This window comes from Myxocyprinus asiaticus, chromosome 16 (genome assembly GCF_019703515.2).
Source record: "Myxocyprinus asiaticus isolate MX2 ecotype Aquarium Trade chromosome 16, UBuf_Myxa_2, whole genome shotgun sequence".
Taxonomy (NCBI): Eukaryota; Metazoa; Chordata; class Actinopteri; order Cypriniformes; family Catostomidae; genus Myxocyprinus; species Myxocyprinus asiaticus.
The window spans coordinates 16,541,102-16,613,190 of NC_059359.1; the positions used below are offsets into that span (position 1 = coordinate 16,541,102).

At 38.2% G+C, this 72,089-nt stretch overlaps 1 protein-coding gene and 1 long non-coding RNA gene across 10 annotated transcripts; one reads left to right on the forward strand and one right to left on the reverse strand.

Moving 5' to 3' along the window:
- Positions 1-19,899: 19,899 nt before the first annotated feature.
- On the reverse strand, positions 19,900-39,722 carry tcea3 (transcription elongation factor A (SII), 3). Of its 9 annotated transcripts, none has more exons than XM_051721916.1 (22): positions 39,496-39,722; positions 35,532-35,594; positions 34,996-35,101; positions 34,461-34,563; positions 34,098-34,253; positions 33,917-34,012; positions 32,140-32,226; positions 31,787-31,873; positions 31,567-31,680; positions 30,575-30,676; positions 30,195-30,284; positions 29,775-29,897; positions 29,614-29,667; positions 26,840-26,905; positions 26,619-26,690; positions 26,325-26,384; positions 25,522-25,682; positions 25,337-25,397; positions 25,031-25,181; positions 24,706-24,852; positions 21,433-21,504; positions 19,900-21,316 (listed from the first exon to the last, which is right to left on the reverse strand). In XM_051721916.1, exons 1-22 carry the CDS (start codon positions 39,562-39,564, stop codon positions 21,308-21,310), a joined length of 2,049 nt encoding a protein of 682 aa, XP_051577876.1. In that variant the 5' UTR covers positions 39,565-39,722; the 3' UTR covers positions 19,900-21,307. The 9 variants fall into 9 exon arrangements, with proteins under 9 accessions (XP_051577876.1, XP_051577875.1, XP_051577877.1 ...); XM_051721915.1 differs by having other exon boundaries at positions 29,769-29,897; XM_051721917.1 differs by having other exon boundaries at positions 29,769-29,882; positions 39,496-39,721.
- A 15,561-nt stretch (positions 39,723-55,283) lies between these two features.
- LOC127454615 (uncharacterized) lies at positions 55,284-59,439 on the forward strand. The gene is made up of 2 exons (XR_007899579.1): positions 55,284-55,315; positions 56,840-59,439. It is a non-coding gene; the product is annotated as an uncharacterized LOC127454615 (long non-coding RNA).
- Positions 59,440-72,089: the final 12,650 nt, after the last annotated feature.

The following is a 72,089-nucleotide window of genomic DNA, read 5'->3' on the forward strand; positions in this document are numbered from 1 at the left end:
TTTTTAACACACAGCCTGGTAGATATGTCCTGGAGGGAGGGAAGCTCACCTCCGATGATGTGTCTGGCAGTTCGCACCACCCTTTGCAATGCTTTGCGATTGTGGGCGGTGCTATTGCCGTACCAGGTAGAGATGAAGCCAGTCAGGATGCTCTCTACAGTGCAGGTGTAGAACCGTGTGAGAATGTGGTGGTTCATTCCAAACTTCCTCAGCCATCTCAGGAAGAAGAGGCGCTGATGAGCCTTCTTCACAACGGCTTCAGTGTGGATGGACCATGCTAGTTCCTCAGTGATGTGGACACCCTGGAACTTGAAGCTGCTGACTCTCTCCACTGGTGCTCCATTGATGGTGATGGGACTGTGTTCTCTATCTCTTCTCCTGAAGTCCACCACAAGCCTCCTTTATCTTACTGACGTTGAGGGAGAGGTTGTGCTCCTGACACCAGTGTGTCAGAGTGTGCACCTCCTCTCTGTAGGCTGTTTCATCATTGTCAGTGATCAGACCTACCACCATCATATCATCAGCAAACTTAATAATGGCATTGGAGCTGTGTGTTGCCACACAGTCATGTGTGTACAGGGAATAGAGGAGTGGGCTGAGAACACAGCCCTGCGGGGCTCCAGTGTTGAGGGTCAGTGACGAGGAGATGTTGCTGCCTATTCTAACCACCTGGCGTCTGCTTGACAGGAAGTCCAGGATCCAGCTGCACAGTGAGCTGTTTAAGCCCAGAGCCCAGAGTTTCTCATCAAGCTTGGAGGGCACTATGGTGTTGAATGCTGAGCTGTAGTCCACAAACAACATTCTCACATAAGTGTTCTTTTTTCCAGGTGGGATAGAGCAGTGTGTATTGTAGATGCAATGGCATCATCAGTGGAGCGGTTGTTGCGGTAAGCAAACTGCAATGGGTCTAGTGAGGGAGGCAGCACAGAGCAGATGTAATCTCTGATTAGTCTCTCAAAGCATTTGCTGATGATGGGGGTCAGAGCAACAGGATGCCAGTCATTTAAGCAAGTTATTTTGGATTGCTTTGGGACAGGCACAATGGTGGACGTTTTAAAGCATGTGGGGACTACAGACAAAGAGAGGTGAAAGGTTGAAAATGTCCGTAAAATCACCAGCCAGTTGGTTCGCGCACGGTCTGATGACACGGCCTGGAATATTCACCCGTCGGAAGGATCGGGTTACATCCGCTACAGAGACGGAGAGTGAACTAACCTCTGTAGCTTCGGCCGCGAGAACTCTCTCCGCAAGGGCGGTGTTATTTCCCTCAAAACAAGCATTAAAAGTATTTAGCTCATCCGGGAGAGAGGCAGCAGTGTTCACGGCGGAGTTTTTCTTCCCTTTAAAGTCCGTGATGATGTTAATTCCCTGCCACATGCTTCTAGAGTTAAACTGTCCTTCAATCTTGTTCCTGTACTGACATTTTGCTGATCTGATGACTATTAGTTATCAGGAAATAACTGGCTTGTTTATGTTCCTCCACGTTCCCGGAATTAAAAGCGGAGGTCCGCGCATCAAGTGCCGCGCGAACATCGCTATTAATCTAAGGTTTCTGGTTAGGATAGATCCGTACTGTTCTGGTTGGAACGACGTCCTCTACGCACTTTCTGATGAAACACATTACACTATCAGCGTAAAGCTCAATGTCGTCATCAGAGGCGGACCGGAATATCTCCCAGTCCTCGTGATCAAAACAGTCTTGTAGCGTAGAGTCTGATTGGTCCGACCAGCACTGGATCGTTCTGAGGGTGGGTACTTCCTGTTTCAGTTTCTGCCTGTAAGCGGGCAGAAGCAGAATGGAAGAGTGGTCCGATTTGCCAAATGGTGGGCGGGGGAGGGATTTGTAGCCATCCCGGAAGGGAGAGTAACAATGGTTCAAAACCCGGTCCCCTCGTGTGTTAAAACTAATATGTTGGTGGTATTTTGGTGCGACTGATATGAAACTGGCTTTATTAAAGTCCCCGGTCACAATGAACGCGGCCTCAGGGTGCATGGTATCCTGCTTGCTTATAATCCCGTACAGTTCCTTTAGTGCCCGGTCTGTGTCAGCTTGTGGGGGGATGTACACAGCTGTGATAATGACCACTGTGAATTCCCTCGGTAGCCAGAATGGTCGATGCAAAAGCATGAGAAATTCCAGATCAGGAGAGCAGAAAGACTTGATAGAATGTACGTTCCTCTGATCACACCAGGATTTGTTGATCATAAAACATACACCACCACCTCTGCTTTTACCTGAGAGGTCTTTCGCTCTGTCCGCTCGGCGCACGGAGAACCCCACGGGTTCAATGGCTGAATCTGGAATCTCAGCAGACATCCAAGTTTCTGTTAGGCAGATAATGCAGCAGTCCCTCGTCTCTCGTTGGAAAGAGATCCGCGCTTTCAGCTCGCAGAGCTTGTTATCCAGAGACTGAACCTTTGCCAGTAGAATAGTGCATAGCGGGGGTCAATTTGCATGACGTCTTACTCTGATGAGAACACCGGCTCTATTTCTCCTTTTCCACCTGCGTTTCTGCGGCCGGGCAGCCCAGACAAAGGAGTCCGCTGGTGTATTTGTAAACAGCGGGTCGGCATTGAGGAATTTGAAGTCCGGTTTACGGTATGTAATTGCTGAACCAATGTCCAAAAGTGTTTGTCTGTTGTAGACAATAAGGCAGATAACATCCAATACAAAAAACATAAGAATTGTAAACAAAACAAACAAAACACTACAATGTTGTGTTGGAGCTCGCAACGCAGCAGCCATACTCGGCGCCATCTTGAGACCCACATGGCTTAAGTGGTATTGACATAGGTTTATTTTAAATGTATGCAAATTAGAAGGAAATGCTTTATGCAGATACTGTTCTAAACTTGTGAGTAAATTTTTAATTGCCGCTATATTTATCACTTGTTTGAATGCCAGGTGAATTTAAGTGGCTTTATCTTTGGATTAGCACTTGATTTTCATTATCTGACTAATCATTCTTTAAATTCAGATCTTATTAAAGCTATTTACATCTAGAATGCAGATAAAACATCAGGCATTGAATATTATAAAGCATACAACATGAAATTCATTAATTTTAAACCCATGCTGTAGTATATTTTGTTTAAATTTATATTTTCATTGAACTGTGGTTAGATAGATTGTGTAACACTCAAATAGTGTGTTGGATTGATGTAAAGAAGTTCTGGACTTCCCAAGAATGATAAGATGGTGGACTGGTTTAATTACCATTAATGGGAAGGACAGAACAAGCCAAGAATGCCATTAATATGTAATCAGTCTCTCTGTTTCTTGGCATCGGTAGAACTGATGAATTCGGGCTGGTGGGAGTTCGTTTCGTAGTGATTTTGTTGGCTTTATGAGCTGCTTCTTTGTTCTTCTTTTTCTATAATGCTTATCTCTTTACTATCAAAATTGGATCAATATACAAGTGTTTATTTTGTTATCGCTTCATTTAGATTACATTTCTTTGGAAAAGACTGACAGATTTATGGTTCTATTGTGTGAGTTTTTTTTTTTGTTTGTTTGTTTGTTTGTTTTTGGTTTTGTTTTGTTTTGTTTTGTTGTTGTTGTTTTTTTTGGTGACTTAGATCATGGGTGACTGGTGCATTAAATCATGAGATTGATGAGCTTGGCTGGTGGGGACTGTCTAGCCTTCTGTCCACACATTGGAACAGCTCTTCTGGCAGCTATCAGCACTTTGAGACTGAGAAATCTGTCTATCACCTCTCATTAGAATCCAGATCTAACCATACAGTGCCTCCCACTTAGCTACTGCTGAAGAAATAGTCATTCTTCCCTGTTTTATAAAGGGCTTCTATTAAGAATGGTGAAATAAATGTACAGTGTACATAATAAATGTCTGTTGGCCATATAGTCCAAAACAAACTAGCAGTTCTCTGCATAAAACAGGGTTACCCAATAAACAACCTAAATGAGACTGCACTTCAAAATATGCCATTTTGTTGGTGCACACAAAATTCTTTGGCCACTTTTCCCAAGCATTGTTAAAGAGCACCTATTATGGTTTTTAAACATGCCTAATTTTGTCATACAATAGATTTACATGCATCCAAGGTCAAAAAACACTGTAATTTGCTCATAATTTCAATTGCAGCATTACCTTTTTTTCCCAGTGTCAGAAACGATTCCTTCAATGATCCGTTCTGAAGGATTCATTCTAAACTCCTCCTTTCAGAAAGCCTACTCTGCTCTGATTGGTCAGATGTCCCAGTCTGTTGTGATTGGTCTACTGCTTAGTGTAGTGTTTGAGGGCGGGTCAAAGCTGTTCGCGAGCAGCCCGGTGACAGACCGGCGTGATGACCACGCGATGTGTCCCGCGGCGCCATGCCCATCTCGAGACTCAAGTCTGAAGCCTTTGCTGAAGCGGTCTCATATGCATCAACCCAAGCAGGGTGGCCACTGCTGAGGATGCCATATGCCCCAGAAGCCTCTGAAAGAGTTTCAGTGGAACCGCTGTTTTCTGTTTGAACGCCTTCAAACAGGCCAGCACCTACTGGGCGCGCTCGTTCGTGAGGCGCGCTGTCAAAGAGACTGAGTCCAACTCCAAACCGAGGAAAGAGATGCTCTGAACCGGGAGGAGGTGTGAGAGCACCAAGTCCCTGTGTGTACACAACATGTCCCGAGAGTGAGCTAGGATTAGCCAATCATCGAGATAGTTGAGAATGTGAATGCCCACTTGCCTTAACGGGGCAAGGGCTGCCTCTGCGACTTTCGTGAAGACGCGAGGAGACAAGGACAGGCCGAAAGGGAGGACCTTGTACTGATATGCCTGCCCCTCGAATGCAAATTGTAGGAAGGGTCTGTGTCGAGGTAGAATCGAGATGTGGAAGTACGTGTCCTTCAGGTCCACCGCCGTGAACTAATCTTGATGCCAGACACTCACCAGAATGCGTTTTTGTGTCAGCATCTTGAACGGGAGTCTGTGTAAAGCCCGGTTCAGTACTCGCAGGTCCAAGATTGGCTGCAACCCACCACCTTTTTTTGGTACGATGAAGTAGGGGCTGTAAAACCCCTTCTTCATCTCGGCTGGATGGACAGGTTCTATCGCACCCTTCCGCGGTGGGGCGGAGCTCGAGGTGCCACACCATGTCGTGGCCTTGCTGAGTCTAGGGACATCGAAGCACTTACCTGGCTCCTTGTGACCACCCCCAGAACAGCCTGGGATGGGGGAGGAAGAGGCCTGTCCTCGTGACCCATGGAGACTGTCACATCGGGGGTGGATTTGTGCCACAGCTGGGTGGAAGACCGCCGCTGGAGCTCCAAACCTGCCAAATAGAGTGGTGGATGGTGGTCGTGATGACAGTTGTGCACACCGGATACGTGACCCAGGGAACAGGGAAATCGCTCTTGCTGAACTCTTGGGTACTGCAGCCACTTGGGCATGCAGCACAATCAAATGCAAAGGTAACAGAAAGATTCTCCTCCCAGCCCTGACCGGGGGATGGAGAGGTCTGCTTACCAGCTCCAGAGCAGCGGGTTTCATCGTCCCTGGGTCGCCCGTCTTAGGGGCGCTTTGAAGCCTTTCGCAGGTTCTTGGCGGCCGCGAGACGGGTGGCGTCTGCTTCCTGCGGTGGGCTCCACGCCGGGGCCGGGCTGAAGGGGCAGGCTGCGGTGGAGCCGGTGCAGTCATCACAGGGGGATGCCCTTGGTGGCGAGCAGACGGGGTGCGGGACCTTGAGCCGTGCCGGGGCAGGATATGCTGGATAGCCTCCGTCTGCTGCTCCATCGTCGAGAACTGCTGGGCAAAGTCCTTGACGGTGTCACCGAATAGGCCAGCCTGGAGAGATGGGGGCAGCAAGGAACCGTGTCCTCTCGGCCTCACCCATCTCGACCAGGTTGAGCCAAAGGTGGCGCTCCTGGACCACTAATGTGGACATCGTCCGCCCGAGTGACCGCGCCGTGACCTCGGTCGCAGAGCGCAGTTCCTGCATCAATCCCTGGGCAGAAATACCCTCGTGCAGTTCCTTTTGTGCCTTGGCGGACTTTCAGGAGAGCCATGGCATGCAGAGCGGAGGCGGCTTGTCCAGCAGCACCATAGGCCTTGGCCGTCAGAGACGACGTAAACCTACAGGCCTTGGATGGGGGCTTTGGGCACCCGCGCCAGGTGGCGGCGCTCTGCGGGCATAGGTGCACCGCGAGCGCCTTTATCCACTGGGGGATCATACCCGTGGGTAAAAGGACCGAGGCAGGGAGCCTCTGGGGTGGCTTTCTTTCTTACGAAAGCAAGCCGCGACCACACCGTTGCCATGGACATGTCCTCGCAATGAGTACATGACCCATCCACGAACACTGTCTCCACGTGAGCAGTGCCCAGACATGAAAGACAGTGATCGTGACCGTCAGAAGGCGAGAGATAACGAGCGCAACCAGGAATAACACACAAGGAAAGGCATATTTAAAAAGACGCGTCTTTAAAAAGATGTTCCATGTGTGCCGCTCTTTTAGAGAAATATACTCTTTTAGAGAAATATACTCTTATTTCTGCCGAAGCGCCCAGGGGCATTCTCTGCAGTGCACCAGTGCAGAGGAGGGAGAAGCCGCTGAAATGCGCCATCAGATCCAGCAGAGGTGAATGAACAGTCGTGGGAATTCAGCTCAGAGAGCATGACCGTTCGGCTCTGAAGAGAAAATCTGAATGAGTGGTTGCATACCAGCTCCTTTTATACCCATATGTCCAGGGAAATGGCATGCAAATACCACTCGTCAATTTTCATTGGCCTTTTATCAAAGACCAGAGGTGTCTCGGGCTCCCAAGAGTGAGTGACAGATAGGGAAACCATAATAGGTGCTCTTTAATAAAATAGAATGAAATAGAACATTCAGTGCAGTTGAGATTTGCTTGAAATGATCAGAACATCTTTTTGAACTATATATGATGTCATTTCACTGTCCATTTGTGACATATCTTAATGGGCTCTGGTAATATGTGTTTCAGACAATAATATGTTTTGGGTCTGGTTTATGTACCTATTCAAGAAAGAAATGGAACTCTTGACAAACATCAGCTAAGATTTCTCTTTCAATCTTTCATTGTATTGTTTGCACGTGTTTGAGATACAATAGCTTCTGTCTTTTAGTCATTGTCATAGGTGTCCTTCTACAGGTCACTATAAAGTGCCTTTGCAAAATCATGTTGACATTTCTGTAATGCATTTTGTGTCGTGAAGGTTTAGGGATGATATGAGGCCCACAGAATGAGCCAATATGTTCCTGTTTGCCTGGTAACTCATTTAATGAAGATGTGGTAGGTATCAACATCAAAATTTTGAAATTTTGGTAAATCACACTGTTTTTATTTGTTACTTTTATTAGTACTTCTCCTTATTAGTAGGAATGTACTGATGTGAACATTTTTGGCCGATACGATACTGATTTGAACCAAAAATTATAGGCCGATACCAATATTTTGCCACTTACCTTATTTTGTCATCAGATCACTGTTTAACTTAAGAATTATGCTTTAAAAATTTACAAACAGGTAAAAAAAGTTTTTTTGTTTGTTTTTTTTTCACTGTTGTAACAATAAATACTTGGCATTGAACATGGACTGGATCTGTTGTGCACATGGCAGGCCAACATTTTCAAGAAAGCCGCAATGAAAGATAAAAAGAAGAAAAAAAGATTAAAAAGATTTTAGAAAAATACAAAATATGATAACATGATGATTAATAAGAAAATTATTTTGTACTTCTGCTGACTGAAGCATTGAATGCAGACTATATTTTAAAATTCAGTATTTTTAGATTTAGTAACTGCGCAAGGCCATATTGCAATTTCAGTCTTAATTCAATCAGTCATGCAGCATTAATGGATATCATACCAATGTCTCAGAAGTCAAAGTCTGCTGGTTTCAAAGCGTTTCAGATGGTTTTCCTCATCATGTATCCTATAGGTAAGTGCCGCGTCCACAACTGTTATGTCCGTTTATGGCGGTTTTAACTCAACGTGAGAACGAGACAGAATAAAAATTAAATATTACACTTAAGAGTGCCAGCCCTTCTACATATTATGTCTATTATTATTTCTGGATTGTGCATTTGAATTCACTGAGTTTTTACAAAGTGTGTTAGTAATAAATAAAACTGTTTTTCATGATAATAACCAATATGCCGATGGTTTTAATTTGGTCAATAATTGGCCAAAAAAATATTGACTGCTGATACATCGGTGCATCCCTATTATTTAGTAGTCTACACTAGCCAGACAGCAAAGGATGCTTCACCGACCATTGCCTGCATCTTTACCAGTCATTTTAGTATGGACTTCAAAGACAATAAATTAATCATTATCATTAATCATTACTAGCAATACACATACTGATAATATTTGTACATATTATATGTGTACCTTTATTTTAATGTGCATCTTGCCATAGGAACCTGACTCCTTTTCTACCTCTTCACCTAAACATCTTATGGACTGTTTTTTCCTTGCCACAGTCTCTTTGGCTTGCTAACTGGAGACATTTAGACAATTTTCTGTAAAGCTGCTATTAAAAACTATGAATTGCAAAAAGCGCTATAATAAAGTTGACTTGAATACTAAAATAGTAGCAGATTCAAAAGATCTGGGCCTCGTTTCCCAAAAGCATCATAAGCCTAAGTAGACTGTAGAATCCATCTAATGATTCATCTTAGTTTTGCATCCCGTTTCCCAAAATCATTGTAACAAGTAGTACTTGAATATGCTCGTAGATTTACGAGTGCTCTGGAGTAGTCATACAGGGCTAAGAGCAACTTAAGGTCATAGACTTATGCAGACACCTGCAGGACAATCACGAAATTACACTTTATACAATCTAAATACCAATAGCTACACTTTATGCTGAGACTTTAATATCAGGATATATGTGTTTTATTTATTTTTATTTTAACAGACAAGTCTAATAATAATGATGATGATAATAATAATAATAATAATAATAATATGAAATGCATGAAATGCATAAAATAGTCTAAATGAGTGAATAGATTAATTAGTAAACAAATAAAGTTATTTGTGTGGACTAGTTGGACTAGTTGGTAACAACAAAGTGGTGGCATGATTGATGCAGACAACTGTATACACTAATATTGGAAAGAGAGGAAAAAAATCTCTCTCGCCAGCACTACAACAGAATTGCTGTCACTGTTATCACTTTTGGGAGTAAAGAGCAGATCTTCGCTTTATTGGTGAATGTCCCTAAAGCACATATCTTCCAAACAGGAAGGAATTTGTGAAAACTAAATATTATAAATGCACACGTGATTATGGAAAAACATTGTGTAAAAGAAAAAAGATAATTCTACACAAAATTATTGTAAAAACAATATGTAAATATGCAGTTAATTCGGTCGAATATTTAAGAATATATTTTTAATGACGTTACAATGACGAACAGCACAATACAATCACATTTCAGCACTGTCACACGGACAGCGACTCTGTCTGTTAAGTAGTATTTAACAGAGTCACTGTCCGTAGCACTTAAAGCATATCCTCGCTGGTTCATGTTAAGCGCAGTTTTGGGAAACGCACGTAAAAAAATAACAAATAATTTGTAAAACTGCTTGTAGAAAATTCTCTTAACCACTAAGATCGATCATTATTGGAAAATGCGTAACACTTTATAATAATGGTCCGTCATTAATAGGTAATTATAGGTAATTATGCAGGAATTAATGCAGAACAAATGAGTAGTACTACATTAACACTTTAATTACTACTATTAACTAATATGGAAACATGATTAATTAATCAGTAAGTAATAGTGAACTGATGACTGAGGTAGTTCACTGTTAGGTAATCAATAATTACTGAATTTGATTAGTCTCATTGAGAATTATTAACAAACAATGGATCATTTAAAATAACTACTAATGAATTACTAATCAAAACATTAACATGCATCTAAAATGTGAATGATTATGTTTTTATTGTGAACAAAATCATGAAATGTGCATTCAGAGAAACATGCGCCTCACGGGTGTTCTTTGTGGAAATTAATTTATGAATGTAACAGCTCTCTAAATCAAGGCTACAGTGTCTGGTAGAGTATCATATTCAGCTTACCTTACAGACATATAGGGATGTATGTGCCCAACCTGTGTATTCCTTGGGATATCTCTTCTGTTCGTTACAAATTATTAACTTTGACATGTTAGATATTGCTGGAGGTCTTTTTCAATAATTTTGGTAACACATAAGTAATCAAATGTTACCACATATATATGAAGGAATTACTAATGATCTGGACCATTATTTTAAAGTGAGGGTCATGGTAACGCATTATTAATTAATGAGATCTTACTGTTTCCTTCCTTGGGAGTTAAAGGGTATCTGGACCATTATTATAAAGTGAATGTTATTGTTATTGCTAAAGCAGACAGCAACTCTAAACAGATAAGCAGCACCTATTTATTATTGATTATTTTCAAAGCATTGACAAGCTGCTTAAAATACATTCTTTTACAGCATTTATCCACCATTCACAACATTCAACCATGCACAATAAAATATTAGGATAATTTAATTATAGACTGTAAAATAAATGTATTATTCGATGACAGAGTTTGTGTATGAAGCTAAACTTCATGTTACAAGATGAATTTAGTTGGTTATGATGTTTTTATTTTTAAATTTTATTTTATTTTTATTGTAAACCACCAGGTAAGTTATGCACGTCTTTTTTTAGCCTATATCTCTGACACTTTTGAAGGACAATTTTGTTAAATTTATGACTCAAAATTATGATTCTCCATGTTTTTGTGGTTAAAGAAGAGCTCAATTAAATTTTCTTTTGTTGGTATTTAAAGATTTCAGACTGATTGCAGACCGACGTGGCTGCCACTCAAGCAAATATCTTCTTTTTTTATTTTTTTATTTTATCTTCTGCGGCAGCTGTTGCGAGATGCACACGGACACATCAGGGATGTAAGTACATGAGCAGCACACTGAACTGCCCTGCATTGTGCGGTTTCAAATTAACAAGAAAATCATGTCTGTGACGACATGGCCCTAATATTTTCAGTGGGCTTTTCCAGTGTTTCCCAAATCAGTCGGCAGATCGAGAAAAAAGATTCAGAAAGAAATCTCAGTATAGACTATTATTTCTTTAGATAGGGATAATTTTAAATAAAACTCAATTAAATTGAATTGACAAATTGTAAATGAAGTAGAATTAAAAACTAAATTAAAACTTGAAACATAATACCCTTGGTTGTATTGACTAATGCAGTTTCACTTTCTTTAGTCTATGTTTGTGTGGAGGGGAAAAAGCAATAAATAACTGATATGTCAACAGAACGCAATAAGAAATGTGTTGAAGGACAGTTTTGTCTTCATACACCTAAAGCATATACTTTCATTCTGAAACCACTTTGAAGTTTGTTCAGAAGGAAACTAATCATAAAATATATACACTGGCGGCCAAAAGTTTGGAATAATGTACAGATTTTGCTCTTATGGAAAGAAATTGTTACTTTTATTCACCAAAGTGGCATTCAGCTGATCACAATGTGTAGTCAGGACATTAATAACATGAAAATTATTACAATTTGAAAACATTTTTCAGAACTTCTTAAACTACTTCAAAGAGTTCTCATAAAAAAATCCTCCACATGCAGCAATGACCTTGGCATTCTAGTTGTCAGTTTGTCCAGATACTCAGGTGACATTTCACCCCACGCTTCCTGTAGCACTTGCCATAGATGTGGCTTGCCATAGATGCCGGGCACTTCTCACGCACCTTACAGTCTAGCTGATTCCACAAAAGCTCAATGGGTTTAAGATCCATAGCACTCTTTTCCAATTATCTGTTGTCCAATGTCAACTTTGCCCACTCTAACCTTTTCTTTTTGTTTTTCTGTTTCAAAAGTGGCTTTTTCTTTGCAATTCTTCCCATAAGACCTGAACCCCTGAGTCTTCTCTATACTGCTGTATATGAAACTGGTGTTGAGCAGGTAGAATTCAATGAAGCTGTCAGCTGAGGACATGTGAGGCGTCTATTTCTCAAACTAGAGACTCTAATGTACTTATCCTCTTGTTTAGTTGTACATCTGGCCTTCCACATCTCTTTCTGTCCTTGTTAGAACCAGTTGTCCTTTGTCTTTGAAGACTGTAGTGAACACACTTGTGAAGACACTTTTGTATGAAATCTTCAGTTTTTTTGGCAATTTCAAGCATTGTATAGCCTTCATTCCTCAAAACAATGATTGACTGACAAGTTTCTAGAGAAAGCTGTTTCTTTTTTGGCATTGTTGACCTAATATTGACCTTAAGACATGCCTGTCTATTGCATACTGTGGCAACTCAAAAACAAACACAAAGACAATGTTAAGCTTCATTTAACAAACCAAATAGCTTTAAACTGTATTTGATATAATGGTAAGTGATTTTCTAGTACCAAATTAGCAATTTAGCATGATTACTCAAGGATAAGGTGTTGGTGTGATGGCTGCTGGAAATTGGACCTGTCTAGATTTGATCAAAAATTACTTTTTTTCAAATAGTGATGGTGCTATTTTTACATCAGTAATGTCCTGACTATACTTTATGATCAGTTGAATGCCACTTTGGTGAATTAAAGAACCAAAATCTATACATTATTCCAAACTTTTGGCTGCCAGTGTATATGAAAGGCAACAGGGGTGTTTTTGTTACATTTATATTGACAAACTGTTTTTCTTAGTTATGAAGTTTAAAATAAGCTTGAAATATTGATGTTGAGTTTATGGTTACAATTTGAATTCAGATTCATGAACAGATTCATTCGGACTCTGACTCGGACTCATCCTGTAATGGACTCGGTCTTGAGTCCGACTCGGCCCCTTTTGGACTTGGACTCAACTCAGACTCGATTGTTTATAGACTCGGACTTGACTCGGACTCGACTGAGGTGGACTCGTACATTAATACACTATTAATAAGTAATTAATTAGTAGTTATATCAAATTAGCAATAATTAGTTAGTAGTTCTCAATGAAGCAAATCAAATTCAGTAATTACTGATTACCTATCAGTGAACTACCTCAGTCACCAGTTGACCATTACTTACTGATTAGTTAATGGCGTTTCCATATTAGTTAATAGTAGTAACTAAGGTGTTAATGTAGCACTACTCATTTGTCCTGCTTTAATTCCTACATAATTATCTATTAATGATGGACCATTATTATAAAGTGTTACCAGGAAATGCAGCCCTGTTTCTTTTTTTTTTTTTTTTTTTTTTTTTTACACTTCAAATTCCCCTTGGGAGATTGTGTCAGATTGTGATTTTTATTTTATTTTTTATTTGTTTTACTGTTTATGCATTCATTGTCAAATTCTGGCATGTTATATCTATGATTTATAAAAAAGAAAAAAAAAACAGATTTTAATTAGCCCAAATGTATTCATATATGAACTCAGATGCATCTTGGGATTCTTTTGCATGGCACAAGAGTCAGCTAACTAGGTTTTAATATTTTCTAAAGACAAGTGGGCACTAAGAGCAGTCTTCTACCTGCCTAAAGTCATGATGGCTAAAGTCTAATGGAACACATTAGATGTTTGATAGAATGAGTCTCAACCCTTTGATACCTTTGATTTTTTTTCCCAAGAGGTCCTAATGGATTCTCTCAGTAAAATGTAGTTGTCATGGGAACAGCTGATTCACTTTATCCAAAGCAAGGAGGCTCGAGTTCTACAGCTCTGATTGGTGGTATGCTAAGCTGATTGTTGTGGCAAATTTTTGGTTTCTCGTTTTTAGTTTGATTAGTGCATTGCCAACAAAAAGGTGTTTTTCAAATAGTCACTCCTTAATAGAAATATGTGAAGGTGTTTCTTATGGTTCTTTGAGATTATTTAGTCACATTTTATGTATATATATATATATATATACAGTGCATCCGGAAATTATTCACAGCGCTTCACTTTTTCTACATTTTGTTATGTTACAGCCTTATTCCAAAATGGATTAAATTCATTATTTTCCTCAATTCTACAAATAATACCCCATAATGACAACGTGAAAGAAGTTTGTTTGAAATCTTTGCAAATTTATTAAAAATAAAAAACAAAGAAAATCCCATGTACATAAGTATTCACAGCCTTTGCCATGACACTCAAAATTGAGCTCAGGTGCATCCTGTTTCCACTGATCATCCTTGAGATGTTTCTACAACTTGATTGGAGTCCACCTGTGGTAAATTCAGTTGATTGGACATGATTTGAAAAGACACACCTGTCTATATAAGGTCCCACAGTTAACAGTGCATGTCAGAGCACAAACCAAGCCGTGAAGTCCAAGGAATTGTCTGTAGACCTCCGAGACAGGATTGTTTCGAGGCACAGATCTGGGGAAGGGTACAGAAAAATTTCTGCAGCATTGAAGGTCCCAATGAGCACAGTGGCCTCCATCATCCGTAAATGGAAGAAGTTTGGAACCACCAGGACTCTTCCTAGAGCTGGCTGCCTGGCCAAACTGAGTGATCGGGGGAGAAGGGCCTTAGTCAGGGAGGTGACCAAGAACCCGATGGTCACTCTGACAGAGCTCCAGCGTTTCTCTGTGGAGAGAGGAGAACCTTCCAGAAGAACAATCATCTCTGCAGCACTCCACCAATCAGGCCTGTATGGTAGAGTGGCCAGACGGAAGCCACTCCTCAGTAAAAGGCAAATGACAGCCCGCCTGGAGTTTGCCAAAAGGCTCCTGAAGGACTCTCAGGCCATGAGAAACAAAGATTGAACTCTTTGGCCTGAATAGCAAGCGCCATGTCTGGAGGAAACCAGGCACCGCTCATCACCTGGCCAATACCATCCCTACAGTGAAGCATGGTGGTGGCAGCATCATGCTGTGGGGATGTTTTTCAGCGGCAGGAACTGGGAGACTAGTCATGATAGAGGGAAAGATGAATGCAGCAATGTACAGAGACATCCTTGATGAAAACCTGCTCCAGAGTGCTCTGGACCTCAGACTGGGACAAAGGTTCATCTTCCAACAGGACAACGACCCTAAGCACACAGCCAAGATAACAAAGGAGTGGCTCCGGGACAACTCTGTGAATGTCCTTAAGTGGCCCAGCCAGAGCCCAGACTTGAACCTGATGAACATCTCTGGAGAGATCTGAAAATGGCTGTGCACCGACGCTCCCCATCCAACCTGATGGAGCTTGAGAGGTCCTGCAAAGAAGAATGGGAGAAACTGCCCAAAAATAGGTGTGCCAAGCTTGTAGCATCATACTCAAAAAGACTTGAGGCTGTAATTAGTGCCAAAGGTGCTTCAGCAAAGTATTGAGCAAAGGCTGTGAATATTTATGTACATGTGATTTTTTTTTCCGTTTTTTATTTTTAATAAATTTGCAAAGATTTCAAACAAACTTCTTTCACGTTGTCATTATGGGGTATTATTTGTAGAATTGAGGAAAATAATGAATTTAATCCATTTTGGAATAAGGCTGTAACATAACAAAATGTAGAAAAAGTGAAGCGCTGTGAATAATTTCCGGATGCACTGTATATATATATATATATATATATATATATATATATATATATAGCTCTCACATGGATGCACTGAGCAGGCAAGATACTGAGCAACGGGGAGCAGAAAAGAACTGTCAAAAGACCTGTGTAACAAGGTAATGGAACTTTATAAAGATGGAAAAGGATATAAAAAGATATCCAAAGCCTTGAAAATGCCAGTCAGTACTGTTCAATCACTTATTTAAAAAGTTTTTTTGTATGATCAGTCATATTTTCAAAATCAATGCCAAAATTTCACAATTTCTGCCAGGGTATGCAAACTTTTGAGCACAACTATATATATAGTCATAATGAAAAGGTCTGTTTCATTTTTCGTTTTCGTTTTTTAACAGTGTCAAATTAACAACTAATCCCACTGCTCCTCAGCTCTTTTAAAAGCTGTCTATGAAAGTTCAGTTGTCAAGCAGGGAAGAAACATGGAAATACCTTGAGCTGTCTTCTAGCTGATTTCCAGACTGACATCTGACAAAGAAACATCAATTTGGTCTTATTTTGATCTTACACCTTGATCTCTTTTTATATTAATTTGGATTTTTACGTCTTGTTGCCTATAGCAATACCCATGGCTTTCTATGTATTCCGAAGCAATAATATTTTTCCCCTCAAACTCATAACATCAAATGACTGAGGAGCTGTCTTAACTGCAGGGCATCCAATTATCTGCTCAAGTCTGAGAGAAATAACTTGTGCATGAGGCTGGCATAGTTATCTACTGCTTCATGCTGTTTTCTCAATGGCATTTCCTTTATACCACAGGAAATGCTGTCAGGAGCAGAACATCCATTATCAGCCTTTAATTCTATTCTCTTGTAATGAGTGGGCACCCTGGTAAACTGAGTAATGAAACTTGAGTGAAGATTCAGTGCTAAAAGGGATAATTTCACACAGAGTTACTCATCTCATTTCAAACATAGTGCATTGAGAGTAGCAGAGGCCAGGGTACTTATTAAACCCAAAATATAGTGACAGGGGCATCATTAGCTCTGCTAGAATTGCATCACTAGGAAATGCCCCTGAATAATGAGGCACAGAGGCACATGGCAAATTTTGACATACTGCACCAATATAGAGCATATTTCCCACAAGTATAGCTGAGTGAAAATAGCTCTACTTCAGTCAAACGTTTGGGTTCAATATAAGTTAAGCTCAATCGACAGCATTTTTGGCATAATGTTGATTATCACAAAAATAATTTTGACACGTCACTCCTTTTCTTTAAAAAAAACAAAAATCGAGCTTACAGTGAGGCACTAACAATGGAAGTGAATAGAACCAAGTTTTGGAGGGTTTAAAGGCAGGAATGTGCTGCTTACAATTTTATAAAATAATTACATTAATTCTCCTGTCAAACCTCGTGTTATTTGTGTTTTAAATCAACATTTTTGCGGTCGTTTTATGGTTAAATAATTTAAAGGTGTTACATCATCATGGCAACGAAGTTGTAAAATTGGTTAACTTTACAAAGAAAAGGTTAGTAAGTGATTTTATCACACCTTCAGTCATGTTAACATGCATATTGTTTATGACTTGTGGCTATACTTTTAAAATAGTGGGTATTTTAAGGTTTATGGATTGGCCCCATTCACTTCTATTGTAAGTGCCTCATGGAACCCAGATTTTTTATTTATTGTAATTTTTTTTTAAAAGGAGGGACGAGTCTAAATTAATTTTGTGGTAATCAACATTATGCCACAATTGCTGTCGATGTATTGAGTCAATACATACAAAATTATTTATTACTATGTGGTGATGGGGCGTGGTCGTGTGTCTGTTTGCTGGAAAGAGGGAGTGGTGTGGCTCGTCAAGCTGGTTGACATGATTTGACAGCTGTTTCTTGTTACAGTGATAGTAGGGAGAGGATAAAAAGCATCCAAAACACAGAGAGGGAGAGAGAGAATGAGTGTGCAGTGTTTGCATTGGTGTATATTGAGTGTTTAATCCACTGAGTATTGTGAAGAAGTTTATGTTTATTTTGAGACTATTATAAAATGATAGAGAGTGACTATTATTTGACAGTGAGTGATAAAGTTTTCAATTAGCATTTCAATGGGTTATAGAACACAACAGTCTGGTTACAGAAGTAAAAATCCCATTCATTTCCTCCATAGGCGAATTGATTTTTTAACAATAACATATAAACCTTTAAAGACAGACCTATGAGCTCCGAGGATATTAATCGATGGTATATGCCTCTGCTGAAGCCATCAGTCTGTATTATTTCAACTTCACTCAGAGGACAGGATATAAATGTAAGTCTTTTGAACTAATAATGCTTAATGTGACACCGTCAGATATAGATATAAATGTAAAAAAATAAAAACTCTGTCGTCTTTTAACCTTGCTACAGTATATAGATCACCTGGGCCTTATTCTGATTTCCTTGGTGAATTTGCAAATTTTTTATCAGATCTTGTAGTCACTGTAGATAGAGCTTTAATTGTTGGTGACTTCAACATTCACATAGATAATGAAAATGACACATGTTAATGCCTGATCATCTGTAAAGCTGCTTTGAAACGATGTGTGTTGTGAAAGGCGCTATACAAATAAAAATGACTTGACGTGATGAGATTCGTGCCTGTTCCTGTTCTAAGGTTCATTTCCTATTCCCATACACATCACACAACACCATGGATATTGTTTGTCAGGACCAGGCGAACTCATGCAGGATTCATGAAACCAGTGTTCAAAGCTTTCACACCGAGTCTGGCAAAACAAAAAAAATGAAAGAAAAGACAGGTGTGATCAAAGTAAACACATGGAATAAAATAGTACTACAAACATATATAGTAAAAATCTATGAATTCCACCACTCGTTGTCTCATACCATTCTGTAAATCATTAAAAAGCACTGAGTAATTTGCAGTTGATTTGACCTCTTTAGGTCAAATGGTATTGGAGTTTAATGGATTTAAAGTGGCCAAATATTCTATATAAAACAGGGATTAAATATTCTATATAAAAACTACCAAAGAAAAACTCCCCCCAAAAAAAGCCTTGTGCAATAGAGGTAATAATATTCTGAGGTAATAATAATCTGAGTAATTGACAGTTGTTTTGACATCTTTAGGTCAAACTGTCGGAGTTTAATGGATTTAAAAGGACCAAATATTGTATATAAAAGCTACCAAAGAAAAACTCCCAAAAATAAGCCTTTTGCCATAGAGGGAATAATATTTGAAGTAATTTGCAGTTTATTCTACACATTTAGGTCAAATGGTCTTGGAGTTGAATGGATTTAAAGAGACCAAACATTCTATTTAAAAACTACCAAAGAAAAACTCCCAAAAATAAGCCTTGTGCAAAAGAGGGAATAATAGTCTTAGTAATTTGCAGTTGGTTTGACATCTTTAGGTCAAACGGTCTTGGAGTATAATGGATTTAAAGGGACTAAATATTCTATATAAAAACTACCAAAGAAAAACTCCCGAAAATAAGCCTTGTGCAACAGAGGGAATAATATTCGGAGTAATTTGCAGTTGGTTTGACATCTTTAGGTCAAATTGTCTTGGAGTTTAATGGATTTAAAGGGACCAAATATTCTATATAAAAACAGGTATTAAATATTCTATATAAAAACTACCAAAGAAAACTCCCAAAAATAAGCCTTGTGCAATAGAGGGAATAATATTCTGAGTAATTTGCAGTTGGTTTGACCACTTTAGGTCAAGCGGTCTTGAAGTTTAATGTGTACGAAACTGAATATACAATGAATGTCAAACGTAAAACTAACTTTACCGCAGTTCACACCTCTCTGAACAAGCCAAGTGTATTTAATGTGCTTTGTACAACGAGTGTGCATGAACAGTCCTGGGCTTGAAGCGCTTCTCAACTGAGCCCATTTACATGCCCACCAATATGCTGATTACTCTCTAAAATCAGCTTATTTAAAAAAAATCTGACAAGGCAAGAAATCCGCGTTTACATCACATTTGAAATAATCGCACTATTCTCTATTTTTTACGTAAAAACCGCGAAGAGGTTGAGATGAGCCGGTAAGAACACTGGGTAAGGCATTTACATGGCATGCAAAATCGGCGTAATGGGCAAAAATCTACTCATGTCAATAGTTGTTATTCATAAACTGTTTATGGCCTTTAAATCGATAAAGGAACGCGGTACATTGCGTTTAAATGACCGCACGTGTTGTCGGCTTATTAAGCATAATTGGTGTAACAACGTGTATGTAAACTCGCTCACACTGTCTCTTCAACTGTAAAACATATAGCCTGCTTTCAGTGGCCACATCTAAACAGATGCTTTTTTTGTGGAGAACATATACACACTCACACACCCCTTTTCTCCATTTCTAATTTCAAATTCCAATTCCAATTTTGCATGTTTGTATATATCAAATCATCATCACATTTATTGTTTGAATTGTACAATGTTTGTAAGGCAGTTTTAAAAATACAGTTTTCAGTTATTTCAATGGGTTATAGAATGCAACAGTCTGGTTACAGAAGTAAAAATCCCATTCATTTTCAAAAAAAATATTGTCATAAGACACATTTTGTTTTATATATCCAGTAAATATATTTATTGTTTGAAATGTACAATGTTTTTAAAGGTTTTCTCTAAAATATAATATCATCATAATTAAAAATATTTTGTTTAGATTCTTTTTAAGAAAGTATTGAGTTTTACTACAAAACTGCTACATCTGTCAGAGAGAGATTAGGATTTTCTTCATATAGTCCTTTCTTTTAAATGTACATTTCATCATTTCTTTCTTAACTGATCTGAACCCATGTAGATTGTTAAAGGTATAGTTTACCTAAAATGAAATTCTCTCATACCATCCAAGATGTGTATGACTTTTTTTCTTCTGCAGAACACAAACAAAGATTTTTAGAAGAATATCACAGCTCTGTAGGTCCATACAATGCAGGTGAATTGTTATAAGACTTATGAAGCTCCAAAAAGCAGATAAAGTCAGCATAAACAATCGTTTAGACTCCAGTGGCTGAAGCAGTTTAGTTAGTTTTGCGTGAGAACTGACCAAAATGTAACTCCTTTTTCACTGTACATCTTGACAGTTACAGTTTCTTTGGCGATCATGATTTCAAGCTCAATTACACTTCCTAGAGCCATCTAGCACCCTGCACATGTGTCAAGCACTAGGAAGTGTAATCAAGCTTGAAATCATGATTGTGCCTATAGACTGCAATGCAAGATGTACAGTGAAAAGGAGTTATATTTTGGTTTGTTCTCCAACTGGATCGCTTCAGAAGACATTGATTAAACCATTGTAGTTGTATGGATTACTTTTATACTGCCTTTTTGTGCTTTTTGGAGCTCCAAAGGCCTGATCACCATTCATTTGCATTGTATGAACCTACAGAGCTGAGATATTCTAAAAATCTTCGTTTGTTTTCAGCAGAAGAAAAAAAGTCGTACGTATGTGGGATGGCATGAGGGTGAGTAAATAATGAGAAATTTTTCATTTTTGGGTGAACTATCCCTTTCATTTCTATGCAATAAACAGAACATTCAGTTTAAGTGAATTATAAAAAAAAATGTGAAGAGTACTCAGATAAAACAATATAAAAGGGTAGAATTTTAACAGATTTACATTTCCCAGGTAATAAACCTTCATTTTAATTATGAATACATAGCACACCCCTTTTATTATGTAGTGTACCTCAGTAAAAGTTTGGGAATTAATTACATATAAATTCAGGGCCATTTGCTTGCAAAATCACACATTACTCTCTCTTCCAAATTAAAAAAAATAAAATAATAAAATAGGACAATGTTGAGTGTGGTCACTGTTGTTGGAGCTCTGATCACAAGTTAGCAAAACTAGAAAGAAAATATTGAAAGACACATGTGTTACTTGCATTATTCTATATGAACTAACTGCATATAAATATAATTTACTTATGAATATATAAGAAACCAAAACATATTTTTCTGACCTTCCAGCGATTACCACATTCATTGCACAACACAAAGGTGGTCATTGGTTCATCAGCACTCCGGGTTTGCACCTGTGAAGGGCAAATATTCCTCAGTACATTTATTTTCAAAAGTAAAGAAAACAATCAAAAGCCAAATAAAAAAAGGGCAGCAAGTATTCACAAGCACATTTAATTTTTCCCTGATCAGGTTCAATTGTTTCAAATTCACTCGGAGACCGCATAAAAAAAACACATCATGACTTACTCAGCCGTCAGCTTTATAAAAGACATCCTTTGTGTGGGCATGTGGATATTTTGCGGTCTATAGTGTCCATTCTCAATCTGGCCGGGAACTTCAGTGTAAAAGCGATCTTACGTCAGTGCAAAAGTTTCTTGAAGGAAGTGTCGTTCCACAAAACAAACTCCAGCCGCTAGGCGGAGCCAACACAAACTGAAACAAAAATGGCGCCCAGCTTCCTTAGACAGTCGAGTTATGTACAGCGAGTCAGTCCACTCACATAAGTAACATGCAATGGTTTACTCACCCATAGTTTCTATAAAGGACAGTGCTTTTTTGGGGCATAAAAATACATTGCGGCCGTCTTTGGTGTCTATTCTCAATTTGGCCAGAAACATCAGTGCAAAAGTGATCATCCGTTGATGTAAAAGTTTCTTACATTCCTTGAACCGATCACGTTTCTCTCTTGTCGAATTCACAAAGTCCGGGAACAAGAAATTATTGTGATTCTTCCAAGAAAGCTTTCCTTTGCTCCTCGCCTGACACAACACGAGATCTTTATCGGATGATCTCAGAAATTTGGCCAGAATTGATCGGGGCCTGTCTCCCTCAGCAGATTTGCGAGCCAGGACTCTGTGAGCTCGCTCGATTTCCAGTTTATGGACTGTTATGTCGAGCAGACTGGGTTAGAGCTCGTCCAGGAATTTCACCATATCTCTGCCCTCTTTATGCTCAGGAATTCCAACAATTCGTATATTGTTCCTTCGATTTCTATTTTCGAGATCTTCCAATTTTTCCAAAATGTATTCCAAGTCTGTTTTGGATGTGGGCAGATTAGCGTATAATTCCCTTTCCGATGACTCCAGATAATCGATTCATTTCTCAACATCTGCCACTCTTGTGACCAACTCAGAGAATTTTGTTTCCATCGCCATAATAGATCGATGTATTACAGCGAGATCCTCCAAGTCAGCAACAACCTTCGTCAGCATCACCGAGATGTTGGACAATTGACGCTGAATTTCTTCTCCCGACGTGCCTTCCAAATCGAGTCCCTGGCTCGCAGGGCCGCCAGAGGTCTCAGCTAGAGCACGTAAGTGTCTTTTAATGTCTCCAGAGTCTGAGGATTTTGACTTCTTTGCCATGTTTACCTCAAAGAGCAAATATGTAACTGGGTGTATCGAATCTCACCGGATTATAACATGAAAATAATTAAAAACTAGCAAAGTGCGCAGAGCTAGTCGCTCACACGTCTGCTTCCCGCATGGCGTCACGTCCAGCCATCCTTATTTTAGACCGAAATTCCTTCTTTTTCTCCCTGACCATATCATTATTTCCTGTCATAAAAGCAGCCTTCTTTTCATTTAGATGCATCTTCAAATCCTTTGTTAGCCATGGCTTATTATTCGTGAAAACTCTATGAATGATGTAACAACATCTGTAAGTTCATGTACATCAGGGCATGAGTCAAAAAACACCTGCTATTCTGAAGTGGAGAAACAAAAATTAAGTTCCTCTATTCTTTCTTCTGACCACTGTTGCACAGTTCTTAAGACAGGTTTTTTATTTTTAATCTTTTGTCTGTATTTCGGCAGAAGATAAATAACATTATGGTCCGATTTGCCTAGATCAGGCCTGCACACTGCTTTATAGGCATCAGTTAGGTTCCCAAAACACTTATCCAGAATTTGTGTTGATCGCATGGGACAGGTAATATATTGCTGTAGAGACAGAAGATGTGCAGACAAGTCACAGTTATTAAAGTCTCCAAGCACAAACAGACAGACGTCCTAACTGCGTCGTTGAAAGAGCTCACGATTTTGTCAACTGCTTCACTGTTATTTGGTTCTGGCACATAGACAAGAATCATTGTAATCTGTCCAAAATCGTTGGGTAGATACAAAGGTCCGATTGCAACTGAAATAATCTTGTAATCTTGTACTGTGTTGCCAAAGTATTATCCAGGTATAAACAAAGTCCTCCACCAATTGATTTCCCCGCTGTCCTTTTGTCGCAATCTGCTCTGATAACAGTATATTCCTAGAGGTTGACATTGCAATTGGTCTCAGTCAACCAATTTTCTGTTAAACATACTGTATAAGACAGCTACTTCTAAACGGATCCTCTGTTTTTGTCCGTACTATTAACTCATCAAGTTTATTGTTTAAAGAGTGGACATTCGAGGAGTTATTATGGGGAGTGGATGGCGAGTCCCACGCCTGCGCAGTGTATTTTTAACGCCACCTCTCGAACTCCGTTTCTAGGTACCTTTTTTATATCATCTCCTCTTACTTACCTCCTCCTGGTTTAATGTAGACGGGGAATATCCATCCAAATTTATGTGGTTCTCCGTGGGGGGCAAGAGCTCTCTTATCGAGAGTAAGAAATCCCGTGAATAAGTCTGCACAGGTGCACCAACGCAACTGTTACCGAGAGCTGCAATGTTTTCCCAGATAAAAATCAAAAGGCCCAAAACAATAAATTAACAAAAAGGACGAGCAAACAAGCCAAGAAGCACAGGATCAGCAGCTTGGCCGAACCCCCTAGTTCACAATTACTAAATTATCAAATTACTAAATTACCAAAACAGAACACTTCTGATTTTGATTTCAAAGCACTTGTTCAGTTTAGGTCATAATGCTTACATGCATTGGAAACTACAGCTTCAAAGCTTTAAATCTTAGAATCTAATTTTGTGATGGTCTAGACCAGTGGTTCCCAACCCTGTCCCTGGAGGCCCCCCAATACTACACATTTTGGATATCTCCCTAATAAAATACACCTTATTCAACTCATTAGCTCATTTGTAGAGATTCTACGACCTGAACTGGGTGTGTCAGATAAGGGAGATATACAAAATGTGCAGTGTTGAGGGGCCTCCAGGAACAGGGTTAGGAACCACTGGTCTAGACCGTAGTTATTAATATTTTGCTAATTATATTTTTTTCTCAACGGCAGGCACATCCGAGCTTAAAAGGGTTAAAGCAAAACTAGGACTACACTTTAGATATCTACATCTGTTAATAATACAAAATAATGTTTCACTTATATACCTGGTTGTAGGTACAATTTTTCTTCTTGCATTTGCCACACTGCAACAGGTCTGTTGTGGTTCCACCAGTTTTTGCCATCTGATGTTCTCTGATGGCCTCTTGGGTCAACACATTCCTCAACTGTTTCAGCTCATCACTGGCCATCTCCTATAACAGCAAGAACAAAGTGTTCATGTCTTTCTGGGCAGCAGACAACTCTTTTGCTAACACTTCATTTGAAATTCATAATAGTGAATAGTGAGATATTCACAAAAGCAAGAGTGTGCTGTCAAGAGATCTTTCACTAAACAACATGTCATCTAAACTCTACGTCTTTGCACTCTACCTCAGCAGTCATGCTGGCTATGCGGCTCAACTCGATGGCTCCAGCTAAGACATTTTTACGCAAATTGGGATTCTTAGGATCCTTCAGGTTACTTATGCGGCTGCGGATTCTGTTTTTGTATTTCATGTCTGAAGCTTTTATCTCCTGGTATATATGTAGGAGAAGGACAGTTAAGGAGATGGCAGTTCAATTCAGAACATTGCCAACAAATATGCCTACCTCTTTATTATATGATGCTTACATCACTGAGTTCTAATTAGCCAATGGAGTAATCAGTATTAAGTATTTGAAAAAGAAGTAAAAAGGATATGATCTTCGATTTCTGCCGCCATGGCCTCACAGTTTGCCCCGTAGTCTTTATAGTAATCTGAGAGGAGAAGACAGCATCATGTTGTTTACTATACTGTTAGAAGCATCTTAGCAAAATGAGCATCATTACAATATATTTTCAGTACATCTGTGTGGGTGTTTGTCTTTGTTCCTGTGCGTACCATCTGTACGTAGTGCAGCAGCCAGCATTTCAATGCATTTGTCCCTGATGGAATCCCCAGTTTGCAGGCGAGGTGATAAAGGACCCGCACTAGAGCTAAACGACGGGGACAGAGGGCTAGTAGGTGTTGTGGGTGTCTTCGGGGTCTCTGGTTTACTCTTGCTATATAGAGAAAACAAAATGCAGGAATCTTTATTTCTGTAATGAGCAATGACCATCTGAAAATGTAACTTTTTGTAACCTTTTTTGCCCGTTTTTGCATCCAACAAAATTGCATGTCTGATCATTTAGAAAAGTAATAGCGCACCTCTCCACTCGTCGCATGATTTGAGGTTTCATTCATGTCAGTAGCACAAATGGTATGGGACAAGTTACGCTCCGAAGATGAATACTTAGGCTTAAGGTTTTGTTCAAATCCCTAACACTAAGTATAAGCAATGCGTAGTAAATGTGAGGTAACAACTTGTTCTATTACGTTTGTGTTTGAAAAAAATCATTGAAATTAACCACCGTAACATGGAAGTCTGTAACACAACTATGCTGTATATCCCAAATGTACTATTCATCATCCATTACTGTTTATGAAACTAGTTTAGTTTCATAATTTACAGTTTCATCATTTTAATGATGTTGATAAATTTCAACATAGACACAAGCAGGCAGAATTTGTAAGAGGATTTGAGACTATCCAAAAGATTCAGAGTGAGAACATAATGACACAATTATCAGAGAACTCCCTTAAGAATAAAGCCATATGGTGTACTGGTGACAGCCAAATGAGTTTACAGTAAATATAGTTCTTGCCTTTCACTAGATTTCTTGGCCTGAGGTGAGCTGCCAGACTTTGAGCTAGTAGAATCTCTTCTAGAGAAATAAGAGATAAGATTTTATAGTAAACATTCTGTGATTTTATATGTGTCTGTATAATATATATATATACAGTATATACAGTATACACACATACACACACACACATATACGTTAGACTTTTATCAAAACTCTTTGCAAAAGGATCTGTAAGTTTGAAGTTAACTACATTATAATATTAATAACTATTAAACTGCATTAAAGATCAGTCACATTAATATTACAGGTTACCTCTCCAGTTTAGTTTCACTTGATTGCCATTTTAAAATGTGATGACCTGACTTTGAATCGGTAGAGTCCTTACTGCAGTAAAAGAGAAAAAGACACCAGTTTTTGTTTTTTTTAAACACCCCTGATTGCTAAGGGTATTATTCTTTGGGCTGAAAAATAAATAAAATATCACACAGTTGCTTAGGTAAGCATTTTTGTTTATGATCAGTATGTGAGCAGACCTGTCTCTCCGTCCTTCCAGGCTGGGCTTTCTTGGAGGCATTTTTTTGGAATTTGTGGAATCCTTTCTAGAAATACAAGCAGATAAGGGGTGAAAGATGAAATTTTGTATCATTTTATTGAATACAAGGAAACCATATCTTTGTAAATCACATTCACCACCATCCTTAATCTCCTTAAACAAAACCAGACTAATCCATGCACTGCTGCTGCCCTCTGCCTTTCTGTTTCAGAACACATCTATCCCAACCTCTCAATCATGATCTTCATTGCTGGCTTTTTGAGTTATTTACTGTCTCTTGTGTCTTTTCTGCAAAAAAAACATAGTCTGAGTGCTATGGGATGAAAACCATTCATCATCTTCAAATCATCATCACCACAAGCCATGCAAAGTCATTCACCGAAATTAAATTAACACCTAAAAGTGGCATTTTCCATCATAGTGGATGACTAAAAGGCATTATTACATGGTTCTCTGTATTATTTGATTCTGACTGGTCAATCACAGCATTCTAAGGAAAAATATTTTTTCTAAAATGTACAATATATTTGATCATTGTCCCTGCCAACCAGGGTGAGGAATTAACTTTTCCATTTGGGGCAATATACTTCCAGTGCATTTATTTCCTTTGTAAGGGCCATTTTTCTAACATTGTAAAATTACTCCCTTTTATGTCAAATACTTAAATTTAATTAATGTATTCAATTTCAGTAATGAGATACTGTAGTCGTTTACCAATAAAATTAAATCAATGCCACCTAATATTTCTAAGGCTGGGTATTGGCATTGATTTCCCAATTTTTATTTATTCCAATTAAATTTTTATTTGATTCAATATAATTTCATTTGGGAATATTTCAGTTACAATGTCGACAAGCATGTTTCTATAATTACAAATTATATTGTATAAGTATTATTGTATTAATAAAGTTGTATTAAAAAATGTGGTTTATTTACCATATCCAGATTAATTAACATATTAATATTATTAAGTAAATTGTAGCATTTGTTTACATTATATTTTGTGATTTCTCATAACTGATTAACTTACTACTGTATATAACATATACCCTAACTCCCCGTTATCTTGTTCGTTAACGAACGAGGACCAGCAGGATCTGGTAACCAACTGAACGAGATGAGAAGGCATGTCGTTTGTTTAGTTTGGTATTTTAGTTCAACAAGGAGAGAAATGGGCTGGATGAATTACGAGTAAAAGTGACTGAAGATAGTCTTTATAATATTGTTGTCTTTTTTTTTTTTTTTTTTTTTTTGTATGGCTTCATAGTCATGCACAGCAGTTCACAAAATGATAGATGTGCTTTGTTGTCTTTTTTGTGGAAAACACTTATGATGCTTAAACACATTACTAAGAAACACTCACTGTAAACCCTAATGTTTAAAGGGGGAGACTTGTAATTGTTTAATGTTTTGTTGTGTTATTTAGAAGAGTTTCTGTTATATTGGAGTTTTGGGGTTTACCATTATGGTGAATGGAGCTTGAGCTTAGGTTGAGGACAGGTAAAAGTTAAGAATGTTCTTTTACTTTCCTCATGGCACAATTACTGTGCTCATCAAAGTATTGTGTTTCCAATTAGTATGCATTCAGCATGCTAGCATTCACTGTACTAGCTAGTTTATAATGGTACGAGATTAATTTAAGGAAATTTGACATGTCTAATTTAGTTGGGTTTGCCTCTATTTTAAGTATTTAAGTTGAAATTACAGGGTAATTTTAAGTTTAGCCAAAGAGTTCAATTTAAAGTTAAGTACCATTAAAATATAGGAGTTAGCTTACTCAATATTTAAAGTTAAGAGCAATTAACATGCATGTGTAGTACAAAATCAAAGTCTGAAAGTACAATTAACTTGGGAGTTTTTGTTATAAAAACTTTGATGTAACTGATTGCCTCAAATTATTTGAGTTCTGCTAACTTATTAGGGTTTAAAGTGTTCAAAAGTCTCAAGATAATAACAGAGACGGAGAAACATCATATGAAATAATGACCAAGCTAAATGTGACATTTATTGCAGCATTAGGTTTTTGTTGTGTAAGATATGACTTAAAACTATAGAAGTTGCAAAATGGTTGATTTAATGTACATAATTTTGGTTAATACATAGAGAACAAAAAAAGGATTGATTAGGACAGACGAAATGTGCTGCCAATAAATAGACAGTTATGATAATATATGGTTTGTCTATATTCTTCCAGCGGTTTAAGTTATTTTGTTTAACCTTCTAAGTGTTTATTTTAGAATATGACAGTATTCTGAATTATGTAGCTATAGCTGGAATGAAAACACAGTTTAAAAATACAAATCTATGCAACAGAGTGGAATACAATAAATGTGCACATCGTATAATGTCTTGGGTGTCATATTGTCATGAATTTCAAGGGCCTTTTTGACCATTTCTATGGCATTTTTGCCACCATTAATTTCTGACCTTGCTGCCAGCCAATCTCCTACAGTGTGCTAGTTTTGTATCTTTTGTAATACTTTGCGGTCTATTTCTCCTCACACAATAGAATAATTTCAAACATTTTAAAATCAATGTTTAATGTTAATTATTACCTCAATTGTCAAGTAAATCAACTTTGCGGTGGGGTTCAGATCACCCTGACTGTATTACTCAGATTATCCCGTACTTATATTAATTCACAACATTACATGCACAGGCAAGATGAGAGCACATTTTAGTTTTAGACAGAAAATTCAAGTTCAGTTTTAGTCAATAATGATCTCGTCCAAGGGAATTAATCATGCTTCAGACCTGTATTTCTCATTGTGTTCGGAGGTCCGTCGCTTTGAGTCTGATGTGTCTTTTCTACAGTAAAACAATTCTCTTATTCTTTAGATTATTAGTCAAAGAAAACAATCCACAGGCATTCAGCTTTAAATATCAACATGCTTATCAGTTCACGTGACCTTAACCTCTCTTTGTCTTTTTTCATGTCTAAAGAAGGACGTTTTGTAGGAGTAGGAGGTTGAAGATGAAGAGGAACAGGAGGGAGAGGAGCACTGGGATCCTCTGTTTCTTTTCTAAGAAAAGAAAGTCTAAAATGATTTATGTTTGTGTTACATTCAAAGTATGTAAGGTAAAACATGTTTTCTCATATTATCATAGGATTTTTCATCGGATTTCTAGGCATCTTAACATAGTTGCAAAGTAGAAACTACTGATAAAAATAGATTAAAATGATAAAATATCCATTGTTCATTTCACATTTAAAATGATTAAGTCCTGTTTAACCAGTAATTATGCTCAAATTAATCATGTCTCAGGATTTCACTGATTCTCAGACAATTGTAAGTACTTTGTTTACTCAGAGAGACAACACACCAAGCCCTGACCTCTCTTTCTTAATTTCTTGTTTCTGAGGAGGATGTAGATGAAAGGGTAAAGGAGGAAGAGGGGCATTTGGATCAGGAGCTTTTCTCGTCCTAGGCAACAAATATATAATTTAAATGTGGCATTACAAAGAGAACAAAAAAAAAAAAAATTAATGTAATGCTAGTTCTAATGAATTCTAAATTATAATTGACATTTCTTTACACAGATGAATACTAAATAATTTATAGCCACTATTTATAATGTTCTTTGTAAAAAATAAAACAATACTACAACAATAATATCATATTATACTGTGCTCTTCCATTCATTAAAAAAACAAACAAAATCACACTCTATCACAAAAGAGGTCTATAAACTGCCAACTGAAAGGCACTCTGACCTTTCCTTGGGCACCTCTAATGATGGACATTTGGGAGGAGGAGAATGGTGAGACTGCGAATGGTGAAGAGCAGTGGGAGGTAAAATTTCTGGGGCCTCTCTTCTGTGAAAATAAATATTTGGCAACCCCCATGTTAGCCCTGTATTTAAAGAAAGTTCTTACTACAAATGTTAAAGGTGAACTCAGTAATTTTTCCACATTCAAATAATTTTACCCCTAAAGATAGTACTTTTTAAAATATGTTTCAAATGACGTCCACTCACATGAGATAAAGATTCTTGTCAGTAAAAATAGGTACATACTTTACAAGTTGGCTATTTCGTATGGTCTCGCACGATGTTGTTTGCATAAACTCCCGGATGTCTAATGCAGAAGTAAACGCAAGTTCCGCGCACAAGGCTTTAAGGACATACTTATTAAAATGATGCCCTCACCCAAACCCCTTATCTAAACCTAACCGATCAGTAGAGTGTGTAAACATGATAGGAAGCTGTTGTGTGTGACAGAAGCAAGTAATTGTCACATTAGATGGAAACGATGTCCAGCGACGTCATTTGCGGTAATGAAAGTCATAGGAATTCAAACGAGTGCAGTCGCACAATATCATCCGAACTGGCCAAATTTAGAAAAGTTGTATGAATCCTGATGATTTAGCTGTGAGAGTGTGATGTCAGTACCCTAATAAAAGCTGTTTAATTTAGCATTGAGCTGGGCTGCGTCATGTTGAGATCACATGACCAACTGAATACTACTACCTTTATCTCAATAACCCTGCCTAATATTGGACAATTTCGGTAATGTAAGAAATCAGTCATGGCTGACTGTGAATAGTGCAATTTTTCAACGGCATCATTAACCAGAACTACTCCTTTTAAATGCTGTTGCATACATGCTGCTAGTTGTCAGTAAAAGTCCAAAAGGACTGCCAGCACAACAAAAAACATTACTGAGTGCATCTTTAATTGAACATATTCTGCATAGTACTCCCTGACCTTTCTTTTTTCACCTCTAATGAACGCTTAGGGATTGGAAAAGGAGGAGGAGAAGCAGGTGGAGGATGAGAAGGGTGATGATGAATAGGAGAAGAAAGATCAGGTGCATCTCTCCTGCATAAAATAATTACAAATTTCACAAATGTTTGTAATGCGAGTTCATCAACAAGCTCTTGAAGTATTCATGCCGTACACTGAATGCACCGCAACAACATCTAACCTTTCTTTTTTTCCTTCCATGGAGGGATGTTTAGGAGGATGAGATTGAAGAGGAGGAGGAGAATGTAAAGAACCCAGAGTGTTTTTTCTGTACAAGAAATGAGAAACATCCATAACCAGCGTTTAGAACTACTCAAAACTATGCATTTCTGTTGCCATATTTTATGACCAACGTGGGAAGCCTAAGATATAATCAACAGATTATTGCAGGCCCAAGCAATAATGATTTAAGGTAGCCAGAAAGGGAGAGAGAATGAAATAAATATTTTGCACCAGAATGGCACGTTCTTTACTAACACGAAGAAAAAAATGTTGACTATGTCTAAACATGCAGAATCTCAAACAAGCTCTAACCTCTCTTTCTTTACATCTGTAGATGAGCGTCTTAAAGGGTGGGAATTGATCGAAGCAGGGGGAAAAAAATCAACAGGAGCATCTCTCCTAAACAAAAGTACAAATTAATCTTGCTACTCTGTATGTACAGTGTACAAGAAGCAACAGTAAGGGAATGATACCAGCATACAAAAGAACCACACAGACTCATGTTACTTAAAGTGCAGAACTAAAATTTTATGAATACTTCACCCAAATATTATACAGCTCTCATCATTTACTCACTCTTAAGCCTTGTTTATACTTTCACCTGGCACAGCAGCATGTCTTGCATGTGCAGCTCTCGGTGGCCGAGGCATTTAAACTTGACACAGCAGTTGCACTCTTCTCCAAACGAGCGGAGAACATATCAGGTAATCCACCAAGAAACAGCAGTGAAGAAGTGCTTTGCTTAACTTTACATTTACCTAGCCAGGTATTATAATAATAGTTAATGTTCGCTGGTTATATGCAAGAGGTGAACAAAACAAAAACACTTAAGAACCAGTGGTAGGATATTTACACTGTCTGTCTGTGGCTAAACTCAAATACTTAAATTTACTGTTAAAATTACGACTTTTACATTAAAAATATTTGTATGAACTTTACATTTAATCACACGTTAATAAAAAATATATATTTTATTTTACACAGTATATAATAAACAAGAGCTGTTCAGTATATATGTACAGTGTATATTAATGAAACCAAACTTTAATGTTTTGTTTATTCCTTTTATTCAGTGTACAAAAGGTAGTGGATTAATAGGCTTGCATGTCTTTCTGAACAGGAACAACTGAGAAGCTGCAAAAGGTCATTTCTCTGTGAAAACATTGTACTTTTAACATTATTAGCAGTAGTTTTGCTCTGCCTCAAAAGCACAGGCACATCTGCCCTGCCCCTTTCCTCAAATCTGTCCAATGGGATTGAAGCACTGTGCGCGAACCGTGCAAAGATTGTCATGTTCATGACCACGCGAAACGGAGCCTCACGAAGCCTAGGTGACAGCCGTAATGACATCATTTTGTGTGCGTGAACAAGCGGCTGCTTCAACTATAAACAAGGCTTCATACTGTCTCAAACTCATGACTTTCTTCTGCGGAACACAAACGAAGATATTTTGATGGAGATTTGATGTGAATATATTCATAAAATGCAGGTCAATGGGGTCCAACATAAAGGTAATCCATATGACTCAAGTGATTTAATCCATTTCTTCTGAAGCAATAAGATCAGTTTTGGGTGAGAACAGACCAAAATGTAACTCCATTTTCATTATAAATCTTGCCATCTGCAGTCTCACAGGCACGATCATGATTTGAAGCTCGATTACACTTCATTGCTTATGCTGCCTTTATGTCCTTTTTGGAGTTTGGAAGGTGTTGAGCACATTGACTTGCATTGTATTTATATATTCACATCATATCTCCATCAAAATATCTTCATTTGTGTTCCAAAGAAGAAAGAAAGTCATATGAGTTTGAGGCAGGATAAGGGTGAGTAAATGATGAGAGAATTATCATTTTTAGGTGAACTATTACTTTAAGTGTAAAACATTCAAGCAAGTGTCAAGGCATTCATATGTTAATTTGTAACATTTTAGAGACAAGAAAAAATCATGATGTTTTTTTCAGATAATCAGAAATGTTTTTGAAACACTTAAACATTCACCATAATAATATGGCCGCATGATTTCTTTCCTCCTAACCACAGTCATTTCAAAACAGCACATACTTCCACCACATGCACAAGCCCTAACCTCTCCCTTTTCACTTCCCCTGCTGGAAGACACTTGGGCGGTGGAGAAGAATACGGCAATGGGGAGGGGAGAACACCACAGTTCAATGAATCCTTCCTAAACAAAAGGCAAACATCTCTCAATCTATGACAGTTTTGGGGGATTAGAGAGCAACTACTTGTACATCAGAGGGGCTTTTCACCTGTCTCTGTCCTTTTTATTGTTAAGAAACTGTTTCTCTTTTTTGTGGTCACTTTCTTGTCTTTCTTTCCTGAGCTCTGCATCTCTTCTCTCTCTTCTGTGTTTCTCATCGAGTTTCTTGTTTGAGTTCAAGTCTGGTTTAATTTCTGTTGCCGACCTTTGTGGATTGACAAGATAAACAGGTTATACCTCATAATGCAAACCACACATCTTTGCTTTCTTTACCGTCTGCATCAATAGTTGTATAAAAGATAGGCCATCCTCTTATCTGTTTCTGTGAAGAGATTCCCAAAGCTTTCACTTGCACTTTAAAAAGCCCTGTCTGGAATACCTCAATGCTTGACCCTGACATTAGCAAACATACCTGGATTCTCTCTCAGGAGAAATCCTGTTGGGTGATCTAGATGGCTTGCTTGGATGATTGCCATTCTTCACCTCATTTGGCCTCTCAGACTTTTGAGCTGATTCTGAAAAGGAAAAGAGGGAATTAAACTATTAGAACATTAAGTTTTTTCATTACGTTTTTTTTTCCTTAATCTATGTATACTTCATTTAGTGTCATAAATCGCATACTATGCTCTTAGTAAACCCAATGCTACCATAATAGACAAACAATTTATGTTAAAAAAGATAGTTCTTTTTATTTCATAGTCCAATGCAGGCAATATATGTTTGATAAGGTTTAACTTATTAGTTGGAAAATTTGATTAAACTGCAGGGTCATTTTAAATTCCAGTCAGATTCTACTGTACTACAGGATGTATATCACTGTCATAATATATGCAATGCATTAAGAACCTTTAAGCACTTTGAATAAGATTTGGACTAAATTTGATCTGTGTCTGATTTTAGAACATCTTGCAATATGGAGTTTTTTCAGTTTCCAACATTCCCCCTACCTAAAAGCTTCTTCCAGTTTTTGATAAGAATCTTTGCCAAGTTCACAACATCCTCATCTGTACAATGTTTTCTTATTCCATTGACAGACATGCCAATTCTTGTATCCTGTAACAAAATAAAAATAAAATCTTAAAAGTCAGGCAAACAAAGGCCAGAGATAAGGCAAAGTTGATGAGCAGAACACACTTATGTACTTACGCCATATCTGTTATATAACATATCTGTTAGACAAATTCTCTGTTGCAATATTTTTTATTTATATTATATAACTCTCTATTACATTGCAAATTATCTTTAATCTTAATTCTCTCCCTATTACTCCGTTGTGGAGCATTGTTAGTCAAATGCTTACACAATGCTCCAAGATGTTTTGCTCCAAGAAGCTGTTTTGTCTGGCAACGTGCAGTGTGATTGCACATTGTGTATAAGGTTTTATCTTTGTACTACTTACCTTTGATGTGCGGCTGTTTTACAGCTATATTTCCACACATTGCATGAATAAAGTATATCAATAAAATTGCTCCCACAGACTTACCTGAAGTAGCTTCAGCGTCATGTTGAAATTTTCCAATTCTCTCAAAAGGTCAAGAGCTCCATCCTACACAGACAGTAGAGATTGATATTAAAGCTGAAGAATGTAACTTGTCTGAGTTAAAATACTTTCTCCTATCCCAGCTTAATATGCAGAGACAACGAAGTAAGCCAATCATAGGTAAAAAAATGTTTTAAACTGTAAGCACTGTGTTTTTGTGGCACTATGAAAATTGCTCTGTTTGTTTTGAAGGACCCGCTTAGACCCTGCCCAACAATGTTGCTCAACCAATGGCGTGAGTTGGGGGCGGGACTATCTGAACAATGACAGACGAGGGGCGTATTCAGAAAGCTGTTTTGAAGTTTATTTTTGCTATTCTGTTTGGGGGGCGCAAGTGGCGCAGAAATTACATACTTCAGCAGAACCTTATTCCTTATAGAGAGCTTTTTCACAGTAGCGCCATCTTTGATTTTTGGCAGGAATGAGTCTGTGAGGGATAGACTTATGGTCTCTTAAATTATATGCACTGAATAATGCTATCAAAAAGCTCCTAGATCACATCTAATTTTCCACAACTCATGTTCTCTGGAGTTTTTTGTCTACTGAAATTTCTGTTGTTAGCGGAACTAACCAAAAACGCTTCAAACAACTGTACAACCCATTAAAGAGACTGTACATCTATCTCTCACAACCTCGTTGTCATTCCCGTCAATAATTAAAGGTGGCGCTGCTGAAAATAAGGAAAAATACTTTATTTTTTGATAAATTAAAGGAGCACTCAGTAATGTTTGTCTTTGTGTCATCTTGGACTTACACTGACACCTAGCGGCTTGGATGCAGCATCATTTAAAATTAATAGTTTTCAGTTTCAGAAGCCATTGTAGAAATTTAGTATTCACAGTCAGTCATGATTACTTTAATCAGTGAGTGAAAGTGTAAAATAACAGGACGGTTACTGAGATTAAGCGAGTAGTATTTGGCTGGTCATGTGATTCTAAAATGGCAGCACCCATTTGCGGACCCTCTCCATGTAGAATAAAACAGCTTTTATAAGGTTACTGATATGACTGGAGTCTAGGGCTGCACGATTATAGCAAAAATCATAATTGTCAATTATTGCCCTTGATATTGTAATTGTGATTATTAATATCGATTAAAATATTAAATTACCATGACGTCACAAATTAAGCAACCGTGTGGTTCTTCAGAGTAGCAGATTTCAATGGTGGATATGAGCTGCGCTCCAGTTTCTTTTAAGCATCTTTTAAGCATTAAATATTGTAATAATGTTTGTTAATGTTAGGCCAACTTAAACTTATTTTAAATGGATATCTATAGTATAGAATAAATTACATTATTGATAAATCACTGCTTGAATTAATAGTCCATGTACAGTAAATAATATGACATGTTCAATATTCAAACTTATTAACAGCCAATTAAAATTAACCAAGTCACTGCATTCAGTAAGAGATGGGACCATTCAATCCTTTAGATCTTCAGTGGTGATCTTGTTCATGTAAGATCATCGTTAGATAATATTCTGCCTCAGTGGTTGCACTTTGGAAATTAAAAACAGTAATTTGAGAGAGTTTGTGCGATTCCTGAAAATGTTAACTCTACTAATACCAGCTGCATGGCAAATGGGTCATATTAGAGCAGACGCGATAACAATGACGGTAATTCCTGAAATATGCTATTCATGCCATAATCGTTTTTTTTTTTTTCACCCAATTTGGAATGCCCGATTCCCAATGCACTTTTAAGTCCTCGTGGTCGCGTAGTGATTCGCCTCAATCCAGGTGGCGGAGGACGAATCCCAGCTGCCTCTGCGTCTGAGACCGTCAACCCACGCATCTTAACACGTGGCTTGTTGAGCGCGTTGCCACAGAGACATAGCACGTGTGGAGGCTTCACACTCAACTCACCACGCGCCCCACCGAGAACGAACCACATTATAGCGACCACGAGGAGGCTACCCCATGTGACTCCACCCTCCCTAGCAACCGGGCCAATTTGGTTGCTTAGGAGACCTGGCTAGAGTCACTCAGCATGCCCTGGGATTCGAACTAGCGAACTAGTGAACTCCAGGGGTGGTCAAGCCATATTCTTTTTTGGCCACACCTCCAAAACAAATTTAGAACAGTTAATTTGAATTATTTTATTGCTATTTTGTACAAATCAAATTCACATTGGCCTACTTATTAACATGACAAAACAAAACTGTTATTACATTTTTAATAAATTGTACACAGAAATCGAGCAACGCGAGAAACTCTCCCATTACATGACTGCTGTCACTCACTGCAGGTTTACACTGTTTGAGACCTGCATTTCGACGCGAGCTCAATGATGCTCCGCACAAAGTTCTGCACTCTCGCGAATGCTCTCATTAAAAACAAAGCTCTCTAATCAGCATAATAAATCAATTATGTACACTGCATCTATGCCTTGATTAGAACAAGAGTGTTTTAGTTTTGTCGTGTTGCTCATTTGCAGTGTATTTATCATCTCATCTACGTTCAAAGCGAGCGGTGCAATATGCAATGAATCCAAAGTAATTCCAAAATTATTGTTCTACAGATTCTTTTCGAGTGTCAGGTGATGTTTCTTCAGTATTAATTTTCGTGTGCCACCGTGAACAGAGGTGGAACATTAAGCAAGCATCTGGGCATTCAGACAGCTGTCATCCCTGATAGGACGGAGGACTCATTTAAGCGGCTCTGATTGGCCATTGCCATTTCATTGCTCAACGGACATGTTAGTGATTGGTTAGAATACTCAACCAAAAACATGTTGTAAATAGAAACCATTGACGCAACAGGAGCAGACTTAAATTGAAGGCTGTAATCATCTGTTTTCATAATCGTGGCAGCAGTAATCGTAATCGCGATTAGTTTTTCAATTAATTGTGCAGCCCTACCGGAGTCTTCATTTTAATGTCATGATTTTCTACATATATTGCAAAAATACAATTGATGTCTTTAGGAGTTAACATTTTTAATAAGGAAAAATTTACTGAGTGCACCTTTACGTAGGCATGTTATTTAGTCTTATTCTTGATTTTCTTTTCTTTTTCTTTTTACTATAATAACTCTCTTATAATAAAATAAACTCTACTTCAATATTATAAGACTTTTTGATCTCTGCCATTTCACAAGCAACCTGTACAACCTCAATCAAAGAAACGTTATTAGACTGCTGATTGGCTGTCCAGCACAGTTTGGCGGTTTTGCGGTTGAGCAGAACGGCATAAAAAGGAAAATTCGGTGGAGCAGCAAGATTTTGGTGGTGGTAAGTAACTATTTGGAAAAGTCTATGTTAAAATCTTTAGATTTTCAAAGTTTACAAGAGTGTTGTAAATCTTGGGGGCCTATATTGTTTCGGTTTCTCTTAGGTTCATTTCTGAGGTAAATGCGTATGAGTAATGGCATTAGAATAAATGGCGTTATCAACGAATGCAATCCTTGTAATGCAAAATTAATGTTCAGCCAAGAAGTTCTGTGCCCATGCGTGCAAAAACATTTCACTCGGCCACACACACACACACACACACACACACACACACACTGACAGCGCCTCCACGACCTTGTGACATTTACAACAAGGATCATACGTGTTATTTAAAAAAACAAACATGTGCATACAACATGTCATCAAACTCTCTGCCAATAAAGACTCATGTTTGTCTTTGTTCATGGTGCTCCCCAGAATAAATCTAAGAGTAAATCTGCGCAATCCTCAGCCTAACACCTGTTCTGTCACACATGCGTCTGTAGTCCTATTACACACTTTACTCTATTTCTCTTTTGCAACAAGAAATATGCTAAATTAGAGGCGTGCACATTAATACAAAAAAAAAAAAAAAAAAAAAAAAAAATCTTAAGAGCTATCGTCATGCACCATGTGGGAAGATCGCATAAACAAACAAACAGCGTGAAGCTTTGCGTCAAAATAAGGTTCTCACCATGTTATTTCTAGACACCATCTTGTCTAGCTTTTTAGCAATCCGCAACAGGTCCTCCTCTCGTGTCATTGTGAACGCATTAAGTACGCTATAAGTAAAAACTTTGATGTGTTTACAATGTTATGTCATATAAATCTTAATAAGCAAGCGAAATGTATGAAGTTTTGATCCCAAGCATAACTTGCTCTCGCACGGTCCGTTCAGCCGAGGGGGCGGGACCTTGGGGGGGGAACAGTCGTAGCTGTCAATCAATCCATCTGAATTTATGACGACTCCTAAATATAGACGTTACCAGGGAGCGAAAAAGTTCAGTTATTTTTTTCAAGAGTCGAATAGTGCTCTTTTAAGGAGGATATTCGCTGCAAACTTTGCTTGAGCAGCTGTAACGTTCATTCTGTTTTGTGTCTGTATTTAACGACATTGCGCAATATGAACTAGGAACAGCACTGTGAGTGTGGACAAACAATTTCTAGCGTATACATTAACAAATGGAAGGTAACGGTGTATAAATTAAAGTATAAAAAAAAAAAAAGTATTATGCCATTGATAAAAAGTTAATCTGTGCCATTTTAACCACATATTAACAAAATAAATCGAATCGTGCTGCTGCTGGGCGGTTGTTCAATGGACTTCACACTAAATACTAAATATGTGTTACATCTGTTGAGCAGCAGATGGAAGCACAGTGTCATATATCAATGTTTCCTTATGCAATGACTCCAAATTTATGCGCATGATTAAAAATGTAATTTATTTATTTTTTTGCATTAGTTTTTCATAATAGTATCTGGCTCCGGGTCAGAAATTGATGGGGGCTCATGACAAAAATGCCCCTGTAATGAATTTTCTGTTTTGTTTGTATCATCTGATTTTTATTCTAGGCCTAGTTAAAGGAATATTCTGAGTTCAATACAAGTTAGGCTCAATCGCCAGCATTTGTGGCATGATGGTGATTACTACAAAAATGTATTTAGACTTGTCTCTACTTTAAAAAAAAAAAAATCTGTGTAACAGTGAGGCACTTACAATGGAAGTGAATAATAATAATAAAATAATAATAATAAAAATAAATCACTGTTTCAAAAGATATCTACCACAAGAGAAACAATATGCATGGTAACATGATTTTAGTGTGATAAAATCACTTACTAATCTTTTCTGTGTAACGTTACATCCAATTTTACAACTTTGTTGTGATGACGACATAACACAGTAAACCCTAAAACGACCATAAAAATGACAATTTTTCAGCTTTACAGCTCAAATAATACACAAATTTTAATATAAGCTTCACACTTCTGCCTTTTAAACCCTCTAAAAAATTGCCCTATTTACTTCTATTGTAAGTGCCTTACTAACTTTAAAAAGTTTTTCTTTTCATTTTGTTGCTATCCAATGTTTTACATTCAAACAGTCAGAGTACATTTCTGTGAAGGGCTAAGAATGGATAAGCATAATTTGTGATGAGAGGTACCATGATGTTTTAACTTCTTTCAATATCTTTGGGGATTTTCAAGTTTTGGGGTTGAACTCTGTTTTAGTGCTGCCTGGGGAGGTAACTACAGTAACTCCTGTAAGCCTCAAATCTGTTTACGACAAGTCTTTTCCACTCATCATGGAATCTTCAAAAAACTCAGGCTGCCGCAAAGGAGGAACGAGTTAAAATTATTGTTTGTGGTAATCAACATTATGCCACAAATGCTGTTGTATTGAACCCTAAATACAGTATATTCCTTTAAGTATGCTGATTACATTTTATAGGTAACAACCTAATTAGATTAATTGGAATGCATTTTAATGAATTGAGAGAGTATTTTACAAGGATGACATTTTTATATGTTTAGAAAAAAATGACCTCAAAAGGTATAAATACCCCTGAAAATCAATCCAGGTGTAAATATTGCCCCTTAATAAAAAGTTATTATCTGAGACTGATCTGGCTAATGTTGTGTTGTCTCTAAATCAGTTGTTCAAATACATGCAAAATTAAATTTCTTGCATGCTCATGCTTAAAACCTTGAGCATTGAAAGATATGTAAATTGAGCTAACTTGTAATACAAACATGCAACCTGGGGTGGAGCAGGCAGATAGATGAATAAGAACTTTAAAAATAGAAGGAAAAAAAGAATGGAAAACATATTTACAGTAATACACTGGAAGCCCAGAAGTTTCAATTATTTTTTTACAAACCGAGACATGAGTAGAAATTATTTCCTGTGGTAATCAACAGAAGGCCACAAATGTTTCCATAGACATTAAGCTGCATATAACCTGAAATATTCCCTTAAGATGTAAGTGTTATTTAGCTGTGTGTTTGGTACTATTTGGCTCTATTTTGTAGTGTGAGTTGTTCATTCCAAAGAGTGTGATATTGGTTTTCATATACCCTCCTACACTTTCATCGCACTGCACATTTCATCATCGTGTAAGAACAGTGTCACTGAACATGTGTGCAATGTTGGGCCTATTTATTTTCAAATCTGCAAACCATGTTCAAGAAGCTACAGAATAATGCTCACTGTAATTCCTTTTGGCATGACCTCAGATGACATCTGTACTAAACTGAAATTTTTGGTACTAATTTTAAAAACGTTTTTTCCTCCACCATAAAACTCACCATGACAGCAACATTTCATGACTACCAGCAATTGTTCTGTACACAAATATTTGTAATAGTATTCTACATCACTTCCTCTCAATTGCCTTTATGCATAAAGACCTTCCTTTCTTCTTCTGATGTTTTCACCCTTAATAACTTCCGTTCAAATTTTCCATGGTTACATAAATTATATAAAATTATCAACATGCACTTAAAATGTGCAGCAAGTTTCTGGGACATAGATCTATCATTAACCTCTGCAAGCACCCCACATCAGTCAGCAACTGCAACCAGTTCTCAACAGCAGCAGAGAGACAACAACTTGCCTGGAAGGTCTGGTTTTCGAACCACAAAGAAAAAAGGAAGAGGAAAAAAAAAAAAAGAAGAGACTTGAAAAATGGTTTTCCTTTTGATGACCTTCCGCTTCAATTTTATGACAAAATAATGAATCCACCAGTTATCCAAGTACCCAACTACAGTGTCTTCTCAGGGAGTTTGTGGTGTCTCTACCAATTATAGACACAAGACGCCGGACTCCGGCAATTACGGAGAGTCTGAGATGACATCAGACCAGAAAATGAATGATTTCACCGTGCTATAGTTTTTTTTAGGCGCAGAGAGCCCCTGTAATAAAACGCAAAGATGCTAGGCTGGATTGCATTGGCATGCACACCAGCCTCTGGTTAAGGGTGTATTTATAAAATCAAAAGACCCATTTTTTGAAGTGGGACAGTTTTAAGCATGTTTATGTGGGAAGTAATATTTGCTGAGGATATAGTGGCATTCTCACGATAGGAGCAGAAGCAGCACTTTTTATACAGTATGACTGTTCAAAACCACAAAGGTGTGTTTGTCGTTACACTAAATAACGTGTCTGCGTAATTAAAGCTGAATAGAATTCCAGCATGTTGCTGAGTGACCACAGACATCAATCGCAGCAAAAAGGGAACTTAGTATAATGATCTGACAACTTTCACTTTAATAGACTTGCCTTTGTGTTACCATAGACACTAAACTGCCTAACAAGATGGTTAAAGGCAGAAGTGTGTTAGTGTGTAAATCCCCTCTTACTCTCATTTCCCTACCTATCTGCCATTAATCCATTTCCAAGAACATCCAAATCCCCTTCCATAGGCTACACTTTTCCTGTTGTCAAACTGAAACAATTTTTACCACTTACAAACAAGAGAGAATTTAAAATCTCTGTTTGGGGATAGATATACTAACCAGTAAAAAAGCATTGGCTTTTGTTAATCTTTGATATACAGTATTTGTCTATTTTGACCACTGGGGAAAACCATTCATAAAGTGTGTTTGTATCATAGCAACACAGCGAGATTTGATGTGCCAGTTGCAGCCAGACACTATTTTTCAAAATACTGAGAGTGTCCTAACAAAACAAAGTGATCAGCCACAGACATACTTAGCTTGTTGTTATAATCAGATTACCTCACTTGAACCTTCCACACTCCTGTGTTAATAACCATGCATAATTATGAGACACATTCTCCTATTGATCTAATTTTCTTTTAAATAGCTTCCTATATTAAATCATTTGATATCTGGCTGTTCGGTTAACCCCTTTAAACAAAGGGGCCGCTAAATCACGAAAAAAAGTTTATGCTTAAAATGTTCATGTCACTGTATACATAAGTCAGGCATATGAGGTATCTTTGAAAGCTTAGAATCTGAATATTTCAGAGATAACCATCACTTCTGCATTTATGTTACAGAAAATAACAAAATAATGCTTCAGAACATTCGAGTAGCAAATTAGCGCCCCCTAGAGGTAATGGGGTAGAAATACTTATATGAAAAAAGTCTTTCACATAGCACCTAAATGGACAAGTCATATATCAAATGAAAGCTCTCATTCTCAGGAATGTGACTACAATTTATTTTGTTGCCCTAATACCACAGTTCGAAAGATTTTCAAAAGAATCACAAAGTAAAATATGATTTCTGTAAATTATAATATACAAACGTCTCTTATGCGCTGATCATTGCTGCTGTAAGCCCAAAGTAGCCAAAAACATTATATCTGCTTTTACCTTAGGCAGTTTTCTAAAACATGAGCCAGTTTTTACTTGTCTGTGAGCATGCTTGGCTGAATAATCCAATGTTATATCTTAGATGTCCAGAACAAAATATGCCATCCAGCAGGAAAAGCATGCTAAACAAATCATCAGAAAAACTATGTTTTCGACTATTGATGTTACAATGTTATATACATCATAGCAAAAGGATCTCAGCTTTCTAATGACACTTAAGCCCTATTAGGACATGATTAGTTCATATGGGGACATGGGGTAATGTAATGTAATAACTACCAGAGCTTCTCAGTAATTTTAATCCCGTGCGAATCGGTCATGTCAGTAATTTTTCCGGAGTGTGCGTTCCTCTGACGGTAAAAATTACAGCGCAATTTACCTACTATAAAACAGCCTGTAAAAATAAACCCTGATAATATTAATCCCGTGTGAATTGACATGTTGGTAAAAAGCCCGTAAATTGGCACTTTCAAGCTCTTGAGTCCTTTAAATATCTCTGTTTCTTAAGTTCTCGAAGTGGATGTTGATCAAAAGAAGACACCAGAAAATGAAGTGCTACACAACTTGATAATGCTGGCTGTTGTATTTGAACTGATGCATGTTTTTCTCAAGCATTTTATTCTGCCTAGTGTTTATTTATGCATGTAAAAGAGAAACAAGCAGTCTTTTTTTTTTTTTTTTTTTTTTTTTTTTAATAGGAAAATTAGAAGGAACACAAGCATGTGTTTATTTATTTATATAGTTTTTTTGTTTGTTTTTTGAGGAGAGTGAGAGTGGAAAATTGTGTCCAGCCCCGTGTTTTAGAAGATATATTACAGAGGGACAAATAAAATTACATTATGTGAAGGGATTGTCCATATCTTAATGTTGCCAGTTCTGTTGTATTTTTTGACAGATATTCCAATAAATTCTTTCTAATAATCACAAATACAGTATATGCTCATGTTTAATATTTCCTGCATAATTAATCAGCACAGTATACATTTTCTAATAGATCAGTTACGAGTCACAGCAGTGTGTAAATGCCATAGACACTGCAATTTTTTTACAGACATTGCTTATCCCATGAGAAACAACTGTAAATATTACAGATGTCAGCAGTAATAATTACTTTACAGACATATGTCAGGAAAACTAATCCCATCCGAATAGGGCTTGAGATTGAGCTTCTAGTCCACTCAGAGGCTGCGATATTCAATGAAATAATGAGGGTGGTGCATGAACTGAAAATTAGACTGAATGTCTATGGACGAGCACATCTGTGAGGGCTAAAATGCGTTAGAGTACCAGCTACATTTCAGAACTGTATATTATGATGGAATGTGATAGAGAAAAATGTTCTAGTGTTTGCTGCCATCTAGTAAAATGAAACAAGACTTTTCAAAGTGAAGTAGAGTGAACAGAACCAGAATTACATGTTTACAAAATTAGGACAACAAAAATGTTTTTTTTTTTTCAAACGTTCTATGTATCATAAGATTATAAATGCATATGCTTTTAAATTTGAGTGTGAAATATTGCGGGCTGCAGCCCAAGTTTTTTGAAGATTCCATGATGAGTGGAAAAGACTTGTCGTAAACAGAATTTCGAGGCTTACAGGAGTTATTGTAGTTACCTCCCCAGGCAGCACAAAAACAGAAAGTTCAACCCAAAAACTTGAAAATTCCCAAAGATATTGAAAAGTTAAAGCATCATGGTTCCTCTCATCACAAATTATGCTTATCCATACTTAGGCCTTCACATAAATTAACTCTGAATGTTTGAGTGTAAAACATTGGATAGCAATAAAATGAAAAGAAAAACTTGATGTAAAATCTAAATTATGACAGGGAACCATAAGAATGAAATCCAAGCTTCATTCAACTGTTCCTTCAAGTTTACACTGGATTTATAGATACCACAGGATTCTTTCAGTCTAGAGGAAGCAGGGGTCTCCTATCCAAAAGTCTTTAATGGAAAATCCCCATAATGAGAGAGGCTCAAGGTGGGTGATGTCATGAGAGTTGGACAGGCTGTTGGCAGGGTAAGTTTCTGAAGCACAGTCATGCTTAGCCCACCAGGGGAGATCTAGTCCACAGGGATTTCAGCTCATTAAAGAACTTTTTGTTCACCGTGCTTCCTCCTCTAGCAGCCCAGTGGGTCAGTGGTTTAAGAAAGACAAGGTCCTGTGACTCACCTCCATGGTCAATTTGCAGAGAATGTTTTGCAAATCAGACCAAGTGGAGGAAGGGGCCACTAAGCACAGTAGCAGAGCACTCTTTTGTCAAGTGAGTGCATCCTACGCAGCAAGAGCAAGAACATAATACTGTGTTAACAGCTTACCCAATTTTTCATGTCAGGATGTTATGACAGAGCAGTAGGAAAAGTTGTTTGATGAAAGTGCTATGAACAGACTATTGTACAGGTTTAAGGCTTAAGGATTTAAGGATTTTCTCCCCTTTTTCTCCCCAATTTGGAATGCCCAATTCCCAATGCGCTCTAAGTCCTCATGGTGGCATAGTGACTCTCCTCAATCCGGGTGGTGGAGGACAAATCCCAGTTGCCTCCGCATCTGAGGCAACCCACGCATCTTATCACATGGCTTGTTGAGTGCGTTACCGTGGAGACATAGCACGTGTGGAGGCTTCATGCTATTCTCCACAGCATCCACGCACAACTCATCACGCGCCCCACCGAGAGCAAACCACATTATAGCGACCATGAGGAGGTTACCCCATGTGACTCTACCCTCCCTAGCAACTGGGCCAATTTGGCTGCTTAGGAGACCTGGCTGGAGTCACTCAGTACGCCCTGGATTCAAACTCGCGACTCCAGGGGTGGTAGTCAGTGTCTTTACTTGCTGAGCTACCCAGGCCCCCAGCAAATAGATTTTTAACAATAATGTATAAACCTTTAAAAACAGACCTACCGTGAGCTCTGAGGTTGTTAATATAGTATATTTTATATATCAAACATTGAAAAAGTACTTAGTTAATCATTCAGTTAATAATTGAATTAATATATATGCAATATGCAGTGATCTAAAATGACAGTGTAATCAATGTACTATGAATAACTGCATTATCAATGTTATTCAATATGTTACATATTTAATCATTCTTTTATTGATTTAATACTCTGATTTACTCATTTGAAACTATGGAAAACAGCTTAGCTTGCAGTCTCTCTCTGTGTAAGGCCTTTCTGGGTCAAGGGAAAATGAGTTGATGTGATACAGACAGTGAGATTCCTTGGGAAACAGGAGGAGGGATGCAGGTGTCAAGCAAATGAGTAGGGAGTTTTCTGTTTAAACTTTGTATGACCCAAAGGGAGGTGCGCATGGGGATATTAAAAGGAAAATTTTATGAGCAGAGCTGGTGCTGATAACCCCATGATCGCCAAAAAAGGCATTGAGATGAAACAGCAAGGTGACCAGCTGAAAGGGAGACTGTGATGATGAAACTAGGGGGGTATAAGATGATTTTATTGGATGAAGAGGCCATCACTCAAAGAGAGATGTTGGAACAGAAGCTGTATAAAGGATGCATGATTCTGAAGTGTAATTTCAGATGCTAGGTATTCAACTGGCATCTGGGCTTTGTTGCTTTGTTCAGTAAAGTCTAATCTTTGATATCTGGAACCCCTGGACTTTGAGAGTTTTTTGCTAAGCGGGAATGAGACTCCAATATTCCACAACATAATTTTGGCGCCCAATGTAGGGCTGGAAAAGGGGCCAAGAGAGCACCGCTGCAGGATTTCTGACACGGACTATACAAAATCACTGGCGCCAAAAAATTTAGGTAAGTGATTTTGCATAAAAGGTATTTTGTGTAGTCCGTTGTAAGTTTGACCTGGGCAGTGATAACTCAAAGAGCCTCATCAGTCCCAAACTCAATTGAATGATTAATTGGAGAAAATAGAGAACTGGGTTCCAGGTTTCAAGGACTGTGCATGCAAATGTAAATAAATATTGTAAATAAGTTGAAGTGTGCAAAATCCTGCGGATACCGCACTCCTAGGGCTGAATAGGCAGGTGTGTTTTGAAATTCTGCAGATACAGCTAGATGCAGTGACACCAGTAGGGATAAGGAGCCCATTTTGAATGGCAGCCTTTGAACTGACTGAGAAACAATGAGCCCACAATTTGATGGTTGGCATTGTTCTCAAAATAGCACTGCATTTAGGGCTGAATTGGCAGACACACAAGAGGCGTGGTCGCCCAAGAGGGGCGCTGTGATAGTTAAGATATTTGATATTTAAAAGCCCGGGCTGAATAGTATAAAATCTGTTGAATACGTTTATGTATAGATATATATATATTGGTTTTTGCTGAGTTGTGTACAAAATTAATTGCATTGTTGTTGTATATTGGCTGAGTTGGTTGATGTGTTCATGTTGACTGTATTTCGCTTATGCTGGCTACAATGTGTTATGCTGTATAGGTGCTGGTCATATAATTAGAATATCATCAAAAAGTTGATTTATTTCACTAATTCCATTCAAAAAGTGAAACTTGTATATTATATTCATTCATTACACACAGACTGATATATTTCAAATGTTTATTTCTTTTAATTTTGATGATTAAAAGAAATAAACTGAGATACTGAATTTGGGATTTTCCTTAGTTGTCAGTTATAATCATCAAAATTAAAAGAAATAAACATTTGAAATATATCAGTCTGTGTGTAATGAATGAATATAATATACAAGTTTCACTTTTTGAATGGAATTAGTGAAATAAATCAACTTTTTGATGATATTCTAATTATATGACCAGCACCTGTATGTGTGTGAGATTAGACAGTGAGTGTGTGGTTGAGTGTGCTGATTTTATATATATATATATGTATGTCCATGTGATTGTTTTTCTCGTGAGTACTATAATATAAAAAAATTAGGCTTAGTATTAGATAAATGAATGATGAAAAAAGTGTGAAAGAAGTTAGAAAAATCATTCCAAGAACTAAAAACGTTCCAAGATATTGGTTTTGTTGATTATTTGGACATCATCCAAATTGTAGTCATTGTGATCCAGATAGAGAGACACGATCATTAATAAAGAAACTAAATTAAATTTAAGAAAAAGCACCTGTTTCTCTTGTCCACAGCGGGAGTAAATGAGTACAGGATTGAGAGTGTGTGGCTGAGAAAAGGAGAGCTTGAAGTCATAGTTGTGTTTTAGAATTTTATTGTATTTTTTGAGAGCTCTGTGTTTATAAAGGCCTTGTTTGTAAAAAGTGTGAAAGTTTCTGTGTTTGTGAGTGTTTGTATCTGTGTCTGAAAGTGTGTGTGAGGTGACTGTGAAGTGCAATTGTTTGTAAAAGTGTGAATGAAAGCAAAAAGTTAACTCTTATCTGGCTGGACAAAATTCCGCCTTGGGCTGTTCTTTTCATGCCATGAAGGAAGCATAATATAAGATTAACTAAACTGAGAAAGAGCAAGTGGTATATCTGTGCTTAGAGTTAAAGTTTGTATAATATTATCTGGACAAACAATAAAGTTTTGAGTCCAGTGTATTACTTTAACCCTTACCAGACGGAGCATTCAAATTCGGGAACAATTATTCCCATAGTTCTTGTCTCAGTATCTTCGCCATCCAATCGCTGATTTTATTTCTGAAAGCTGCCAGATACTCATGACAATATAAGCTAAAAGCACATACAGTGCATTCGGAAAGTATTCACAGCGCTTCACTTTTTCCACATTTTGTTGTTACAGCCTTATTCCAAAATGGATTCAATTCATTATTTTCCTCAAAATTCTACAAACAATACCCCATAATGACAATGTGAAAGAAGTTTGTTTGAAATATTTGCAAATTTATTAAAAATAAAAAATGAAAAAAATAAATCCCATGTACATAAGTATTCACAGCCTTTGCCATGATACTCAAAATTGAGCTCAGGTGCATCCTGTTTCCACTGATCATCCTTGAGATGTTTCTACAACTTGATTGGAGTCAACCTGTGGTAAATTCAGTTGATTGGACATGATTTGGAAAGGCACACACCTGTCTATATAAGGCCCCACAGTTAACAGTGCATGTCAGAGCACAAACCAAGCCATGAAGTCCAAGGAATTGTCTGTAGACCTCCGAGACAGGATTGTATCAAGGCACAGATCTGGGGAAGGGTACAGAAACATTTCTGCAGCATTGAAGGTCCCAATGAGCACAGTGGCCTCCATCATCCGTAAATGGAAGAAGTTTGGAACCACCAGGACTCTTCCTAGAGCTGGCCGCCTGGCCAAACTGAGCGATCAGGGGAGAAGGGCCTTAGTCAGGGAGGTGACCAAGAACCCGATGTTCACTCTGACAGAGCTCCAGCATTTCTCTGTGGAGAGAGGAGAACCTTCCAGAAGAACAACCATCTCTGCAGCACTCCACCAATCAGGCCTGTATGGTAGAGTGGCCAGATGGAAGCCACTCCTCAGTAAAAGGCACATGACAGCCCACCTGGAGTTTGCCAAAAGGCACCTGAAGGACTCTCAGACCATGAGAAACAAAGATGGCCTGAATGGCAAGCATCATGTCTGGAGGAAACCAGGCACTGTTCATCACCTGGCCAATACCATCTCTACAGTGAAGCATGGTGGTGACAGCATCATGCTGTGGGGATGTTTTTCAGTGGCAGGAACTGGGAGATAAGTCAGGATTGAGGGAAAGATGAATGCAGCAATGTACAGAGACATCCTTGATGAAAATCTGCTCCAGAGTGCTCTGGACCTCAGATTGGTGCGAAGGTTCATCTTCCAACAGGACAATGACCCTGAGCACACAGCCAAGATAACAAAGGAGTGGCTATGGGACAACTCTGTGAATGTCCTTGAGTGGCCCAGCCAGAGCCCAGACTTGAACCCGATTGAACATCTCTGGAGAGATCTGAAAATGGCTGTGCACCGACGCTTCCCATCCAACCTGATGGAGCTTGAGAGGTCCTGCAAAGAAGAATGGGAGAAACAAAAATATGTGTGCCAAGCTTGTAGCATCATACTCAAAAAGACTTGAGGCTGTAATTGGTGCCAAAGGTGCTTCAACAAAGTATTGAGCAAAGGCTGTGAATACTTATGTACATGTGATTTATTTATTTTTTTTTCGTTTTTTCTTTTTAATACATTTGCAAAGATTTCAAACAAACTTCTTTCTCATTGTCATTATGGGGTATTGTTTGTAGAATTTTGAGGAAAATAATGAATTTAATCCATTTTAGAATAAGGCTGTAACATAACAAAATGTGGAAAAAGTGAAGCGCTGTGAATACTTTCCGGATCCACTGTATTGTTAGTTTCTATTTATCATATGACTGATACTCACAGTAACACTAACAATATTACTCTTATTATTTTGGGTATGGCTAGCCATTCTCGCACAGGTCCCAAGTCAGCTAGAAAGTGTAAACGCTTCCCTGACTCTGTTTCTTATCCCTCGTACTCTGACATCGATTCACAGGCACCAAAACCTGTCCCATTTAAGCCTAGCCATCCATTCGGTATTGACTTAGGTAGCGTGCATCAGGCTGTGTGGACAACCTCCAATATGATGTTGCGAGAAATTGACTTTTTCATGCTGTTTTTTTACTCAGGCTGTAGTTGCTGAGATATGAAGCTTTACAAACCGTCAGGGGTGGGAGCTCATCCTAAACTATCTGTCATATTCCAGCTACCAAGGAGCTTGGATGGAGGTGACCCCCGATGAATTTTACATATTTCTTGGATTGCTCATTTACATGGGGTTTTCAATTCTCCCTGATTCCCATTGTCATTGGGGAACCAAGTCACTTCAGGGCTCGTGGGTGAGGGGATTTATGTTGCGTGACCGATGAGCACTACAAGGATCTTTTAGCAGCTCTACATGTTGTAGACCCTACCACAGAGCATAATCAGGATCGCCTTAGGAAGCTGCGTTATCTTATGGACCACCTCAAACAAAAATGCCAGCAGCTCTTTCAGCCTAACCAAAATCTCGCAATAGATGAATGTATGGTCAAGTCTAAAGCTCGGTCAGGATTTAAACAATACATGAAGGGCAAGCCTACTCTGTTGGATTTTAAATTATGGGTAATTGCAACATCAGACTCGGGGTATACTCTCAACTTTAATGTTTACACAGATAGTCATGATGGCCATGTCACTGACTTGGCTATCAAAGTTTTTGAATCGTTACTGCAGCCATTCAAAGACCAGGGCCACAATGTTTGGTTTGACAACTTTTACACATCCCCAGCTCTTATGGTTAAGTTGTTAAAAATGGGAACTAATACCTGTGGGACATGCAGGGTGAATCGTAAACTGTTTCCTGCAGAATTTAAAGACATCAAAAGATGGGAACGCAAGACAGCTCGTGGGGATATGAGGTGGTGTAGGATTGAGAGGAATATACTTGTAATTCAGTGGAAGGACACGCATGCAGTTACATGCCTCTCCAATTTCCACAATGCGAATGGCTCAACCGAAATTACTAGATTTGTAAAAAATTATGGCGACTGGACCAAAGAAGTAGCCCTCCAGCCCACTGTCAACACCGATTATAACAAAAACATGGGCGGTGTTGATAGGTCAGACCAAACCTACAAAAAACTCAGAAGTGGTGGAAGACTCTTTTTTTTTCCCCCACTTCATAGACATTGCCGTCGTCAGTAGTTTCATATTGTTTAAGGAATGGCAATACATTCATGCGGCACCAGGGGATGAACGTAGACCGGTGAACTTAACCCAGGTAGGTTTCAGAAAAAACCTGACTCATCAGCTGGGAGGAATCGATATTTATGCAAGTTTCCCTTTGCATACACTAAAGCCTGTAGTCCCTCCTTCGTCATCACTCCACACAGCCCATGTCCCTAAATTTGAAGAGTCCTCTAAGAGATGTTGGCTATGCTATCGGAAAAGTAGGACTGAAAATAAAACTAAAGTAGCTTGTTGCGTGCCGGAATGTTATGGCAAAAGACTTTGCTTGGTTCGCGATAGGAACTGTTTTCAGTCTTGGCACTCAGCTGAGTGTTACCAGTTTCGCGAAGAGGCCCAGGTTGGGCTGTGTTTACTGGTGTTGTCGTCTTTTCTCCCTCTCTTCTCTCCACAGGTATTGCAGTTTTGAGTATTTATGAATTTATTTATATTCTGTTCCTGCACTCTTTATTAAAAATGTATTTACTGTAGATAGTTCGAATGTTTGATTTTGTATGTTTTCTTGTGTAATTCGTGTGTAATTCTAATGTTCAAATTAAATAAAGTGCGTGTTTTATTGAACACAAAATTTATATTTCAGTGTTTGTGTCCTTCAATTTCAGATGCAATCTCAATTTATTATTACATGTGCTCAAAAGGAGTATTTGAGGAGTGGTCATGTGAAATGTATCTTAACATTTCTAAATGTTTGTTTTATTCCGTTTTCTCACTAATCACTAGAATGGTCATAACTTTTAAACAATAGATTATATTTCTAATCTGTCTGCTATTCTACATTGCCCACAAAATTATGTATATTTCATACACTCTTAGTTTCCCACTAGCTTGTAATTAAACTGGATGATAATTCAGTTGTCTGATGAAGTATGGTGGCCGGAGAAGATTTTTGTAAAAATTGCTGTCTGAATTCTTATTGATAAAGGATGATTAGCCTTAAATAATCATACATATATTTATATCATTTTAAAGCCCTAGTTCTTCTAGAACTTTAACTCTTCGTCAATATGGTATATACAGTTCAGGTGTGTGATGTTATGTGAATATGAATATAATATGAATTTGGATATGAATATCATATTCTGGCACAGAATGGAATTTTGGGCTCAGGCTTTAAAGGGTTAAACTAAAGTCAACTAAATAATTGAATTTTAAACAAAAGTTGTATTGAAGATAAGTGTTGTTACATTACAATAAGGTATAATTATGGCAAACACTCCAGTGGAAATACTAACATTAAAAAAATCTTGTGTAAAGAATTGATTGATAAAATCTCAAAGAAATGGAAAAGAGAGAAAAAAAAAAGAAAAGGAAAAAAAAGGGTGAAACTGACTAATAAGAAAAATTTTTCCAAAACCAAATTCTATTTTGTAATTTGAGTATGAGAAGCAAACGTTAAATGTGAAAACTTCACATTCATGTGTCTTTTACATTCTGTCTGGTCCAGTTTATGAGAGAATAAAATTTTGAAAAATATTAAATTAAACACTGTAAAGTCTTGATATTTAAATGTAAGAACCCATGATTATTTTATTTTGTGTATGTGTTTGAGTATGTCTGGAGAACAAATGTACATATGAGTTGCAGCTTTATTGGTGTAAACTTGATCAATCAACAAAAATAAGATAGGTAGAGTTTATTATTTTGTTAGGGACTGTCTGATGGTGAGATTGAGTGAGACGCTGCTCTGAATGGGAGAGCTCGTCTCCACTCGGACAGGGGCGCCCCGAATTTAGAAAAGATAGATAGCAGATTCTTTTAGTTTAGATATTTATTTTTTTATTTTATATACACAGTGTAGACATTGGTTGATCATGGGTACACTGAGAGCTGCCTTTGAGACTAAAATTACAGGAAGTTGTGCTCTTAATATCTGGTTTTCGGATTTTTATGTGTGGCAACCTTGCCAGTATTGTGATGCTTTTTCCTTGGGTTTGATCTGTGACCAATCACGCCAGATAAAATGGAAAATAAAGTCCCACCCTCCAATAAGGAGGCAGAACTAAGCAAACGTTGTAAACAGTTTTGCTCAGATACTCTGATATCTAATAAAATAGAGGTTTTCTTCTTTTGAAAGTGCATAAAATGAAAAATGTTATTCGTGCTAAAAGTTCTGATTTTAAGAATTAAGAAATATCTTTGATGTATTTGATTGTAAAAAAGTATTGATAATGCTAAGGAAAAATTGGTTATTGGAGGCAGGTGAAACCCATGGAGAAACATTAAGATTAAATTTAACATTGTAACTTCCTCAATTATAAATGTTTATAACTTCATATTCATGCATCTATTCTGTGTGTCTTTGATACTATGTATTACCCTTTCTTTTGTCATCATTATGTTTATGTTGTTTCACTAACTCATTCTGGAACCAGTCTCTCACCACTGCAGATGGCTGGGCCAGATGATTTATTGAAGCTGCTAATACTTCAGGAGGAAATATGGAGAAAAAGAAGACTGAAAATGATGTGGGCCTTTATACGATTGGTCCTCCCGCTCTCATTACTGCTGGTAATCATTACTGATTTGCCATTTCTAATGTGGATTAAAATTTCTCTGGATAAGTTGATTTCAGTCTTATACGACTAATTGGATTTATTTCCAGACTGCCATCCATGGGTTCAATACCCATGTCTAATTTGTTCTCAGGGTCTAAATTTAAAATTAGAGTTGTTGATTTAAAGATTAAATATTACAAACTTGATGACAAAGTTAGAGTTAGAACCTATTGGATTGGTTACTCCCCCAAATATTCCAGAGAGTACCCTCACTTAAAAATTTTTTTAAAAAAAAGTTAGTGGGGGCTACAAAGAAGGATTGAGTGTCTTTTTCTATTTGCCATAGTTAATCCATAAAAGTATCATTTTTAGAGGCAAACAGTTTCTGCAATGTGAATTTTGGTTCTGCTATTTAACTGAATCATATGTCAAGAAATGCTAAGTATAAGAGAATAATAACTGAAAAATCTTATTGTTAAATGATGCTGAAATATATATATATATATATATATATATATATATAAAGAGTCATGAGAAATTAAAAGGACGTAGTGTATTTTACTGAGCAATTATTTCAAAACACAAGAAAAGAGATTTGTTTGAATTTCCATTGAGCGTCTTTACTACTTCATCCTGTTTAAACTTTTACTTACTTTTCTGTTAGTTTAAAAACTTGATTTATGTTATTTTATTAGATAGAATGGAAGTTCCTTATCCTGAGAGAGTAAGGAAAGGGAGAATGTAAACATAAGAGAGTTATTATTACTATTTTCATTGTTGAAGAATAACTTAAATATATTATTGTGAGATACTAAAATGAAAAAAGAAGCTGTAATGAGATTAGAAACAGCATGAGGGAGTGGAATGTCCCCCTCCTAATTTCTCCCCCGCCCTACTCTCTCTCACTCTCAGTCTAAGTTTGATAAGTGTCTACTTGAAACAGAAACACAAAAGCAGATTTTGAAGTGTGTGCTAAAGGAACATCTCTAATTTGTTTTGTTTTCTTTTGATTTTATTTTTTTTACAAGGAAAATTATGTGATTTGACAATAATGGTAGATACAGTGATATGAAGGAGAGGTTCAAACAGCTTTCCTCATCATGATTAAATATTTTATATATTCAGAGGGCAATCTAAAGTTAAGGGTTTATACTAAAGATAAGAGATTCAGTTGAAAGTTGATCTGACACACTTAATGTAGGTTCAAAACAATCTAGAGACTATTATTGAAGTAAGGTGATGTTTTTAAATTAAGATTCCTAGAAGCTTGACAGAGGCTACCTTTATTTTGTTTTGTTCTGATGTTAGTCCCCATCATGATACATGGTCTTTTGTGACATTTGCTAAAGAAGCAGAAATACAACCTGAATGGAAATTAGTGATCTGTAAATGAGCTCAATTTTAACATTCTTTTACTTTTAGTTTGGACAATTTTAATAGATTGATGAATTTTGAATAATGCTTTTTGAATTTATACATGTTTATTTAAACATATTTATTTATTGAATTTAATATATAATATGTCTCCATATTTAAGCATTTGTAGATGTTCCATTGGCTGTGACGGTTCTCTGGTGATACTCCCTGAAAAGAAAATATCTGTTTACTGATACCAAATTATTAAGGATTGGCCAATAGGACTAAGCAGTATCGAGACCAGTGGCAAGAGGTGATGACCCAGTGACGGGTAAGAATCTCCAATGGCAAAAAGGGGGGGCAACCTAAGGCAGGGCATCACCACCCTGGAAACCTGCCCAAGAAGGTTTGATATGGGTTTAAGGAAGTGGATGAATGCTCTTAGGTCAGAAGCATCAAAAGGGAGGTCTAGAAGAGACCTGCCCGAAAATTGTGAGTTCCACTCAACCCGACTGCATTTTAATAACCAGTTTACTAAAACAACTTATCACAGTGTTAAATACCAAGCATTCTGTCACTTTGCCATCAGGGGATCATACCCTGTGTAGAAGATTATTTATAGATTGGTTTTGGGGGGTAAAGTTTTGAGAACTGTTGCAGACAAAGGAGTGCCTGACTTATTAACAAGTATTAAACAAACCTGGGAATGCTTGTATGATGAATAATTAAGATTGGAAGATGATTTATTTCTTTTACTTATGCTTTTATTGAACTCATGTACATTTTAATAGTAATGAAGAATGGAAAAAAGAAGAAAACATGGTGGTGACTAAAGATTAAGTTTGCTTGTCTTGTTTGTTTATAACAACATAAATAGAATTGTTTAAGAAATGGGGGCATGGTTGGAAATTGGTTTGACAAACTATTTGGATCCTGGGAAGAATGGCTTACTAAAGTGGGAGTAATAATAGACATAGCTGTTGTTATTTTTGTGTTGTTGTTTTGTTGTGTTGTGCCTCTCCTCAGATAAATGCTGGCCAGTGCTGCAGCCAAATATATGATCAATGTGTCTGTAAAGCCATCTGAAATTGATATTGGGGCCACCATATGTACCATAGGCCCTGGACTGGATGAGCTGCACAAATTCTAGTAAAACCCTGGAATTACACATGAGTGGTAGGGAAGGGGAGCCTTTTATTTTTTATTCTTTATTTTAGATTTTCTACTGTTTTTGGATAACAAGGGAGTCAGCATACTCATTGTATTTTATTTTATAACAAAATTAGGTAGAACTTTAGATTGGATAGAGTAGGCAGAAGATAGAGGGTGTTATGTTTATTATTTTGGCATATGCCCCTTTCTGAAGTCATTTATCCTTTTCTTTTAAACATTCAATTTATGATGTTCGTTGTTTAATCAAGTTATGTACTCCTTGAATATCATCTATTGTTTGAATCATCTCTGAAGGTACTATTAACCAAGAAAATTATTTTAAATGAAATATAGTATGCATGTTTGATCTTTAAAAACACTGAAAGTACCACTGGAGGGCCAGACGATAAGACACCACAAAATGAAGAAAGGCTGGAGGAGCACCTCAGTGCTTAGCAGTAAGAGCAAGATTCTACTGGTGGTTTAAAAATCCGCTGTCTGCTCCAACACCACCAGATAGCACTCCAGGCTACCGGAAATGTCTGTGAGTTCCTCTGGCACCGTGGGACGTTTCATATGCTGAGTAATTTGCTGATATTTATTAATCACTGAAGTATGTTAACCTACTGAAATAAGTCTAATCACTGATGTACTCTATATCATGCAAGGCTAAATCTGCATGCACATGCTTTTATACAAGAAGTTGATTTGTTTTTGATTGATGTCACCCCCTAGAAAGAACTTAGTTAGGGAGATGAGATCTTTTACTCCCTCCCAGCCAAATATGGGGGAGATGTTTGGTCTTATTTCTCCTCCGGAGTGCAGTTCCATAAGAGCAGTCATTTTTACATTGGTCACTTGATAGAAATGAAGGAGACTAACTTGTGAGGTTACACTCTGGGTAAGGACAATAGAGGTGAGACTTTTAATAAGTCTCAAAGGAGGGAATATATATAGTATATTTTTATATATCAAACATAGAAAAAGTACTTAATCATTCAGTTAATAATTGAATTAATATATATGCAATATGCAGTGATCTAAAATGACAGTGTAATCAATGTACTATGAATAACTGCATTATTAATGTTATTCAATATGTTACATATTTAATCATTCTTTTATTGATTTAATACTCTGATTTACTCTGATGCAGTTTGAAACTATGGAAAACAGCTTAGCTTGCGGTCTCTCTCTGTGTAAGGCCTTTCTGGGTCAATGGAAAATGAGTTGATGTGATACAGACAGTGACAGACGTTGGGAAACAGGAGAAGGGATGCAGGTGTCAAGCAAATGAGTAGGGAGTTTTCTATTAAACTTTGTATGACCCAAAGGGAGGTGCGCATGGGGATATTAAAAGGAAAATTGTGCTGGTGCTGATAACGCCAAGGTCGCCAAAAAAGGCATTGAGATGAAACAGCAAGGTGACCAGCTGGAAGGGAGTTGGTGATGATGAAACTTGGGGGGGTATAAGATGATTTTATTGGATCAAGAGCCATTACTCAAAGAGAGAGGGTGGAACAGAAGCTGTATAAAAGGATGCATGATTCTGAAGTGTAATTTCAGATGCTAGGTAATCAACTGGCATCTCGGATTTGTTCAATAAAGTCTAATCTTTGATATCTGGAACCCCTGGACTTTGAGAGTTTTCTTGCTAAGAGGGAAAGAGACTCCAATATTCCACAACATTAACTGATGGTATTTGTTTCTGATGAAATCATCAGTCCATGTTATTTCAATGTAATAAAAAAAAAAGTGCATTTAATAGTGGAATTTATGGTGAAAAACTATACTACCCGTGATCCAGGAGTGAAAAATATCATGGAAGTGGAAAAAAAAAAAATTGGCAAATGCTTTCTGCAGTGATCACCTTCTCCCATGATGCACTGTGAATTTCACAATTAGCAGACTTGAGGCTCCAAACACAGAGTGAACGAGACGAACTGGCACATGACAGCGCACACAAAGAGACTAAAATAGGGAGAGAAATAAACAGGTTAACATGCAGGGCAGGTGAGACAAATGAATTGATAATGGGCAAACAAGGAGGCCGAGTATGACACAGGACTGAGGGACACGAGGCAAAACAGAAACAAAACAATGCCACTTGCTCTCACAAAAAATAAACACCCAAATGGCATGAGCGCACATCGTCAAGACAAGAAAGCAATATGCGCCCTTGCCAACTGACAGATTAGACAAGAAAATCCATGGCAAATCCAACCAAGCAATGCCATGTATTTTCACACTAGACAAAACCTAAGCGTACATTGTGAGGCAAACATCACGTGATGCACACAGCAGGCGACAACACGAGACAAAACACCTATGCGAGAGTTCGACCGAAGTGACTGAACCTCAGCACAATGAAGCTAGATCGCAACTCAGGCACTCAGCACAAAGCGAGCAAAACGCGGTCATGAGAAACAAACACAAACTATTGACATGAGTGCATGCTGCCAAGATGACAAGCGCAATGCACTCACGCCAATAAAAGACAAGACATGGAGCATGAGTGTCTGGACCCCGACACCAAAACAGAACCAGACAGGGAAGTCAGGATCCAGACACCATGCTCCAGATATGAAACACAAGACTGACCGAACCATAGTGCCATGACCCTGTCACACAAAAACCCAGCCTGACAGAGTGACAGTATCGTGACTGTGAATGACATAGCTAATCAAGTCAGTCTCCCTACTTTCTTAAGTTACTATACTTTAAATATACTGTATTGTTTCTATACTTCTAATCAACAAATTTAATAGTTTAATATTTTCCCATTGCTTTTAATTTGATTATGTAATTTGCAATGCTTTTTTGGATTTTTGTTCATTCCCTCAATAAAGACATTAAGTACACAGTCTTATACCTTTGTTTTTCATCTAATTTTCAAATATTTATTTGCTTCAAATCTAATTTTGTAATGTTGTGATTCACCTCAGAGCTGGTTGGTTTGGTTCATGGCTTAAAACTATTTTATGAAGTATTGTATGAAATACCTTCGGAAGAAGTTAATGGGAAAAATACTTCCGGAACCAAGATGGCTGAAAAACTTAACAGGCGTTGTTGCGCTCTGTAGACCATTTCATAATGATATTCATTGGTTTGGGATGTTCCTAGAACATTTCTGGTTAGTTGACAAACACATTCAAAACAACAGTGGGAGGCGGTTTAGTCATAGTGACTCGTAGTGGTTACGTTAACATAATTGTCATAAAATGTCAACATAAAAATTTGGATGGACTGCAGCGAGATGGCTGAAAAAGTGCACTACTTACAACTGTAGGATATGTAGCACAAATTGTATCTTTGGTAGGTGAACACATTTTACCAACTTTTTAAAAGGCAAAAGTTGTTGTAAATTTTTGTACGTTTGATAAGAGTCTAGTTGCTAGTTAAGTCACGCACTTGCGGTGTTAATAGCTTAATTGATTAAAATGGGAGTGTTCAAATATCAAACCTTTCCGCTGAGGAAATACTTGTAAACCTATAAACTATGATACACTTTCATCACACTCAGTGTCAACAAGTGAATGGTACATGTCTGGATAAGTCATGTCAGTTAAATGTTTGAAGTCCTTTGAGAAAAGTTGCTGCATTCAAAAGGATCCGATCATGCAACTTCATTGTTTATTTGTTCCATTTTAGCTAGACATTTCTGGGTTATAAAAATGTGGCTACAGGGAATGCTTCAGGACCAGACATGTGCTCTAGCACTGTAATTCCTTTATGGTTTGTCTGTGAAAATTTCTATAGAACAGTGGATACCTATGGAGGCCTTTCACACTGGTACACATGCATAGTCAAAATTATGAGCATCAAAGAGTAATAAAAGAAATACAACACGTTTTCTTAGGATCTTTTTTGTGGTTTGAAAATTCAGATATAGGGGACTTCATTAGTGTCACAAGTTGTGGTAGTGAAGATGAGGTGATGGATCTATTTGCAGGCTTTAATGAGGATGAAAGAGATATAGAACAAAGTGAAGTGCCATAGTTTTAGTTTATCTTTACATGGACAAGAACTGAAACAATGAACAAAACTGGAAGGTATTTATACACAAAATGAACTAATGAGGGGGATGAAAGACAGGTGAGGATGAGAAACAGAGTCAAAGGGTAGGCAGATCCCCTTGCCTGTGGGGTCACTGGGGCTGATGGTCGAGCCGGTGACTTGAGGGGAACCGGCTGATCAGAGGGAGGAGCCAAGGAAGGCGTCGAGGGGCTGAAGTGAGCCTGCGGAGGTGGGGCCAAGGGATTGGATTTACATTTATTCATTTGGCAGACGCTTTTATCCAAAGCGATTTACAAAAGAGGAAAACAAGAGTGAATAATCTTAAGGAGACAGTGGTATGAAAAATGCCATACTACAAAGTTTCACTAGCATCAGAATAGTATTCAAAACAGATACATTTTTTTTTATTAATTGCTGGTTAAGTGCTCATGGAAAAGATGTGTTTAGTCATTTTTTTTTGAAGACAGAGAGTGAGTCAACTTCACGGATAGTGTTGGGAAGGTCATTCCACCATTGTGGTATGATGAAGCTGAAAGTCCGGGAAAGTGTTTTGGTGCCTCTGTGTTGGAACAACAAGGCGACGTTCCTTAGCCGACCGCAGGCTTCTAGTGGGTGCGTAGCTCTGCATAAATGATTTTAGGTATGCTGGAGCAGACCCAGTGGCTGTTCTGTATGCCAGCATCAGAGCCTTGAATTTGATATGTGCATCAACCAGCAGCCAGTGGAGAGTCAAGGAGTAGTGCAACATGCGCTCTCTTTGGTTCATTAACGACCAGACGTGCTGCTGCATTCTGGATCATTTGCAGGGGTCTAACACATGCACATGCAGGGAGGCCTGCAATGAGAGTGTTACAATAGTCCAGTCTAGTTATGACAAGTGACTGGACAAGCAGTTGTGTGGCATGTTCAGAGAGGAAGTGTCTCATCTTTCTGATATTGTAGAGTGTAAATCTACATGATCTTGCGGCCTTTGAGATGTGGTCTGTGAAATGTAGTCTGTCAATGGCTACCCCTAGCTTTATGACCATTTTGGAAGGCGTTACTGTAGTTGCACCCAGCTGCACCGTGAGTTGTGTTCAACAGCAGAGCTGGCTGGAAAGACAAGGAGTTCAGTCTTGGCTGGGTTGAGTTGTAGGTGGTGTTCCTTCATCCAGGCTGAGATGTCTGCCAGGCAGGCTGAAATTCGATCAGTCACTGTGGTGTCGTTGGGCTGGAAAGACAAGTAGAGTTGCGTGTCATCAGCGTAGCAGTGGTAAGAGAAACCATGTGCCTGAATGATGGGTCCCAGTGATGTGTATATAGAGAAGAGAAGTGGCCCAAGCACTGATCCCTAAGGTACCTCAGTAAGTAGCTGATGTGGCTTGGATACCTCACCAGGCTACCTTGAAGGACCTACCTGAGAGACAGGAATTAAACCAAACACAGTTCCTGTGATGCCCAGCGAGGAGAGGGTAGAGAGTAAGATCTGATGGTTGACTGTCAAAGGCTGCAGAAAGGTTCAGCAGAATCAGGACGGATGATCTCAATTCAGCTTTTGCTTGTCTCAGCGACTCAGTGACAGACAGCAGGGCAGTCTCGGTGGAGTGTCCACTTTTGAAGCCTGACTGATTGTCATCCAGCAGCTTGTTCTGTGAGAGATAGGCAGAGATTTGATTGAAAACTGTCCTTTCAAGTGTTTTTGCCATGAATGGGATGAGACTGGTCAGTAGTGTCCTATTTGTGTGGGGTTAAGTGCGGGTTTCTTCAGCAGCGTGGTTACTCGAGCCTGCTTAAATGTGGTGGGAAAAGTGCCTGTAAGTAGAGATGTTAATTAGGTGTGTGAGTGCAGGTAGGATGGATGGAGAGATGGCCTGGAGAAGGAATGGGGTCAAGGGAACAGGTGGTGGGGTGGTTGGAGAGGAGGAGTTTAGAGACCTCAGTGTCAGTCAGAGGAGAGAACAGAGACAGAAGAGTCACATACAGGGGACAGGTGTTTGACAGGGTGTGGTGCTGAGAATGTATTGCTAATGGTTGTAACCTTTAGTAAAAAATGTGGCGAAGACATCTGCTGTCAGTGATGTGTCAGGTGGTGGAGGGCAGAGAAGTGTGTTGAATGTTCTAAACAAGCTGTGAGTGTCTGTGGTGCTGTTGATCTTGTTCTGGTAATAGGAGGTTTTTGCAGATTTAACGTTATCTGAATAAGTTGCAAGCAGAGACTGATATTTACCTAGATCTGCTGGATCTTTAGAGTTCTGCCATCTCCTCTCAGCTGCCCTGAGGTCAGTCTGATGTTCACAAAGGACATCAGACAGCCAGGGTCTGGGTGGTGTAGTACGTACTGGCCTAGAGGAGATAGGGCAGATGTTGTCTAGACAGGTTGTTAAAGTAGAGCTTAGTGTCTGTGGCAGTGTTTACATCAAACGTAGAAAATACATTTAGTGTGGGAGAGGTAGAGTTAGCAGTGGAAAGGCGTGAGGGTGAAAGAGAACGGAGGTTACGGCGAAAGGAAACCAAAGGTGGAGTCTGTTGTAATGTAGTTGGGAGAGTCATGTTGAATTTGTAGGGCTTTATTGGTTGTTTAGATCAGTGTTACTATCAGAAATAATTGAAAATTATTTCTTTATTTATTAATTAAATAAAATCTAACTCCGCGATGGCTGAAATACACAACACTCCAATGTGGTTGGACTACAACACAGCAGATCTCATTCGTGATAACAGTACATTACAGTAATACCTTGAGTATTATTAGCAGCAATGAGCGGACTCGGCGGTCCGTAAACTGTACAAGCAATAACCTTGATACACAAGAATAACACACTATAATATTCTGTCCAGACATAAACCTCTTACTTGAATCGTATGAGGACGCAGACGAATGTGTGTTCATCCGTTTCCTCGCTCTGTCGGCGGGCGGTACGGCTGCTGATTCTCGGCGGGCTGGCGGAGAAATCAGCGACGTCGACTTGAAGAGGGAAGAGAAATCTTCTCTTCACTTCTGCAGGCAAACGGATGAAGATGCGAGTTGCTCGGCGGTCTCCTTCAGATCCGTTAGAGTGTTCGGTGGAACACAGAGTAATCTCAACTCGTCCAGTGAGATGGAGATTGTATGGCCACAGTTTCAAGTCGGATGTTACTTCCTTGTGCCACGAGGCTACACCGGAGAGCAGCGATGAGCTGTGTCTACACACGGCGAGCAAAGATGCTGGAAGCAAATCCTGGAGGCATCGAGTTATTTCTACTCCCTGTGACATCAGGTTGAGGGCCGTTCTGTTATGTGCCTCATCCAATAGGAGTTGAGAGTTCGATCCTTTAGTGAGCAAGGCTTCATGGGATTTGTAGTCTGTTTTGGACTCCCTTTGTTTGATTTTGGCGCAGTTTGTATCAGTATACAGAATACATGAGGCCCAACAAATTAAACATAGTAGTGATCAGAGACATGTAGATGAGTAAGAAGAATATTTTAGTTGGTACGGTTACGTGTAAAAATGAGGTCCAGCTGGTTGCCTGATCTGGGAGTTGAGGTGTGTAGTCTTTCAAAGTCAAATGAGGCCAGAAGAGTATTCAGTTCAGTGGCCTGGGGATTGTCTTGGTGTATGTTGAAATCACCAAGAACCACAAGTGGCCTACCATCCTCCAGCGAGGACAGCAGGACATCCAACTCCAAGAAAGTTTGTCAGCTGACAACATGTCTTTTTGTGGGTTGCATTGTAGTAATAGCATGAAATTCAAAACTAGTATTGTTACATAGTGAAGAGTATGGTGAAAGTCCAATTGTTATGAATGAGTAAACCTGTTCCCCCACCCCTAATCAGTGTGTCGATGGGTGTGAGAGAAGAAGTTGTTTTTGGAGAGAGCAGCAGGTGTTGCTGTATCCTCTGGACGTATCCATGTTTCTGTCAGTGCCAGGATGCTGAGGGTGGACTATGTGGCAAAGGCTGGAATGAAGTCAGCTTTGTTCACAGTTGACTGGCGGTTCCAGAGTCCCACTGAGAAAGAGAACGGAACAGGTGCTGAAGTGCAAAGTGGCCGTAGGTTGTGTGGGTTGCGTTTGGTCTTGCATCAATAGTGTGTAAACAGTCTGTAACAGATAACAGGGATGTGCTTGAAGGCATGTGTTATTTGTGAAGTAGACATGTTAATATATAGAAGGAAAATAAGACAAGAGATAAGTAAAAGATATTTAAGTGCTATGGTGAGTGGTGCCTTGTCGGTGGACTCGCTGGGTTTCACACGAGGAGGGCTTCCACATCCGCGTCAGCATTCAAGTAAAATATATACACTTAACAAGCCGATCAGTGAAATAAGCAGGACACGCCTTAGCACAAAGCTAGTCACGTGGTCAACTGAAACTAAGGGTTGCGCGAGGTGACAAGCGCGTGTACAAAACGCAACTTCCGTACACCGCAAATAAATTATGCTGCATTTTAGCAATAAATACTCAAGTGAAGCACTGTTTATAGACACTAAAAACAACGACAGTTTTACACACTGGACAACCAACTCAATCTAGCAGTGAATACCCTGGGACAAGTCAAAACAATATAGCGCACACCAACACACATTTAAAGCGACGCGAGTTCAAGACCGTAAACAAACAGCACAAGTCTAGCAATGAATACCACTCAACAAAGTAAAACAATGAAACACTTACACGCAACTGCAGACTCCTGTAGATAGATCGCTTCTCCTGATTGGATGGCCTTGGCAGAGGAGGGAGTGGAAGGATGGGTGGGAACAGCAGAGACAGGGAGACTTTGAAGCTGGGTGGGACCAGCGGAGACGAGGAGACTGGTTGGGATCAGTGGTGACTGGAGACTCATGGGACAGATTTAAAAAACAACTATTTTAGTAGGGACTGGGCTCAGCTCACCCTCAGTGGTGGGAGTATGGGCGGGGCTCCACTCAATGCCCTCGTACTCCACCAATATGCCCTCTGGGATGGACATTGGTGCCGGCTCTCGCAGCTGGTCAGACTTCGCAATGGGCTCAGAGTCTGCGGTGGGCTCTGGCTGTTGGTCTGTTGCGGGCAAGGCTGATGGCTAGCTGGGCTCTGGAGTGGGGCTGGCATTGTCCTCATTAGCATGGCAGACGGTGAATGGCGAGTCACAGCTTACCAGCACCCACTCCACATATTTGGTGAAATTCCCTCAAGGACCCTCCCCAGACAACTTGGCCTTAGTCACAATGTTGAGTCCGACATAGTAAAAAGAGCATAGGCAGTCGTCTGGTTAGTGGGTTAGGTGAGCCAGATCTAAAAACTCACAAGTATGGTCTGAGGGAATGATACTCCTGTGGGAGGAGGAAGAGGAAAACTGCTGGTAGATCCATCTTGTTCGTCAGTCCTTCTGTCACAAGTTGTGGTAGTGAAGATGAAGAGGCGATGGATCTATTTGCAGGCTTTAATGAGGATGAAGGAGATATAGAACAACATGGAGCACCATAAACAAAATCAACAAACCATCACAAGCTTTACACGGACAAGAACTGACAAACAAGGAACAAAACTGGAAGGTATTTATACACAAAGAAACTAGTGAGGGGATAAAAAACAAGTGAGGATGATAAGGAACAGCTGGTAGTGATGAGGGTAGTGCACTATGGGAAATGGAGTCCAGGGGGAAACTTCAAAATAAGAGTCCATGGAAACAGGAGGGAGACAGAACGTGACAATTAGAAGAATGTTTTGAAGTAACACACCTGATTCAATTGATGACTCAATAAGTTGCCCATTGTAATGGCTGGATCAAGTAAATTAGTTTAAAGTTGGAAGACAAAGATCCTCTCAATGAACCTTTTATGTTTAAAGTAGAACCAGTGCTCTAATATATAAAGGGTGGATTTTATAGACTGGAGTGACTCTGGAAGTGTGATTTTAGGTGAGCAGTTAGATACAGTTTTGTGATCTGATTAATGCCTGGAAATGTAAACCGGCCATGAAAATGACTATAAACTTAAGCATTTTACAGTAGAAACATCTCTTAAATGATCATTATTATGGTTATCTAGTAAATGGATTATTAAGCCCTAGACTAAATAACTTATATGTGATTTTTCAGTTCTAACTGAGAAAAAGGTTGAGGCTTCTCAAGGAGAAGTAAGAAGAAAAAACGGGAAGGCCTGTGACGTTCTTTTTATTCTGCATTAAGGAACAGAAACGGGAAGAGTTGCTTTATGCTCGACATAAAGCAATGACTAGGCTTGTAATGTGGAGCACAGAATGGAATCAACAAGGAAACAGGAAGTGAGGATAACAGAGTGAGAGGAAGACGTATCTGATCCGATAAAATCCCCCCAGCAAGCCTTTGAGTTTTCAGGCTGAGGAATCCAGGGTGCGGTGTTGCATCATCACTTTGAGTCTCTTGGATAACAGCAAGCTGTCTCATTATCTTCAGAGGGCTTATCTGTTCTCTACAACATACACACAGTTTCCACAGAGCAGCTGCAAAGAGCAAAACTAATTCTCCCTTGGCTGTGTTGAGAATGGAATACTAGCATGCTGCATATTGCAGAGTATGCACTATTTTTTTTAAATAATATGTAAAGTAGTGCATTTGCAACGATAAACATTTTAAACAATTATATGCAATATCATCACATGACCTTACTGCATTTATTGAGTGCCGTTCATTTTATTTATCAAATAAAAATTATAATTTTGCATTTTTAATCCAATTGTTTTTTTGTTTTTTTTTAATTCCTTAATTCTTGGTGGTCCAATTAAATAATGAGTAGAGATGGTGATATTATTTGTGTCTGTTATTACTTCCAATTAATCAGCCTCACCGGAAATGAAAGGTCAAGTTGAATCCAAAGCGACTTACAAACAAGGAATACTACAAGTGTATTGCACACTTGGGCAAATGCAATATGTCATCCGGGAATGCATACAAAAATATGCATACTATGCTCAGTATACATACTGCAGAAATAAGTAATATGGCAGTATATTATTTCAGACATAGCCATTGTCTCGATGTCTGTAACTCAGTGCAACCAGACGTTTGTTATGCCTAAAGCCAAAATGGGAGTGTGCATGTGACTAAAAGATCACACTGAATTCACAACTTTTTTTCCATATGTAATAAAAAAATTTCATATGTAATAAGTGTTTACTCAGTGCTTCCATTTGATGCTTTGTTGGCACAGGGCCTGTGATTATTGAAAACACATTGCTACTATGCATATGTATGGGTCACACTTGTGTGGCATGAAGCCATTTTTCAGATAGCATAAGAGGAGGGCTGTTTAAGCACTTTTGGAAATGGTTTACCATGACAGCGAATCTACAGTAGCTCTTTTCTGCTTCTCCCATTCGTTCTGCTACTGCCCAAGGCATGGAAAAATCTCATCAACAGCCAGAGAAAATATTCCAACAGACAAACCCAACTCTTCAACAAAGCATAAATTTTAGTCAGCACCACGGAAGGAACAGCAGTGAAGTTCAATATGTTGTAATTCAGATTTGACCAGGTCAAAGGCATACATTTTAGGATGTATATATTCTTCTGTACGCATAACACACTGTGGATGTGTTTATTTGTTGCCATGAGTAGGTAAATACATATCCAGATTTTTAAAAAATCAAACTGCACTAGAAATAAAGGATATCCAAAAACCTCTCAAACAAGCATATGAGACGCTCTAAAAAGTTCAGGAGCCAGAAAATTGCCTGAAATCAAACAAAATATTTAGCTCTCTAAACATTAATTTTGTTTCTTTATCATTCATTATTATATAAAATAATAAATACATAATTGTTGTTTTTTTTTTTTTTTCATAATAATTGACATTTCCTTTGGTGAGAGTTTTTTTTAAAAACATTTTTATTTAATTATATTGTTGCTATATTACAGTTATATTTACCTGTTTTATATTTTTGTAAAAGAGTAGACCACCAGAGACAAGATCTGTAAACAACAGACCTGTTGTTCCAGCAGTAGCTCTCTATTGTAAGCTGAGACTTTTCTTTTTTAATAAAGAAAACCTGCTTTTCTCATTACAGGCAGGGAAAATCTTAGTTGACCACTCTTGTAATTGGTCTTGTGCAAGAGAAGAAACTACTCCACTTTTGATTATATGGGAAATAATTTTTGAACACTGGAGAGTCTGGCTGCAATAGGTATCAATTTTCTTCACAATTGCTGCACTGTAAAAAACAAAACAAAAAAAAACTGGCAGCTGTGGTTGCCAGATTAATTATGTAAAAAATACAGTAAAAATGTAAACAACTTCACAGAACAACCTGTAAATTTTACAGTTGAAAACGGTTGTTTTTACGGTATATTTTATGGTGCAGTACCATCGTTTATATTATTAAATTATAAACTTATTATATTAACCTTCTGAAACTGTAAAAATCTGCTTTTCACTTTATAATGTCTTGTTAATCACCATAGTAATAACAGAAGTGCACATGATGACATGAAGTACATGTACTCTCTTGGTAAACATAATATAAATTTTATCCGATAATTTTACGGGAAAATCATACTTTTTACATCTAAACAGTTTTTACAACATTGTACCGTAAAACTACATGTATTGTCTTTTTAAATATATTACTTTTTTGAATGCATATTTTACGGTAATTACTCGTTAACCAATTTACAAGTTTTTTACTGTAGCATTTTTACAGTCTTTTACCGTTATAATTATGGAAATATTTTACAGTGTGTATAAAGCATTTCCACTTTGGCACGTCTCATGTCTCATTTAAACTTTAAGCATATGTTTAAATTATACACTTCAAGCTTGTATGTGACAGGAAGCATTAGTGTGCAAGATACAATTTCAAAGGAAGGAACTTGTTTTTACCTCAAAGTTATCCTAAAATATCTACCCCATCTACACATGTCAGTCAGTCAATTTTCCTTGGTTTTCTTTAGTTTCCTTTACACATAGAGCTTTTGTGTCTCAAACAGGATCTGAGCATAGACACAGGAAGTTTAAACCAACCAGGGAATCACTGGAGGATATGATGTCACAGTGGAGCTAGTGTGGATGATGCAGGTTGACAGAGCAGTAACTGAAGAAGAAAACCTCCAACCGTATTACATATTACATTTTATTTCATCCAAAATATAATATTCACTATGGATATTACACTGGCCCACCACTGCATGTACAATACAATTCTGAACATCATGCACTTTGGCTCCTTCCCTTTTACGCTAGGTTGGAGAATCTGTAGCCGCAGGTGCGGGTGGAAAGTCTGGGCTGGTGTGTTGGCGCTGCGGGGAGCCGGGCCACTTCCAAGATCAATGTTCAGTAATGAGGTGGGCGTGTCCGTCCGGATCCCCGACCGCCGCATACCGCCCCCGACCGAGCAGGTACATACCAGATACCTGTGAGTATTCAAGGGGGTACATTCCAATCCTTGGTGGATTCAGGATGTAATCAATCCTCAATTCACCAATGCTTGGTTCAACGGGAGGCTTTGGGTACAGCAAACAAGGTGAAGGTGAGCTGTGTGCACGGGGACGTTCACGAATATCCCTTAGTGCCTTTGTCTATTCAATTTCAGGGGCAAAAATATAGAATAGAGGTGGCGGTTAGTCCTCGTCTCACCCATCTGCTGATTTTGGGCGCCTTTGTGGTGGCTTCCTTTGATCGAGGTCCCCTTCGAAAGAATTGGTATGTATCGGGCCATTAGAGCGGACAGCCATCGCTTTGTGTTGGTTCTGGTGGACAACGCAATGCGATAACCGGAAGCAATGCCTCTATGCAACATTTCAGCACGTAGTGTTGCAGAGGCACTCTTCAGAATAATTTCCCGAGTAGGGATTCCAAAATTAATCCTCACTGATCAAGGCACTACTTTTATGTCACGTACACTACGCAAATTGTATGAATTATTAGGTACTAAATAGATTCTGACAAGCGTTATTAGCTTATGTTTTCCTCTTTTGTAAGTTGCTTTAGATAAAAGTGTCTGCCAAATGAATAAATGTTATTCACAGTTCAAGAGGTCCCACAAGCCTCCACGGGGTTCTCCCCATTTGAATTACTGTATGGGTGTAAGCCTTGCAGTGTCTTAGACGTCATGAGGGAAAATTGGGAGAAGGGACCTTCAACCAGCAAAAACGAAATTCAATACGATCTTGACCTGAGAGCAAAACTCCACACATGGGGCAGCTATCACAGGAGAATTTGCTACAGGCTCAAGAATGCCAATCCCGGCTGTATAACAGGGGGGCTTGGCAACAGGAATTTACACAGGGAGATAAAGTCCTTGTATTACAACCCACGTCAAGCTCTAAATAACTCACAAAGTGGCAAGG

What these genes read in the sequence shown, in the direction of transcription:
- tcea3 (XM_051721915.1), bottom strand. Translation starts at nt 39,564, where the DNA reads ATGACACGAGAGGAGGACCTGTTGCGGATTGCTAAAAAGCTAGACAAG. An exon ending in GGGGAAGTGAAAAGGGAGAG is followed by an intron (nt 32,227 to 33,916) that starts GTTAGGGCTTGT and finishes ACTTTTGTTTAG; the next exon opens with GAGAGATGCTCCTGTTGATT. An exon ending in TGCTGCACTACGTACAGATG is followed by an intron (nt 25,398 to 25,521) that starts GTACGCACAGGA and finishes TTCTCCTCTCAG; the next exon opens with ATTACTATAAAGACTACGGG.